This window comes from Larus michahellis, chromosome W (genome assembly GCF_964199755.1).
Source record: "Larus michahellis chromosome W, bLarMic1.1, whole genome shotgun sequence".
NCBI classification, from domain to species: domain Eukaryota; kingdom Metazoa; phylum Chordata; class Aves; order Charadriiformes; family Laridae; genus Larus; species Larus michahellis.
In genome coordinates, this window is record NC_133929.1 from 24,576,893 (window position 1) to 24,648,981 (window position 72,089).

The 72,089-nt window shown below is 44.8% G+C and overlaps 1 protein-coding gene across 1 annotated transcript; it reads left to right on the top strand.

Annotated features, from left to right (window-relative positions):
* The first annotated feature begins 21,968 nt into the window (after positions 1–21,968).
* On the top strand, positions 21,969–52,106 carry LOC141735496 (Krueppel-like factor 9). Its single transcript, XM_074568382.1, has 2 exons — positions 21,969–22,434; positions 51,883–52,106. The coding sequence occupies exons 1-2, from the start codon at positions 21,969–21,971 to the stop codon at positions 52,104–52,106; spliced, it is 690 nt and encodes a 229-aa protein (XP_074424483.1).
* Positions 52,107–72,089: the final 19,983 nt, after the last annotated feature.

The window sequence follows — 72,089 nt, forward strand, 5'->3', positions numbered from 1 at the left end:
AAAGGGCAACTCCCCCTCCTCATCTTCCCAGCCTGTCCTTCCTGAAGAGCCTGTGTCTGTCCATTGCAACACTCCAGCCATCCCACCACACCTCCGTAATTCCAACAAGATCATAGCCCTGCAGCTGCACACAGATCTTTAATCCTCATGGTCCTGGATTTTGAGGACAGATGTGTCTTCCATCAGTAGCCTTCTACTGCGTGCTTTTAAAATGGAAGGTCAGTTTGCTAATGTAAAATCTGGTTTCAGCATACTTACTTTATCTTGCAAGAATTTATTTAGCAATCAGCTGTGCTGAATCTTATTTTCTGCTTCTGATATAGAAAAATCAAATTTGAAGGCTTCTGTTCCTTCAGATGATTTTCTAAAGCAACTTTTTGTCTGTCTCACATTTTCAGTGACAAGGAGGCATTTCTTCAAAAGGTTAAAATGCTTCCTTCTTATTGCACTAGGCTTTGCAATGGGTAGTTGCTGTTGTTGTGTGGAAGAGGTAGACATATTTTGAGGAGAAATAACTGGACTCCAGACGATCCAATGTGAATCAACAGAAGCCATTTATTAAGCACAGATCATCATCTTTTATACCCTGTGTTGTAGCCGTACATGCCACTTGCTTATTTCTGATTAGCTAGTTACACTGTCCACGCGCTGTCCATGCAGTTCATTCACAGATCAGATTGGTTACAAGAATTCGCATAGTAAATTGCTTAGTCATTAGCACAACATGTTTTCTACCTTCTCAGTTCCCGTTTTTCCCATGTACTAATTCCATCTTCTACCACCTGTTTTGCTCTTAATCTAATCTCTCACAGTAGGGAGGCTGGCTCACATGGCCATTTTCTCTCAGACACATTCCTACACACGTGGTCTTTCAAACCACCACCGGCCTCAACAATCCTCACAAGGCACAAGGATCTATGGGTCACAGTTCCACACCTAGGGCACTGCACTTCTTCAGCCCTCATCATCGTTGTTGGTATTGTGGGGTAACTCATTCGAATCCGTCTGCTCAAACCAGGGCTTTATCCACTTGGCTGGTACCCATCTGGTTCCGGCATCTGTAACGACACAGGCATATCCTCGACCCCAGGTTAATAGTCTACACGGTCCTTCCCACTTCCCCGTCACACTGTTTTTAACTGCTACCATGCCATTTTCCTGCCTAAAATCTCCCAGGTCTCTCTGCAGGCCTGCGCCGTGCCGCACGATTGGAGGTACAAGGCAGTGTTGAGGAAGGCGTAGGAAGTTCAGGACGTAAACGGCTTTGTTCAGTCGATCTACAGGACTCAGCCCTTGCTCTCCCCCTTTTTGTTTTTGAAGCAAATTTTTTAAAGACTGGTTCATGCATTCCACTATGGCTTGACCCGTCGGAGAATGTGGTGTGCCAGTCACATGTGTAATGCCCCACAGCTGTAGAAATACCTCTGTTGAACAGGCTACGTACCCTGGGCCATTATCAGTCTCTATCACACGCGGTACACCTAAGGCCGCAAACGCGGATCGCAAATGCTTTCGTACATGTTTACTAGATTCACCAGTCTGCGCAGTTGCCCAAATTGCAGTTGAATAACAGTCTACACTCAGGTGTATAAATTTCAGTTTTCCAAATTCTGACACATGGGTTACATCAGTCTGCCAGAACTCCAAAGGTCCATGCCCTTGGGGACTGACGCCTGGGTTGAAGTTAGGTATAAATGGTTGACAATCAGCACAAGTTCACACAATATCATGTGCTTGTTGTTGTGTTAAAGAAAATTGCTTCCTCAATGCCTTTGCATTTTGATGAAAAAAAAAATCATGCGACATTTCAGCTTGCTGCATAATGTTCCGAGTTGTTACCAACAGTGTGATAATCCGCAACTGTGTTTCCCTCAGTTAAAGGACCAAGTAAACAGCTATGAGAGCGTACGTGGACAATAAAATAACAAAGCTGTCTTTTTCATAAAAGCGACATTAATTGCAGTAAGAGACTAAATAACAATTGGTTCTCTACTTGTTTTGTAAATGCACCTTCAAGTCTTTGAACAATACCAGTAACATATTGAGATTCTGCCTACATTTAACAGTTCCTGTTGAAATAAGTCAAAAGCCTTTACTGTGTCCCTGAACCATCTAAAAACACCGTACAGGTGCCAGCAAGAGGCTTTGGTGCTAGCAGGATGCGCGGCTGTAAAGGAATTTGTGAAAGTGACTGTAATAGTCTGTGCCAGGGGAAAGAATAATTTATTTGCCCAATATAATGTACTAAGAAGGTTAAGACTTTGTGATAACCAAGGGTCAAGGTCATCCTTTTTGATGGGGACATGTATGTGGCTTGGATCCATTCCAGAAAGCTGGTGACAGCACAAACGACCCTGGAAAAACAATCGTGGTAACATTTCAATCATCGTAGTTACTGGTTTTGAAAAGGTATGTGGCAAAAATACCCACTCTAATGCAGTCAGGCTCTTTGCGAGTGCATCATCCCACTGTCCTATCAGGGCATAAAGTTGAAATTCTTGTAGGAAGGTGTTCAATGCGTCTTGCAGCAGTAGTAAACTATATCTTATCTGCAACATGCTGTAATGCCTTCGGAGCTGTTGGGGTTAATGAACATAGAACGTATGGGGGGGAGGGGCGCGGGGGCAGACACAGTGCTTCAGGGCATCCCCTGTATCTTCAAAATGCGCTCATGTCTCTCTCCCCCTCTCTGACCCGAGACAGCCCCCTTATATCCTGCACTGAAATGAGCGGAGAAGTACAGGCTAGAGTCACTGCACGCGTGGCCAGGGTATGCAGCGAGTCTCACCAAACTCATGATCCAGCTTTGCTAACAGTGGCTGTCTGATACGTGACTACACTGTTGTAATCCCTTCTTGTTATCTTCTTCTGTGAAGGTCAGGTTCTCATGGATACACACATAGTTTTTAGAGCAACATATTCTACAACTCGTACAAGGGTACGATGCAAAGCGGCATTTACAGCTGATCGTATAATGCTTATTAAACACGGCAAACAGCATACTAAACATAACAGACAAATTCCTTCCACACAGGCAATGAGTATAATTTGCTTCAACCAACCCCACCCCCAAGTCCATCCAGCAAAGAGATTTCACCCAGTGGTCTCCACAAGTTGCTGGTTCGGTCGGTGCAGTTCTTGCAACTGGGCATGGATGGATTTGGAGTGGTCACTTAGATTCATACAATACAGTCCTTTAAAATCTTGACAACCATGTCTGTGAGCTGAAAGCAAAAAATCAGTAGCAGCTCTGTTTTGCAACATCGCATATCAAATACTATCTACATCTAGCAATACCTCAGAAATAGCTGTACTAGTAGCATTGTTAAACTTATCCTTGGCAGCAAGAGAGTCCTTGTTAGCAAGAGCGCATGCGGACTCCCTGTTCTTGCTGGTACTGTGCTTTGATCTTCTTCCACAACAGGCCAAGATTCCCAAGCAGCTAGATAAGGTGTCCGTGAGTCCATTACAGGCTTATGTCATCCAAATGTTTTTCTTGCAAGCACCCGAGACTGAATAACAATTGGTGTGATATATGTGTTTTCCAGCACCCAGGTGCGAGTCCCTTGCATGTATTTACAGTCCTCCTCGCTGATCTTCCATTGCTTTCCCATATTCCACCCCCTTGCTCAAGAGACCGCTTCTGCTGGGGCTCATTTTAGTCTTGCAGGGTATAACACAGAGCAATCTACTAAGGCATGCAATAACATATACACATAGAGGAAAAAACCAAAAACATATCTCTATGGTACTGCTTTGAATCAGGTGTCCTATTTCTCTTTTTCTGATGCTTTCTCGTAATGCGTATGGCATACTTTTGTGCTAACGTGGCACATTTCCCATCTAATTGTTCCTGTTTGGTTTCTTTTTTTTCTTTCTTTCTTTCTTTCTTTTTTCTTTTTTTTTCTTTTTTTCTTTTTTCTTTTTTTTCCCTTTTTTTTTTTTCTTCCATCACTTACGACTGACATAAAAGTCTGCCTTTGCAACAAGAGCTCAGTTTCTCATTTTTCCTTAAGTTTCTCATTTTCCTACAGAGCATCCTATAGATTTTGGCTCAACTCCTTTTCCCAATCAACCATGATCTTATAGACAAACAACAAACAACCAGCGATACGCCCTGCACGGGCGAGCCGTTCCTGAGACCGTAAACATGTCGGCTGGTGAAAACTCCCCCAATATTCCAGGACTTCCATCGGTTCTACAGCCCATCCTGGTGTATCTACCTGGGGCGCGCTCGCCTTACGTCTAAACATTGTGTATATACAAACTTCTTCACTTGACGGAGTGTCAGCCCTAGTCGCGTACGAGAACAGTACCACACCGGGCAGAACACCTGCTCAAGTGGAGTCACCTAACGACACTGCACACAACAAAAAGCAAACAGTAGCACACATGCTGATCAGCAGGTATAAGCTGGCGCCCACACACACTTACACAGCAGACATACAAAAACAGCACTTCTATCTCAGGGAGATGACTGGGGAGGGGAGGGGGTGAGGTGGGCCATGGCAGGAGCAAACAGCTCCGGCTCTGTCCTTCTCTGCTGACATTCTGCGTCCTCCCTCGGCCTCAGGTGGAGCAGAGGGGATCAGCAGGGGATCGTCCCAGACCTTCGGACCTGGCCTGTTCGATCCCCCTCCCGTGGGTTGTAATGCTGCAAAAGCCCCGGCTGCCGTGGCTCGCTCCGCCTTCATGTCTTGTAAGGTCGATAACACCAACCACCATGTCGTCGCTAACGGTGATGCCTCTTTGTCTCCTTTACTTATCACTTCCCACAGTTTTTTCCCAACATCCTCCCATATTTCTGGTTTAAAAGCTGTCTGGGTCTCTGGTGCGAATCCGTTCCCTCTGCACCAGGTTAACAACCTTCGGAGCATACGCTCATCGTATTTCACCCCTCTCTTAGAGAGGATATGCAGGAGAAGTCTTAATATAGCCCCTTCTTCTTTTGTTACTTGTTGCCCCATCTCCTGCCCCGGCTGCTCACCTCTCTCTGGGTGTCCGTGGCCACGTCGTCTGTTTATTCCGGATTGCCGCCCAATCTGCCCGGTCTCAGTCCAGCTAAGCCGTCCTCCAGCCGGTGGATCTCCTTCTGGGTCTTCCGCCCCTCACGTTCCACTGCTCAAGCCAAGCGCCGATCGGTATCACGTCGGGGTCACCATCTGAGGAGAAATAACTGGACTCCAGACGATCCAATGTGAATCAACAGAAGCCATTTATTAAGCACAGATCATCATCTTTTATACCCTGTGTTGTAGCCGTACACGCGACTCGCTTATTTCTGATTAGCTAGTTACACTGTCCACGCACTGTCCATGCAGTTCATTCACAGATCAGATTGGTTACAAGAATTCGCATAGTAAATTGCTTAGTCATTAGCACAGCATGTTTTCTACCTTCTCAGTTCCCGTTTTTCCCATGTACTAATTCCATCTTCTACCACCTGTTTTGCCCTTAATCTAATCTCTCATAGTAGGGAGGCTGGCTCACATGGCCATTTTCTCTCAGACACGTTCCTACAATATTTCACTCATGATGTATGCAGAGAACCTGTGCAACACATTGGTATGAAATAAACTATGTACATGTAAAATATTTTATGATGTGTTCATATTTATATGACTGTTTAATACTATTTTGTAATGCTGCCATAATATCAATAACATGTAACAAATTTTCAGCATTGTCACAAATGTTAAGAATACAGATCAGCAAATAGGTCATTTATGCCAGCATATTATTTTACGAATTTCCAGCCTCTTTGACATTGGTCATTTCTCACTGACTTGTCAAATCATATTGAGCTTATATTAAACATAGTTTCAAGGGCTCTGGAGAATGAAAATAGTCAAAGCAGAAACTGAAATAATAGTTGAAATTTCTGGTGTTCAAAGCATTAGCAAATACTAATACAGGAGCAAAAGGGATTACTATATTTTATCTTTAGTGGGAAGGCAACATCAGAGAAGAAACTTCTGCACTCTGTAAAAGAGCCCAGGGGAGAAACTGAACAAAGTTTGAAGTAAAATGACTGACTCCTTGTCGCAGTTTAGGCTGGGCTGGCCACTAAAAGAATGACAGATGTTTCCTTAACCCCTATCCCTACCCAGAAGGGGAAGGGAGAGAGAATAAGAGAGGGAGACTAATGGGTTGGAAAAAAACTAAAACAGCTTTAATGAAATATTAATAATAAAAATAAAAGATAATAATATTAGTAAGAAAATAGTGAAATATATACAAATATATACAAAACCAATATCAAGTTCCCAGGATGACGATCACATTACTGGCAGACACTGGGAAAATCCCGGACTGGACTGAGCAGCAGATGGGAACTGGATTCAGGAACACACAGATCGGAGACAAAGGCAGAAGAACGGACAGAGTCCTCCTTGGACACTGGCCATTGAAGAAAAGGGACTTGATCCCTTTGATCCCTTAGCTTTTATACTGAGCATGATGCACATGGGATGGAATACCCTATTGGTCAGTTTTGTGTCACCTGTCCTGTCTGCTCCTCCCCACAGGCGCGACCCCTTTATGCTCTTCCCCTTCTGGCCCTTCAACATGGCCTGTTTCATGTCTGAAAAACATACTGTTAATTTCAGACGGTACTGTCAGTTAGAAAAGAATTAACTGAAAAGGAAAATTACTGAAAAGAAATTTGGTTTTGTTCTACCTCAAACCAGGACACTCCTGTGCCTTTATACACACATTTGTTGGTTGAATAAAAAGCTTCTCAGTCACAGCAGCACTAAGGTCGTTTACATGAAAAGGCCTTTGGAGCACAAAAACTTCAGTGCTCATGTAGACTGCAAGTCTCTTCAAGCATTCTTGCCAGGTATTTGTGTACTGTGCTTGTACTCCAAGCAAAAAAGTTTTTAGGGTAACATTAAGTTCAGGATCAGAATGTAGGAGATTGGGCGGTATGGTAGCAGTGGAAAGGAGGAGGGCTGTTTTTTTTTTTTATTCTAAAGAAAAATTTCTGGGTTTGCAAATAAAAAACATTTTTTAAATTCTCAAAAATAATAAAGAAAAGAACTCTGCTCCCATCATGACCTCTCCTCTTTCACAGAATCTGTACACATCTTTCTTATAGGAAAAACATCAGTACCACATATAGGATTACCTTTTCCTTCACATAAGTGACCAAGCAAACTTGTTCTCCTTCTTACATGTGCCTGAATCTCACTTTTCATTTTCCTCTTTGCTACTTCCCTTACGTTGCTCCCCTGTAATGTCTTCCTGTTAGCATTGACACTCGACTTTCTTGCTGTGTGCCCTGAGTCCTAATCCATTCTTTTCTCATTCATCTTGGGGGGGGTCACCATTTTTCTCTTTTATGTCCTCTGTAACAGATAGCTCCTATTAATGTGCATTTCCTCTGGGTCAGAGAACAAGCAGCCTCCTCAAAAACTTCTGCTAATGACCTCAAATCTGTTATGAACAAAGTAGCTGTTCCTGAGGAGGAGCTGCCAGTTATGCTATATTCCTATATGCGTGGCCAGTGTAAAAGACAAACACCTGCCAATGACAAGCTGGTTTGAGGCCATAAACAGCAAGATGAATTTGGACTCTAGACTTTGACAAGTGAGTGCCACTTGGTCCTGAAAGCGACCCATCTTTCTTTTTTATCAAAGTGGGTTTAAACTATTATCTATTATTTTAAGATTATCTTAAGATATCTCAAGATTATCTAACTATTGGGTTTAAACTATTATCTCTACAAGCTATGATAATCATCCTTGATCATCCAAATATAGTCTAAATATCGAAAAAAATAGTTTTGTTATTAATTAAAAACTGAGCTATTGATTAAACGGATGTTCTGAAATAAAATCCAAATATTATCACCACTACAGTCAAATCCAGGTTATGGCCCCTATCTGTGATCATCTGGAGACAAAGGATAATCCCATTTCATTGTGTGTATAAAATGTTTAGAAAGTAATTGTGGTCATTTTGAAACCATCTCAAAGTATCAAATTCTGCTAACATCACTTAGTAAGTGATGTTTGGATCTAGTCAGTTTGGAGTCTCAGAGCTTTGGACTACTACATATATCAAAATGAAATACATAATTTTTTCTTTATTAGGGAATGTATTTTTGGAGGCATACTGAAATTATTTTTAAAAGTTCGGCATGCTTTCTCATTATGGAATTTATCAGAGATTATTTTCTAGCCTTTAAACTAGATGGCAAGAGTTAGCTTAAAACCAAACAAGCTAACAGATAAAAAAAGGTAATATTTCTTGTGGGTTTTTTTTGCTTATAAACACTTCCCTCCCTGAACAGTATAAATTAATATGGAGTAATTTTTCTGAGAAAATTCTGAGAAAACCTAAACAGAAACATGAGTTTGTCCCAAATATCTCAAGATAACATCATTCCTAAAGAATAATTATGGCAATCTACGATTCAACTACAGTTCTCATCAGGAAAAATATTTCTGCAATAGTGAGGTTAGATGTGAGGTACTGCTAGATGTAGTAACAGATAGCTGAACAAAGAGAGAAGAAAGTCAAGGAACAATGAGAAAGAGAATGAATTCAATCCTGCTGTGCCTAGACAGTGTGATATTTTTGATTATTAGTGGTTCTGAGCCATCAGTCCAAAGTTTTTGAGTCTGTTTCTCCTCTGTATCCCATCATCACCAGCACTATTATCTCAAGCTGACTCAGTTTACGTTACATTTGATCCCAAGAATTGAATTTGTTGTGTTACCCTGCTGTGCATCAAAGTTAAACTTAATGATTCCCTACCTCTCTCCGAATAGCTTCTTAGGAAGAAAAATGCTTTTAGTTCTTCTCTACCAGCACAGCATCTGTGAAATCCTTTTCACCAGAATAGCTCCTTCTGTTTGACAGCCCAATGAAATCAGAGTTGTCTCTTCTAGGTATATATCTGAGTATTTATTAACATGACAATTAGATTTGGATTCAGCAAGTCAACCTCTGGGAAGTCATTTTCATGTCAGTAAAAGACAGACATTTCCTATTAGCAAGTTTTGGACAGTGTCAAACAAAGAAGGTCTGGAAGTGCTATTAAAAAGTTGATGAAACTGCAACTTGAAACTAGGAAGGATGATCTGTGGTTGAAGCAGTGGAAACTGAGGAAATTGAAGTTTGATAGATTCTTTGCCTGTTATAAGGCCTTAGTGACCTTGGGTTATGGATAGCTCAATCTTGCTGGGCCTCAATTCACCACTGATAAAAGAAGAGTAAGACTCCTCTGTCTGACAGGAGTACTTTTATATCTATACAAAGATTTTAGAGGCACCTTGGGTTTATTTTGATTAATGCTTTATAAATGCCTATGCAAATAATTTCAAAGCCAGAGTGTTTCCCCATTAGGCTCTCTTCTGACGCTTGAGAAACAGAAAAATACACAAACTAACATACTTCATGTCTTGGTATTCATAGTTTATGGATGATAGCAAGTTCCTTCCCTTTTTTTTTAATAGTACTTGGTCTAGAAAATCATTTTTCCTTCTACTCTTATAGACTCAAAGTCAGTTAACCCTGACAGCACACTATAAACTCTCTATATTTGCGAAAATGGATGTCCTGGTTTGAGGTAAAACAGAACCAATTTTCTGTTCAGTAATTTTACTTTTCAGTTAAGTCTATTCTAACTGTCTGAAATTAATGGCATATTCTTCAGACAGTGTCTGCAACCAGAGTGATAAGGCCTGATGTTATAGTTAATACCAAGGAATGGTATGCAGAGAGGCTCCTGCTTATACTTATTGCTATAACAACCAAGGTCAGCTAACTTTGTTATGTACCAAGTTAGAGGGTCGGAAGCAGAAGAGTGTAAAGGGGTTGCACTTGTGGGGAGGAGCAGACAGGACAGGTGACCCAAAACTGAGCAACAGGGTATTCCATCCCATCTGCATCACGCTCAGTATAAAAGCTGAGGGATCAAAGAGGTCAGCCTCTTTCTTCAATGGCCAGTGTCCAAGGAGGACTCTGTCTGTTCGTCTGCCTTCGATACCAATCTGTACGTTCATGAATCCAGATCCAGAATCCAGTTCCCATCTGCTGCTGAGTCCAGTCTGGTATTTTCCCAGTGCCTGCCGGTGATGTGATCATCATCCTGGCAGCTCGATACTGGTTTTGTATATATTGTATATATTTCATTATTTTCTTATGAATATTATTATCTTTTCTTTTTATTATTAATATTTCATTAAAGTAGTTTTCATTTTATTTTCAACCCATAAGTCTCTCTCTCTCATTCTCTCTTCCTTCTCTGAAGGGAGAGAGGTTAAAGAGAGCGCCTGTGGTTTGTTTAGTAACCAGCCCAGTCCAAAACCACAATAGAAGGATATGTTATTTGGGTAGAGATGGTAGCTTTTCTGGATGATAGGAAACTACTTTAACCAACCTTACTTTTGTTTGCTAAGCGTGGCTTATATTGGCAACAGAGTAGTAAAAACATTTTATAAGATAATGAAAGTCCCCTGAGCAGCGGAACCAAGGAATCCTGGTCTCCTGTGGTGTATGTTCAAAGTGAGGGCTCGTGTCAAGATATCTGAATGTCTAACACAGAGAAATCTCATACTTCAACTGTGTCCTCAGTGAAGGTACTAAAGGGGTTTCTCTCTTCTCTGCTTAACACCTATTTTCATTATATTTGAAGGAAGTTCATATCTTCAATATGAAATTCACTTGAAACTGGCTAATGGGCTCAGAGGTATTATGAGCCAGATAAACAGAAAGACAGGTGTACAGACAGCATGGCAGCATACATTTTGTTTCCTCAGACAGACAGGATAAAAAGCGAACTGAATAATGCTACTGAGTAACAGCATTGTATTGTGTGTATGTGGCAAGGTTGGCAGGGGCAGGGGGGAAGGCTCCAGGGGTGGCCTCTGTGACAAGAGGTCAGGAGCTGCCCTGTGCTGGACACAGCTGAGTCCATAATAGACCCACTGCAGGCCAAAGATGAGTCAATCAGAGAAGTTGGTAATGCCTCTGTGAAAACATATTTAAGAAAGGGCAAGAAACACCACACAGGTAGAGGAAGAGGGGTGGGGAGAGAGTGAGAAACAGCAGTACGAACACCAAGGTCAGAGAAGAAGGAGGGGGAGGAGGTACTCCATGGCACTGGAGCAGGTATTCCCCTGCGGCCTGTGGAAGAGACCACGGGTAGAGTAGTTGGATATTTCCTGAAGGAATTGTGGCCCATGGAGAGCACCCACACTGCTGCAGATTTTTCAGTGTGCTGCTCCAGTGTGTGGAGTGGCAGAGACAAACTTTTATGAACTGACCATAATCCCCCACCCCCCCATCCCCCCTGCACCGCTGAGTGGGTAGAGGAGTTGGGGATGAAGTTGAACCTGGGAAAGGGGGGGTGGGGGGAAGGTTGTGTTTTAATTTTTTTGTCTTTGTTTTTCACTATCCAGATCTATTTTAGTTGGCCATAAATTAACTTAATTTTCCCCAAGTCATCTGTTTTGCCTGTGACAGTATCCGGTAAGTAATCTCCCAGTCTTTGTCTCCACCCACAAGCTTTTTCATCCTATTTTCTCCCCCTGTGCTGTTGAGGAAGAGGAGGGAGAGACTGGCTGGGTGGGAGTTTGGCTGCTCATCACACAGTAGCAGAGACAGGTGATAACTTTAACAGCATGCAGAGTCTCACAAACAGACAGAAAAGACTAGTTTAATGTCCGAGTCCTGAAAATCCTAGTAAACAACCCTTGATTTGTTTTGTTATCTGTCGAGTTGTTCAGATCCCTTCAAGACACTCAAGCATTTTGACAACTATAAAAACCAAGATGAAGATGAATGCATGTCGGGTCTGTCAGTTGGGGCGGTGGGTGTTGTCCCTGGGGGTTGCCAGGGGCTGCCCAGGCCGGGAGGGTCCCGCAGCCCCCGGGGCCCCACAGGGCAGCGCCCGACGGAGCAGCAGCGTCGTGGCCGAGGGTGGCGTTGGCCGGCGCAGGCGCGTTGGTGACAGTCCACTCGATGGACCCGAAGCGCGGGTTGAAGCAGCAGCAGCCGCATGGGGCCCTGTGCAGCCCTGTGTGGGTGGGAGGGAGCCGTGCTGGGCCGGGGGCACCCTCCAGGGCACCCTCCGAGCCACCCCCCATGGCCATCAGGGTGCTGATGGTGTCAGGGTGGCAGAGGGGACAGGGGTGCCATACCTGGTGGTGGGGCCTGTGGGGCTGCCCCCAGTGGGGGTGCCCAGGCTGCAGGGAATGGCTGCTGCTGCCCGGGGGTTGGGAACAGGGTGGCTGCGCCTGGAAGAGAGACAGGAGCCATGGCCGGCGGTCACCTCCTGGGCTCTCGTCCCCGAGAGGTGGCCCCAAGTATTGGGGAAATTCTCAGGAACTGGGATTCACTGGGCAGGCGAGGGCAGGGACACTCAGCCGGGCTTGCTGAGCCCACGTGCCAGAACTGCTGGGGGGGGAAGAGGGGAGGTGGGATGGTGAAGGTGACCGTGGAGAGGGGAGGGGGAGGCTGAAGGTGCCCAGGGTTCTTGAACACCAATGGTGTCGGGGTGTCAGAGGGGACAGGGGTGCCATACCTGGTGGTGGGGCCTGTGGGGCTGCCCCCACTGGGGGTGCCCAGGCCATGGGGAAGAGCAGCTGCTGCCCGGTCGATGGGAACAGGGTGGCTGCGCCTGGAAGAGAGACAGGAGCCATGGTCACCTCCTGCGCTCTTGGCCCCGAGAGCATCCCCGGGCTGCGGGTCGGGGTCTGTCCCTGCCTTGGGGGTAGAAGGTTTGCGGGAGCACAAAATCCTGAAGGCTCTGGGGCGCCGGGGGGGCACGGGGGCCGCACAGTGGGAGCCACGGAGGTGGCAGCGCCATGGTGGGTCCCCTCAGTCTCTCGGCTGCTAAGGACTCTTTGGCGTCTCCAGGATGGAATGTTGGGGCTCCCTGTGCTCCGCCCCCTCCCAACGGCCCCCCCAACAGCCCCCCCAGCTCCTGCTGGGGAGGGAAGGGGCTCGGGGGGGCTGGGTGTCTCCGGCCCCTGCCAAGGGCTCTGTGTGCAAGTGCTTTTCGCTTTCAACAGTATTTTTCAGGGGGCGAAAGGACCAAGTTGGTTCAGCCGAGATTTGTGGGGACGAAGCTGCACCCGCAGCCTCCTTGTGCCACACGGCAAATGCCTTTGTGACTGTCGCCTGTGCTGTGCTGCCTGGAGTGACGCAGAGACAGGAACAAGGACCTGGAGGGTGCGAGGGAAGGTCACACAGCATCCCTCAGTGGCACGCTCCCCTGCCCAGCCCTCCCTCAAATCCTGCTCTCGGGTCTTTTAGTCTCCTCATTGGGAAACAAGCAGCTCTGGGTCCCCCTCGGAGGGGGCTGCACTTCCCCTGGGTGCGTGACACCAGGAGGAGACGGTACCCACCGCTGCATGCTCCCAGAAAAGGCTGGGATTCTGCACAACATCCACAGAATGGATCCGCATAGGGCCTCCTCAGCCCTATCTGTAGGAATTTGCCATGTGTTTAGGCAGGAAGGTGAAGTTGGTAGCTACGGCTCCCAGCAGCAGCTCACTAGAAGAAAGAAAAGAACAAAAACAAAGCAAAAAAAAAAAAGAAGCAGAGGTTTGTGTTCAGTACAATAGAGCCACCGGTACCCTGTTGTATGGCCCTGTGGCTCTACAGCGAAGGTGATGGCAGTCAGATGTGTCAAACCAAGCCTCTACCCTCCCGAAAATTTAGGGCTGCTGCACAAAACCGCCTCCGGTGCTGAGCTTTGACCTGCTCCTGTCATGATATAATGACAGCCTGCGGAGGCATAATTTAGCCCTGACCTGAAGACGTCTGCTTTAAGGTTAAAAAGTCCTCCCAGCTAAACTTTATCCAACATCAGCAATGAAAAAATCAACTTGTCCGGTGTTCATTTGGGTTCCTCTCATTAAGGAAGCCCTGCAGGATCACAGCCCGGAGGGTCCATCTTTGCTTTATCCGCTGCAAGGTTTAATTGGTTTCATGGCACCGGATCCCAACAAGGATTTAAAATGATCCGGTTGCTAACAGACCTGGTTGCTTTAACCCTGAACCCCAGCACTGGAGGGACGCAGCCTCCCGATAAGGACAATGCCCCTATTGCTGGGCAGTCACCCAGAATCGGTGCCAAAATGGGTTCTGAAGTTTGGTGACCTGAAGACCAGCCCCACCCCTGGCAATGCCATGCCGAGAGTCAGCAGGAGCCACTGAAAAGCTCCTCCCCACCTCTCGCCGTGCCTGTGCAGAGCCAAAACCCTGCCAGTGCCAGAAAGCATTAAGGGCAGATGTGGCGGTGTGCTCTTCCCTTTTTCCCCCCTGGCTCCTGCTCAAGCCATGGCCATCAGCGGGAGTTGTTATGAGTCGCACTTGAACTGTGGGAGATGGCTGGCAACATAACCAAAACCCTGTCTGGAGTGGGAACCTGGGTATCTTGTTCCCATGTGAATATGACTATAGGTCAATTCTCTTACTCCATAAACAGTGGACAGCCCAAGAGCCCTTTGAGCTCTCCTGCACGGCAGCGGCTGCACGACAGGATCTCCTCTTGAGTGGGGACGCTCACTTAAGGTTCTTCTCCTCGAGGCTGAGAGATTCCTTGCCGCAACAGATTCTCGGTAAGTGACTAATAGCATGCTAAACTTTGAAATCTTAGCTAAGGGATCTAAGGATTGATTGCGCATATATAATCCTTTAGACATAAACCGTTGACCAAGTCTGGGACTAGGATTGGATCCAGCCACACCCAGACTCCTCTCTGAGAAGGAGTTTAGAAAGCCAGGGGGTCCTTTCTGAACCTCGTGACTCAACGGGAGGGTCTCCCTGAGAGCTTGTCTGACCCCGGCCTCTATGCAGTAAATAATCAAGTGTACCCTGGCATTGAATCTCATAAAACACTGTTGCATTCACTACTAACTTTGTTAAATCACTGCTTTATGTTAATAAACATTTCACTACTCTCTTACAAGTGAAGTTATTCTCTCGGCTCGGCCCGCGACACCTGGCCTAGTCGGCAGGATGTCAGGAGTTATCACTGATTATTTAGGGAGGCACGGAGTGAACCCGAGCCCCAAATTCTCAGAGGAATGGGCTCGTGATAATTGGTACAATTGGGAAGTCGTTGAAGAGTACTTGAAAGCCATTAGGGGCCGTACAAAGGATGGAAAAGATAAGGGAGTCGTCTGTAAAATGTTAGGCACTTGTTTAGAAGCCGCGTACCAAGACAGGGAGAATAGAAATAGGAGAGAGCAGGAATTAGAGAAGGAAATAGAGAGCAGGAAGGCAGCTGAGTTACTGATACCTTTTAAAAATTTCCCCCTTGCACAGTACCCAAGGGAAGCCGCATTGCACAATTACTATTGATCCCGCAGAACGCAAGCTCTCTTTCGCTTCACCCACCTCCGCAGCAAAGACAAGGAGGTTTTGGATCTACTGGGGATCCACAGATTCTCTGGGTACAGTCCATTTCCCAGAAGCGACCACTTTGTCAATGTACTCTTATTCACGGCACTCAGCAAGTAATCCTGAATGGGATTATCGACACAGGGGCCGATGTTACCGTAATTTCACAGGCGAAGTGGCCTCCACAATGGCCTTTGGCAGCTGTGCCTCAGGCACTAGCCGTAATCGGAGGAGTTGGTAGAAGCCACCAATCCTCGGAATTGATCCAAATCAAAGGCCCAGAAGGATGAGTGGCTTCCATCAAGCCTTTTGTGCTACCTGTCCCTATGGTCTTATGGGGACGTGATGTGCTGTCGCAATGGGGAACTTCCATTCAGTCGCATTTTTAGGAGGGGCCATTGAGGTGCGCGACACCCTGAAACTGACTTGGAAAACTCAGACGCCCATTTGGGTAGATCAATGGCCCCTACCACTCGAAAAGCTTTGCGCTCTCCAAGAACTGGTTACGGAACAATTAGCAAAAGGACATATAGTACCTACTACTAGTCCTTGGAATTCACCTGTCTTTGTTATTAAGAAGCAATCTGGCAAGTGGCGCCTGCTCCATGATCTCAGAAAAATCAATGATGCTATGGTAGATATGGGAGCTCTGCAGCCAGGGCTCCCTTCTCCAACTATGATCCCCCGCAATTGGCATCTCACCGTTATTGACCTTAAGGATTGCTTTTTTAATATTCCACTACACCCTGATGACGCTGCCAAATTTGCTTTTTCAGTCCCAAGTGTCAATATGCAAGCCCCTGTGCAACGATATCAGTGGGTTGTACTGCCACAGGGAATGAAAAATAGCCCGACAATTTGTCAATGGTATGTCGCTAAGGTACTTAGCCCTGTCAGGGTTGCGTTGCCTCAAGTTCTGTTATATCATTATATGGATGATATCTTGATGGCTGCGCCTCACCTTGAGCTCATGGAAAAGGCCGTAGCCCTTGTCACGGCCGCTGTCAATTCGGCAGGCCTCTGTATTGCGCCCGAAAAAGTCCAGAAAATGCCCCCTTGGACCTACTTGGGTTGGCGCATCAGGACCCAGCCGATAGTTCCCCAACCTGTGCATATACAGGCGGACATTAAAAATTTGCACGATGTTCAAAAATTATTAGGGACCATTACTTGGGTCCGACCCTTGCTAGGAATCTCCAATTCAGACTTAAGCCCTTTGTTTAAACTCCTCAAGGGAGATTCCGATTTACGCTCCCCTCGTCGACTGGGTCCTGAAGCCGCTGCCTCATTACAAAAAGTAGCGGAAGCCATCGCCTTACGGCAAGCACACCGCTGTGCGCCTGAATTACCCTTCAATTTAATTATTTTGAACCCTGCACGTCAGCCATGTGCTTTGATTTTTCAATGGGACCCTAACAATCCTGATCCCTTATTAATCATTGAGTGGGTCTTTTTACCCAACCAGCCCACTAAAACAATTTGGACACAACATGAAATGTTTGCTTCCTTGATAATTAAAGCACGACAGCGCTTGCTTGCCCTGTCAGGGATGGACTTTGCTTCTATTTGTTTACCTGTAACTAATATGTACCTACAATGGTTATTCCAACAGTCTGATGCTTTCGTGTTTGCTTTAACAGATTATTCGGGTCAACTAACCTCACATCCTCCATCCCACAAGCTTCTACATGCTCATTTTAACTTAATACCCATACCAAAGAGATGTCACCAGCCCCTCCGAGGCCTTACTGTGTTCACCGATGGGTCTGGAAAAACACACAAGTCGGTGATTGTCTGGTGGGATGACCGCTCTCAACAATGGGAGTCGGACGCTGAGACAGTCTCCGGGTCCCCTCAAATCGTAGAGCTTGCCGCTGTTGTTCGAGCTTTTCGTAAGTGGTCTACACCACTGAATCTTATTACTGATTCTGCTTATGTTGCAGGCATCGTCGAACGGGCAGAGGCCTCGGTGCTGCATCATACTTCGCATGCTGATTTGTTTGCTTTGTTGCAGGAACTTGTTTTCCTTTTAACCCCTCGAACACATCCCTATTTTGTTTTACATGTTAGATCGCACACCTCTTTACCTGGGTTTATTGCAGAAGGCAATCAACAGGCCGATATGCTCACTCTGCCGGTACAAGTTTTACCTGACCGTATTGCACAAGCTAAGCTTAGTCATTCCTTTTTCCATCAGAATGCAGGGGGCCTCAAACGCCAGTTTGGCCTCACTTCTCAGCAAGCGGCGAACATTATCGCTGTCTGCCCTGATTGTCAAAAACATTCTTTTCCTACGGCACCAGGTGGGGTTAATCCCAGAGGCTTGCAAAGCCTGCAATTATGGCAGATGGATGTCACACACTATCCAGAATTTGGGAGATTAAAATACGTCCATTCCTCTATTGACACCTTTTCAGGTGCTCTATTTGCCTCCTGCCATGTGGGGGAGGCGGCGAAAGATGTTCGCAGGCATCTGCTGCGTGCTTTTGCTACCTTAGGCATCCCTGCACAAATCAAAACAGACAATGGCCCTGCTTATATCTCGGCTGCACTTAAAACCTTTTTTATCTCTTGGGGGATCACTCACATCACTGGGATCCCGCATTCCCCTACGGGCCAGTCACTGATTGAACGCTCTCATCAGTCTTTAAAGCGCTTGTTACAACAACAGAAAGGGGGAGTAGGGACAGCCACCCCTGAAGAACGTCTACAGAAAGCCCTGTATGTTTTTAACTTTTTAAATTGTTCTTTAATAGATAACAACCCTCCGATCGTTCGCCACTTTAACACAAACACTTCTTTCGAAGCCAGCGTAAAAGCTCCAGTCCTGATCCGCGACCCTGAGACAGGTAAGGTCTTGGGGCCATACCCCCTTGTCACATGGGGCAGAGGCTATGCTTGTGTTTCCACAGAACGAGGCCCCAGGTGGATCCCAGCGAAGAGCGTGCGACCTTTCCGTGAACCCCTACCACAGTCGGGCGGCCACAACACCAATCCACAGCTAGATCATTCCCCTGAACGGCATACCGGAGAACATTCGGAGGACTGATGCAGTGCTTTTATGGACAATAGAGCAGAGACTCCAGTAGAACATATTCATTGCGTCGCCTGTGGTAATTGTGACCCTTGGGTTTTATATGACTGCTATCGCTGTGGTAAGAGATGGTAGCGACGGTTAACATTGGCCAATAGATGGTGTGACAGTTGCCTAATTAGCATTGTAAGAATTTTAGCAGTCGCAGGACACATCTTTGTGGGTTCTAACGATTACGCTAGGGAACGCGCACATTGGACACAAGAAACAGTGTCAAAAGCACTCAAAAAAAAAAAAAAAAAAAAAACAAAAAAAGGAAAAAATTCCTTCAAACATCATGATCCTGATCCCGTTAACACTTTTTTGTATATGTGCGGCCTGGACACATGCCAATCCTTTGCCAGGGTACCACCCTCACCTTTTTGACCCCTGTCAAAATGTCTGGGTTACTCTGGCCAGGTCACTCAATACAACTAGCTTTTGTGCTAGTCTTGCTACACCCTTGCCTGTTGGGTGGTTAAGCAAGCAAATGCTACCAGCCGCATACTATCTGAGATGGCTGAAGACTTGTCTACGGTACAACACGCAGTCCTGCAAAACAGAGCCGCTATTGACTTCTTGCTACTGGCCCACGGACATGGCTGTGAGGATTTTGACGGAATGTGCTGCATGGACTTAGAGGACCACTCTTCTTCGATACATAAGCAAATTACACAACTCCTTGCGCATTCACAAAAGGTGCAATCTGATACGGACTTCTTCGGATTGGGTGCTTTGGGTGATTGGTTTGGGCTAAACGGCTGGCTTAGGAGCCTGGTACAATCTACTGTACTCATATTAGTTATTATATTGGTAGGCCTTTTGATTCTAAGCTGTGCTCTTTCCTGTGTCAGGTCTATGGTGACTAAAGTTGTTCGACATACATGGTTTATTCAAAACGGCGATATTCCGAAGATTTACGATAGTGTTTGTTAGTTCTGTCCAGCTCACTGAGTATGATGACCTTTAAACCCGCGCCTCAGTTCTGCCTTTAAAGAAACAAAAAGGGGGGAGATGTCAGGTCTGCCAGCGGAAAAGTACAAGTATGCAAGAAACTCAAGGGCATGCCGACCTTGCAGATCTGAGACAAATAACTCTGAGGAGGTAGGGAACAGCTGGCCTTGCAGATCCGAGACAAATAACCTTGAGGAAGTAGGGAGTTAAGCAACAAGTTATAACTGTAGCTTCTAGCACATAGCAAAACTGTAGCTTCTAGCATGTAGCGAAACCGCAAGTAGGAGGGATTATTGTAATGAAACATTTAGAGCTAAGCCAATCAGAAATGATAGAATTTATGTAACTGTTAAGTAGCTGTATAAAAGGCTTTCCGACGCGTCTAATAAACTGACATTTTGCTTGCATCAAGCAGCGTCCCGTCTCTCAATCGCGGCAAATGCATGACTAGACAGACTGAGACTGGACAATGACTGCTGAGTTCTCAGTGTCAAGGATTGCGCTCGGCTCATATTTCAATGGATGATGTTCTGACCTTCAAAACAGGTATTACAAATAAGCATATACCTAAAGGCATACTATTTTGCCACTGGCTTTCTTACAGCTCTCTGAAATAAGTCATGTTACCAAGTGTTTGAATTTCTTTAAGGGGCTTTGAAAGGAAACTGGATTCCTGTTTCTTGCACTGAATCTATATTAAAGTCCTACGCTCCTTTTTTTTTTACTTTTTTTTTCTGATTGTTTGCAGGGCCCAGGAAGTACCTTTTTTTCTGCATTGTTGCAAAACGACTTCTTTGGCTTGGGGATTTTGAAAGGGAGATATGTGAAATGGCATTGGTGGGAGGGAAGTTTCTTTTATTCCTGTGAAGCACAGGACTAGAAGATGAATGAAAGATAGGGTGCAAAAGTGCATTAAAATATGCCTCAGATACCTGATTTGTAGTTTTTCTCATGCACTTTGGGTTGAACCAGTTACCAACAATTTGTTCAGGAAGAAACTTTCACCACAACAGACTTCTGGAGACTACTGAGGTTATTTAGCTTTTTACTTCCTCTGTAACAGAGAAAGTAGTCCACTCTGACCAACCCTACTATATTGGCAATACACCGAAGTCCTCCTCTCTCACAGTGATGATGATATAAGTGTGAATTTTGAGCCTTTACATAAGATTTAGGTATGTCAAAGGGTGCCAGGGAATGGCCCATGCACCATGGACCTGTTTTTACTTCATATCCACTGCACAGTGACCTAAGCGGTTTCTTGCAGCTCTCTGTGAGAGAATGTGTGTGCAGCAGCAGGTTCATTCAGAAAACTTGTGCTGACTCTGTTTCCTCAAGGAGATACAGAGCTGCCTGTGGCATGGCTGCTTTTTTCCTGTCAGGGAGAAATGAGACTCAGTGGGATTCCTCCAGATGGAAAGTCAGGAAGTCCACTAAAACACACACATATGAATGCATACAAGAGTTACTCATTAAGTAATTTTACATTGCCCTAAACTTGTGCTTTCTAGTACTGGGTGGAGAGAAGGCCTGCTAGTTCTACAGAAGATTTGGCTGGAGGTTTTGGAGCACCTGAGTGAGCTCCTTGGCCCCCAGGGCCCTGGCCGGACCTACTGGGTTTACAGGTGTTGCACACCCTTTGGAACCTCGCTCTGATTAGCCGAGCCCTTGCCAGTGACATCAGCCGGCTCACTTTTCATTAGCTGGCTGGTTGCTGGGACTGTAGGACTTCTAGCGAGACACTTAACCCTCTCGATGCCGCGCGGTGCCAGCGGCGCCGGCCGTTCCCCGCAGTCTGCCGGCAGGACCGCGCACCCCTCACGCAGGAAGGCGTGGGGTCGGTGGTGCGAATCGAGCCTCGGAGAGGTTGCGACGAGGGAGACGTGAACCCCCCTCCTCTTGCTCCCCTCGCGTCATCGCCCTTTTAAACGGGCGCGCCAAGGCATCCAGAGTAGCACGCGGTCTGGGGAGAGAGCACAGGGATTGGTGGGTCTACCCACCTGGTAGACACACCCTCCATGCAAAAAGGCTCATCTGAGTGCGAGAGGCAAGAAGGTAAACAGAGTTGATTTGTGCTGTCGGGGGGCTTGGGCTTCGAACCTACCGTGATGGGATTCGGCGTGGCCGTTCCTGAGCAGGAGCGCACGGGGCAGCCAGCAGTTTCCTCTCTACTAGTGACCGCACCTCGGTGTACGCTGCTGTCGCCAGACCCACCCCGACCGACTGGGCGGCGAAGCGCGCTGTTCCTCGGTACTGCCCTCCGTCTGCTGAATATTGCCTTGGGCGGGGGGTGGGGCAATTTGAATATTTTTTCCCCTCACGTTTTATTTTATTAAATATCCCCCAGTGAATTACTTGAGGTCGGCTCCGGCAGCTGTGTCTCTGAGACTTGTCCCAGCGGCCCAATACTGGACTGACCCTCCAGTGGTTGGAGGACTATGGCTTGGAGCACCTGGTGCAACAGCACAGCAGGCCCCAAGGGAGTGTATTGAGGTGCCCCACGCCGCCCGGGGACTTGGCAAAGTGCATCTGGCAGCGGGAGTGGGACTGTGCGTGGCAGCGGGGCTGCTCCCGTACCATGTCGGCCGTCGCCTACATGGACTTCGTGGCTGCCCAGTGCTTGGTGTCCATCTCCAACCGCTCTGCTGTTCCTGAGGCAGCATGGCTGAAAGTGCCAGGCGAGGAGCAGGTGGGAAAGAAGCTGTGTGACTCCCATGACACTTGGAAGGACTACTGCACCTTGGTGACCATCGCCAAGAGCCTCTTAGAGCTGAACAAGTACCGGCCCCTGCCCGTCCCCTCCGTCTGCAGCGGCGACATGGAGAGCCTGGATGAGGACATGGGCTCTGACAACAATGCGACCACAGAGCCAGGGTGGAGCCCAGCACGCAACTCAGCGCCGGGGCAGCCCCCCCACCTGCGTGACACCGTGCCCCCCAAGGGGAAGTTGGTGGCTGAGAAGCGGCACAAGTGCCCCTACAGTGGCTGCGGCAAGATCTACGGGAAGTCCTCCCACTTGAAATCCCACTACCGAGTGCACACAGGCAAGCCACGGGCACGCGCAGGGGAAAGGAGGGGGGCGGGGCTCGAGGGAGCTGCTTGTCCTCGGATGAACCCTGTGGGAATCGTTTGCAGCAATATCACTTATTTCATCTCCCACGCTTCAAGTGGGGAGTCTGTGGAGGGGGGTCCCGTGTGAGCCCTATGTCGGTGGCGCCGTAAATCTGGCCGAGAGCCCTCGGGGTTGTCTAAATAGCGTGGCTTGGTTGGATGCAGTATCTGCCAGGCCAGCAGCAGGTGAGCAGGCCGCCTGCTGCCGTGGGGAGTGAGAGTGGGGCCGGCTGCCCTGGGCAAGGCTGCGGCAGTGGGGCATGGCTCATCCTCCCGCACCCCCGTGGGCTTCCTGAATCCTCAAGGGAGAGCCTAGCTCAGCTCCTCAGTAGCCCTGGTGTGAAAGGGCCGGCAATTAATGGAGGAAAGCCCAAGGAAGAAAAAGGCAGGGAGCAGAAGAGCAAGTCTTGTGGAAAATCTTAGGGTTTAGAATGGTAGCAACCTTTGGAAAGTGGAATACACTTTAGGTAAACGGATCAGCTTGAAGAGTTGTTGTTGGTGACTGATATTCCAAAATTGCTGTATTGCTTTTATTTATGAGCTTCTTGAATCGGACTTTCTGATCCAGTGCTACAGCACATAAGTTTCTTAGTTATGTGACGGTCACCTTCATTATAGATGCTGTGGTAGGTTAATCTTGTCTGGCTGCCAGATCCCCACCTAGCTGCTCTCTCCCTCCCTCTCCTCAACAGGACGGGGGGAGAAAATAAGGTGGAAAAGCTCATGGATCAAGATAAGGACAAGGAGATTGCTTACCAAATACAGTCATGGGCAAAACAGACTCTACTTGGGAAAGATTAATTTAATTTATTACCAATTAAAAATAGAGTAGAACAATGAGGAAACAAAGCCCCAAACTTTTAAAATAAATAAATAAATAAAACCCCAACCTCAAACACTACCACCCGCTTCTTCCCAGGTTCACCTTCACTCCTTTGTTCCTGACTTCTCTACCTCCTCCCCACCCCAAGTGGCACAGGGGTGATGGGGAATAGGGGTTGTGGTCGGTTTGTAATGCTTTGTCTCTGCTGCTCCTTCCTCCTTACACTCTTCCCCTGCTCTAGTGTGAGGTCCCTCCCATGGGACACAGTCCTTCAAAAACTGTTCCAGCACAGGTCCTTTTTGCGGGGTAGAGTCCATCAGGAACAGACTGCTCCAGCGTGGGCTCCTCACCACAGGGTGCAGTTCCTTCCAGGAGCCTGCTCCAGTGTGGTTTCTCCACAGGCTATGGCTTTCTTCAGGGCATATCCACCTGCTCCAGCATGGCCCCCTCTATGGGCTGCAGGGGGACAACCTGCTTCATTATGGTGTTCTCCACGGGCTGCAGGGGAATCTCTGCTCAGGTGCCTAGAGCACCTCCTTCCCCTCCTTCTTCACTGACCTTGGTGTCTGCAGGGTTGTTTCTCTCACATTCGCACTCCTCTCTCTCACAGCTGCTGCACAGCATGTTTTTTTTTTTTACCCTTTCTTAAATATGTTATTACAGAGGCGCTACCAACATCGCTGATTAGCTCAGATTTGTCCAGTGGTGGGTCCATTTTGGAGCTGGCTGAAATCGACTCTGTCTGGCACAGGGGCAGCCCCAGATCTTTTCTTATACAGGCCACTCCTGCAGCCCCCCCTTCCCCCACTACAAAAACCTTGCCATGTAAACCCAATGCAGATTTTTACTATAATATTGTCTGTGTCAGAGCGGCTATATATGAAGATACTGAGCATGTTTTGAATGTAAGGAAATACATGCTACATTTCAGAGTATTAAGCTCTGAAAGAACACTGAGACAAATTTTCTGCTCATATAAATGAGCACGTTTCAGAGACACCAATGGCATTTTGCTCACTTGCAGTAGTAAAGATTTTTGGCCCATTTTCTAAAAATAAATCAGTGGCCTTGGGTGAAAAAACCCCAAACTCTCCTGCTGTTCTTTGAAAGGATGTGCATTTGGTAATGCTCAACTACTGTTTTTACCTTTTTGAAGTCAGGTTTAATTAATCAGTTTTGCAGTCTGTGTTTTGATAGCCCTTAATATCTTTTAGCTTTGCTTCATGCCAGGGAAACTGGATGTTTCAGGATCCTAGTAATGGCTTGAATACTGAAGTTGTGTTGTATGTTGGCACTGTAGTCTGTCTCACTTCTGGGCTATGTGAACTGTTAAATCTTGGCATAGCTCCTTGCAAAGGGGAGGTCAACACCTCCATTGCTCTGTGATAAATTGCACCTTTTGGCTTCTGTTAGCAGACCCCCTCAAGCAGGTGAAGGACAAAATGAACTTAAGGGGAAAATTCCAAAAGTATGTGACTTAAAAACCTGTGTCAGCCCCACAGACTCCCCATGGAAGAGACTTTCTTCAAGGTCTTAGGTTACTTTGCAAATGATACCAGCAGGTTAACTTGTACTCCCTAGAGGACTTAGCCACTGTCCATATGGGATTGGCTTCTTCTCTGCTCAGCTGTTCCTGTTATCATAACCCATCTCAGCTGAGACGGCATTTTTCACAAGGGCTTCATTCATAAGACTGTGTCCTTTAATACCCATATACTTTCCCAAGCAGTGTAGAGGGTGTGGCAAAATGGAAACTTAGTGATTAAAAAAAAATCTGCTGCAGCAACTCTTATTTCCTCTGGTTCTGCCTAACAATTAAGAGCATAGTAATTGTAGACTTTTTAAAATTTCTCTAGATTAAAGGGCTGTGTATCAAAGGAAAAACACTGCCATGTGCTTCATATCTGGTTTGTAAATGACTTCTTTTCTGGATTTTGTACATTGGCAGTGATAGTAAGCGGTGAAGTAAAAAATGCATTTATCACTGAGGGAACATGTTGCAAGTTATTGCTTTAGTATTTAGTGCAGTCTGAGCAGGGCGTGGTCAAATCTGAACACTGGCTAAACTTCTATTACTCTGATTTTCCTGTTCATCTAGCTATATTTGTATTGCAAAGAAAGAGACCTGGAGTTGGTTATCTACCTATGCTCTACTGGAAGATCTGTTATGTGCTTGGCTCAAGAGGTCAGGAGAAGGAGGATTACTGGATGTGGTTCAGTCGTGGACTCTACATTTAGGTGGAGTTAAGGCTGTCTCCATGAGCAAGGAAAGAAGATGGTTAGTAATGACCCTTAAATAACCTGAATACCTACCCTAGGGATTATTGTATTATCAACTCAAAGATTTCAGCTCAAATCTAGGTAACTGACGCCTTGCAAAACATTGGCTCACAAATGACAAAAGAAATATCAGTATCACTTCCACTTAGTGCTCAGATACCCACCCTGATATGGGGACCAAAATAGACATCAACTGGGATAGCATTTTGAGTGTTAACGTGAAAATTAATATATTGTATGTCCTGGTTTGAGGATATTAGAAGATAAAAAGTAATAGTGACCTGAGAACAATGCAAATGGTATGGAATAAGGGGTGGAATGTCCTGGTTTGAGGTAAAAGAGAACCAATTTTCTGTTCAGTAATTTTACTTTTCAGCTAAGCCTCTTCTAACTAACTGAATTCTCTGAAAGTAACGGCATATTTGTCAGACACTGTCTGCTTCCAGAGTGATAAGACCTGATTGTTTATAATTTATGCCATGGAATGGTATGCAGAGAGGTTCCTGCTTATACTTATTGCTATAACAACCAAGGTCCTCATCAATTTGGTTTCCTGCTGCTTTGTAGCCTTTAGTTGAAGTAGGTACACAGCTATCAATTAAAAATTTCTTGGTCTTAAAATTTTAATATTTAACCTTGGTCTCTCAGTCTTGGACTTCAGGACTTTGGTTCACACCTACGATCTTGCTTGTAACAACATGACTTTTTACTCATGGATGCAAATTAAGCAAGGTGGAAAGTTCTGAGTACTGATTTGTACTGTGTAATGTTGAGAATCTAAAAAGTCACTGGACCATATTTGGTCAACTAACAGAAAATGAGATATGAAAGAGCAAATAAAGTTGGAAGACCAAAGACTTGATGTTCAAAGGTTAAAGGTCTGTATCTTACTAGTAATTCAATAAACCTGTTGGTTCAAAGGCACTATGTGTTTTAGAGTCCAAAACTATCTGTATAATAACTGTTTGCTTGAGCCTTTGAGTCTAGCTAAATTTCCAGAAGACCCCAGCCAAACAGCTATCCTGCCCCTCTCATTCCCCTCTCCTGCAGCATGGAGAGAAAATATAAGGAAGGCAAGAAGACCTGCAGATCAAGATAATGTCAGTTTAATAGGGAAAGCAAAAGCTGTATGCTCAAGCAAAGCAAAATAAGGAATTCATTCACTACTTCCCATTGCCAGGCAGATGTTTAACCTTTTCCTGGAAAGCAGGACCTCAGCATGTGTAGCGGTTGCTTGGGAAGACAAATGCCATAGCCGTGAGCATCCCTGCTTCCTCCTCCTTTCCCTGAGATTTTATTGCTGAGCAAGACATCATGTGGTATGGAATATCCCTTTGGTCAGCTGTCCTGGCTATCCCTCTCAACCTCTTGCCCACTCCCAGCCTACTGGCCTTTGAGCCGGGTGGAGGTTTTGGAGAGAAAGCCTTGATGCTGTGCAAGCACTGTTCAGCAGTAGCCAAAACATTGGTATGTTATCAACATGGTTCTAGCCACAAATGCAAAGCATAGCACTATATGGGCTGCCATGAAGAAAGTTAACTCCATCCCAGCCAGACTCATCACACCCATCTAAAACTGTCTTCTGTGGTGATCTTAACAAAAATCAGCGGATGGTGCTGCACATCCTACTTAAGCAAACATATATATAATCAGGTACTTCTTCATTCTATCTTGGAACTACACCTAAATTCAAAATTTATTAACTTGCAAAAGCCTGTGATACAAGGACAAGCCTATCACTGAAATTAAACTACTGCCTTTCCTGTCTTATCACTACTATCCAAAAGTAATTTGGAATTTATTATTTAAATTCTGATGTCTTGGAGAAGTAAGAATGTTAAAGCTTTTATGGGTAAGAGCTATTTTATGGTTAAAGCTATTATGGGTCGGAGTGCATGAACTATTTCCCATAGCATCTCTGAGGCATTTTGAGTGGCACTTTGGCACTTTGAGTAGAAGATAAAAGATGGTCTTATCCCAAAGCTCACAAGCCAAAAGCTGTTTGTCTGGAGTTCAGGTGGAGAATATGAAATATGAGACTAAGATAAGGTCACTTCATAATACTTAGGTAGTATTATGAGAATAGGACAGGTAAACTCTGATTAAGTTTGGTAGTAGCAGGACGGATTACAAGAGTGGTCTTTCTGCATGTCCTGGTTCCAGCGGGGATAGGGTTAATTCTCCCCAGGCTCTGGCAGGGACACAGGTATTCCATCCCATGTGAGCCATGCCCAGTCTGAGCTGCTGGGGGAGGGGGCAGGAAGTCGAGGCTTGGAGCAGGTGCAGGCATCCCAGCGGTTCCGTAATCGTGTTTGTATATTCCTCTGTCCATGTTATTGTTGTTGTTTGCTTGTTCCCTTTGCTGTCCTGTTAAACTGCCTTTGTCTCAACCCAAGAGTCTTGCCTTTTTCTTCTGATTCTTCCCCGTATTGGGGAAGCTCAAGAGCACAGCACGTGGTTCTTTGTTGCTGTCTGAGGCCAAACCACTACGCTGCACAACAGTCTTGAGTATTGAGGTGGCATGAGCTAGTTTTACAGACTTCCCCTGAGGGCTTTCTGAGCATAGAAAAAGTCCCAGACATAGGCAAGATGTGCACAAGACCAGAGCCCTGGAAGTAAGAGCAGAAATGCAGAGGATTAGCTTGAAAATGCAAAGACTTCTTCAAATAGGTAGTTTTAGAGGTTTGATATGGCCAGTAATATGTAGGTTTACTGTTAGCCTCAAAAATGAGTGTGGGGGGGAACTTAACAGAGGAGGATGCGCAGACCAGAGGATCTCCAGGGAAAATACAGACAGACATATGAGAGTAAATAAGCAATCTCAGCCAGAAGGCCTGGGCAGGGAGCATTGAGCAAAGGACAAGATACCAAAAGAAAGGTGAAGAATAGCAGGAGAAACTAAATTAAGGAATGTATGCTTGCTATGATGGTGTGAATACAAACCAGTTAAAGGGCATATGGCAGTTCATAGCAGATCCTCCTTGTTATAAAAGAGGGATAGAGAAGGTACCATGATGTTAGTTTGTGAGATGCCTCTTACAGGACCTTTAGAAATTAACTCACCTGGGGGGTTGTGTGTGTGTAAATTCCAGACACTTCCCAAAATTTAGTGCTACAATTTGGTGGGAAGTTCATGTCTACATCAGGTATTCTTAAGATTAGATGCGCAAAAAAAAGCCTGTTGTACGAAAAGTTTTCCCTCTAACTAGGTTTTATAGTCAACTGCCATCTTGTAAATTGGGTCCAAACAATACAAAGTTTGTAACATTAAGCAGTTGATACACCCTTAAACTCTTCTGTCATTTTGCTCCAATTGATAGTCAGTAGTAAGTTGTGGGCAGAAGCATGAATCCATAGATGGACACACTACAAGGTGAATCTGAGGAGCATTTCTGATAGAACGGAAAGACACACACAGCAACTGATTAGTGCTGCAATATAGATATCATAGCATTGATCCAGGTGCCATATCGGTTTAGTTTGGTTGTTTAGCCTGGAGAAAAGGAGGCTCAGGGGAGACCTTATCACTCTCTACGACTACATGAAAGGAGGTTTTAGAGGTGGGTGTCGGTCTCTTCTCCCAAGTAACAGGCAATAGGACACGAGGAAATGGCCTCAAGTTGCACCAGGAGAGGCTTAGATTGGATATTAGGAAAAATTTCTTCACTGAAAGGGTTATTAAGCATTGGAACAGGCTGCCCAGGGAAGTGTTTGAGTCACCATCTGTTGCGTGAAAAGGGACAAAGCGGTTTTGGCAGAAAATAAACCCCCTTGCATTCTAACACTCCTCACCGAGGTGGGAGGCTAGGTGCGGCTAGGTTTAAATTCTGAGTGATGCCCAATTCAGCACTATCAGTCCAATCGCGTTTAATATGTATTAAACTATTACGATTTGGATACACTAATAGTGGACTGCACCTTCAGTCTAGTCGTGCTCATGAACTAGCACGGCCACTCTCGAGTCTTTGGTCGCGTTCAGTGAGAAACCGAAACGACTAGCTACTTAAACAGTGCAGTTTATTTAAGCAACAGATATATAGGTTCTTAGGATTGCCGGTGATAAATACACTCTGCAAAGCACGTGCAAATAAAGGTATTGTTAAGTATACAAAACACATGACAAACTTATTAACAATACAGCCTGGCTATAAATGTAGGGTAGAGATTCTCTAGAGAAATTTCTAAGTTTCCCGAGGAAGCACTCGATATAATCTAAGTCTTACCCAAAGGCGTCCCTATGGAGGGGGGAAGAAAGGCTCAGCCTGTTGACTGGTCCCAGAAGTCAGTGATGGAGTTCTCCCAACTTGTTCATGATGGTGTCTTCCCTGATATTCCCCCTCTCTCGGGCTATTTTTATACTTTTTTTTACTTTCAAAGTGGAGTTTGAGTGACTTTAGTCATTAATACTTTTATTATGATTGGTGTACTCAAGGAGGAGTGGTCGCACCTTGGGGGTGGATAGCCTCCGGGATGGAGGTGTGTTTTGGTACACTGTAATGAGCAAAGTTCGCATAAAGGACAGCATTTCATCAGCGTTTGATGAAATGTTGGCTTGGGTAGCGTGTAGACCGCTTATCTGTTCTGTAGTACCATCTCGTCCCCATATCTGCTATTCGTCACAAGGGAAGGCCACGGAACAATCGCGTTGCATTCCGTTCCATCCCTCGTGTAGTTTCGCAAACAACCTTGTACAGGGAATCGCAGATATTGCATTCTTTGTGTGCCAGCTGCGGCTGTATTCTACCTCAGAAGCCTCTTGATTTTATTACTTTCCTTAATGTGTGAACAATGCTGTACTTTTGTATTCTTGGCCAATTTAGTAATTATTCCACACCATCCCTGGAGGTATTTAAAAGATGTGTAGACATGGCGCTTAGGGACATGGTTTAGTGGTGGACTTGACAGTGTTAGGTTAACAGTTAGACTCAATGATCTTAAGGGTCTTTTCCAACCTAAATGATTCTATGACTGTACTGCTTTGTTATTTGTATTCTAGATTATCACTAGATTGACAGACTGTACACATACAGATATGTTGGCAGTCCTCTGCTTGAGCTTTTTTTAGTATTTTATGTGAGCATAATCTGAAATTTATGCAATGCAATGACGTTGCCAGTTCCTTTACAATAAGACTGAAGAGGAGAAAAGTGGAGCCAGCAGGACATTTTTGATAAACCCAGACCTTTGCCTGCAACCCCTGTTCTCAACGATTTATAAAAACATGCAAATTCCTAGGGTTCTAATAGGCATATTTCCAGGTATTGGAGAAATATGATAATATTGACTGGAAGTCTTGCTTGCCTTGCTAGGTAGGCAAAAATCATAAAGATTAATTCCGGTGTTGCCTGACTCAGTTGTGGTTTTTTTTCTGTTTCAAAATATAAAGTTAAGTGAGTGTGTGTTTCACAGTGGGGAAAGCACCCCAGAAAAGCTTGCATGGGTTATATTAATTCAGTCCATGTAAGGAAGTACACATGTAGGAGAGAAGCAATGAGCAGGCATTGCCCATAAGGATGTGACTCCTGTTGCCAGATGAATGTATTGAAAATGCAGCTCTACTGAGTTCCTGCATGCTGTTGTGTTATGATATTGAAGACCATGTGGTAGGCATCACCTGTGCTTTTTTTAAGTTTGTGTCTCTTGTACTCCTAGGTGTTAGGATCCATATGGGAACGATCATTCTCCTTCATTAATTGCAGTGTTGTTCTGTACCACACCATCATTCATTGCCTCACAGAGCTCCCAAACCTGCAGACAGAAGACAAGACTAAAAGGCCAAACTCTGGGGTAGTGATGGTAAAGCACACTTCAAATGTTTATTTGTGGTAATGTAGTTTATCTTCTAGATGTATGCTATGGTGACTGTGAATAGCCTGAGAACACTCTATAAATACTTCAAACTTGAAGGAAGAGTCTATTGAAATATTGACTAATAAATTAATATTAAAATAATCAAAATTATATTATCTTTCTGAATACACATAGAATTGAGACCAGTAATGTACCTCAGTTTCATCAAAGATGGACAGAAGGAATTAAGTACAGCAATCGTGTGTTTCTGGCCACAAGTGTTAAGCTTGTCTGTACATGAGCAACTTGATAAAATAACCACCACTTAACCTCCTTCACACACATCTTCAGAGAACAGAAGAGTACACTGCAGTGAGGACAACGCTTGATCTAAGCAAGCTGAGCTTAGCTGTTGTCCACCTGGTTGTGGTAAGCCCTACAGGCATGTTGGCTGTGGTTAATTTCAGCTAGCCCCTCAGATGCTTGCAACATTGATCTCTGCAGAGCCAGGTCACCAAGTGGAATCCAAAGAAAGGTCTTCCTTTGTAAACCAAATGCATAAGGAGAGCCAAGCACCTCAAAGAGGGAGCCCCAGCTGTGCATAAGGCTGTCTGCGTTAGCATGTCGGTAGTTCAGTGTCTGACTCCAGGCTGGAGAGAAAGATGGTCCTATCTTTGCTCAGAATGCCTAGCCATGAACCTTCTTCTGAAGCAAAGTGCCTATTCCAAGTCATTTCTCTTTGTGCTTGAGAGGAGGGAGGGGACAAGTTCCATAACACTATTATATACCCAGTAGCTCAGTAATTAGAAAATGCCATCAGTAGCCGAAAGACCAGTTTTCAAGTTCCTGCTCTGTCAAGTTTGGAAAGAGACCCCTCTGACTGGAGAAAGTTTCTGCTCCTTACCCTGTTGAAGCTGTTCCTCTTCAACAAGCATTTAATTATTCAGATGGAACAGGAACCTAAACCCAGTGCTTCTCAATACCAAGTAAGTGCCCTAAGCACCATGCTATGAGTTGGTCTCTCTCCATTGCTCAGTTAATATTTAAATATTACCACAAAATGAAGGACATTCAAATGGAGAAAAGATTGAAAAGGAGAAGAGGTAGAGACTTGCCCCAGAGTACCCAAGAGTCTATTGCTGAGGATATTCCGCTCGGCTATGAAAAGTGTGAATTCAACTCTCAGGTGAGGTCTTTCATCTCCCAGGTAGCTTCCCTGATAGACATAAGGGAGCACAATCCCCCAAATAAAGCCTTTTCTAAGGCATATGGGGAGGGATGTAATCCAGCAGAGAAGCTACAAGGATGTTCCTTACATCTGACACCATATCAGATGGGGATAACAGCAAGATTGAGTCTCATGGATTCAGGAATGAGCTAGGACTCCAAACAGCTCAGCTGTTGAGTGGTGATTTTTTTAGGATGTCAGAGCAGTCTACTTGCTGAAGGTGGCATTTTTAACACCTTAATCAACATGTGGTGTTAATTCCTGAGTGCTGGTGAAATAAACTTATTGATGCAAATTATCCATCCATTGCCTATCCTGTAATCACCTGACACTGATTAGGGGTCTGGTAAATCCATTGCAAGACTAGCTGGTTGAGGTTTAAGTGTTCTAGAAGTCCTTGTTTTATATGAATAGTACATACCATCTTCACTGCTGATCTTGCTCTGTGCTGTTTCTCACCAGCATCTGTAGCTTTGGTTGCCATGTTTTAATGATCCAACTTTGGACTCTCTCAGAAGAGGAAAAAGGCTGCTTGAAATGCCTCCAGTCCGCTGCTCAGAAGTGGGTGTACAGATGCCTGTGAGATTCATCTTCTTCAGAATATTTTGGATTTTGAATGAGTGTCCACGTGTCCCACAGGAAACTTCTCATTTAGAGCATGTGGGGGAAACAAGGACACTGGAAGACAAAAGTAAGAGACCTGAGATAACATCTATTCTGAGGCAAGGAAGAAAGTCTGTCCACCTTTTTTCCTGCAATAAGCTAGACCATGTTCTTTGTGCTCATTCATCTACAGAACCTGTGACGCTTTGTGAGACACTGAGAAACACAGGAGTGGTGGCTGAGTGGGTTCACAGGAAGAAGAAAGGAAAGAAAAGAAAAAAATGCTTATTGTAGTTGTGTCTAAGTCAAGGATTGTAGTTCAGGACCAGATCTTGTCACAATACCAAGATTTCTCAGGAAAGTTCGAGTTCCAGCAGCCACAGAGCTTCAGAAGGATTTTGGAAGACAAAGACAAGAAGGTATGCTAGATTCTACTATTTGAACCATGCAGAGCTGAATCTGTGTGTTGAAACTGTGGGAATACTCTCTCTCTTTTTTTCTTTTTTCTTTTCTCCCCTTCCCCCCTCTGGCTTCATGCAAACAGTCCTGGTTTTTTAAGTAGTTTTACTCTTGACTGATGGCAAAAGATTTCCTTATTTCAGCTTTCCATAGTTGTGTGCTTTTCCCTCTCCCTCTTTCCCATCAGCTCCTTCAAATCCCTGATAGGAGGGGGTCAGCCCTGCTGTAGTTCTTTACCTCTGGATTTTAGAGCAGGTGCTACAGGCAGAGATGGAAGTCCCTGCAGCAGTAGATAATGGCTACAGCTATACCATGTCACATGGCTAGACACAGGATGGGAATCAAGTACAGACACTGCATCCCATAAGTCAAACTTGGAACCATTCTTCAGTTTTGATACTTAATATAGTTGCTATTATGCATCCTAGGCAGCACAGTCCTACCATGTACCTGATGGTGTATTGTTTTGTACATACATCAGTCAAGGGTATCTATTTAGCTGTCCGTTCATGCAGCTGCAACTACAGTCCATTTGACTTCCTAGTTAATGTGTGAAGCAGTATCATTAGCATTATTTGATAACAAGCTGTTCTGCATTAGCTAACATAGATCCCAGACTCTGGACTCATGGCTGTCACTACTGTCAGCCAGAAAAACAAAGCAAGTCTAACAAACATCTCATCTTGGCCAAACTTCCATCCACACCAACAGCAATTTCTGAAAGTTTTCTGTAAAGTCAGTGCTCAAGCAATTCCATTAATTCACTTAAAATTAAGTTACTACACCATGGAGTGAACTTAATTTTAAGTTTGCACCACAGAAGCTCAGTTTGTTCCAGTCTCAGTGCACGTCCTTTTATAAGCCTTTAATAGCCTAAGTGTGTGATTATCAATTTTGTCTTCAGCTTTTTCAAAGACCACTTTTTCATTATCCCTCTGGAAAAATAAGGCAGTCCAGAAGTTCTTTATCACTTCCTTGCCTAAATTAAGTAATCTTTGTTAAAGCCACTAAAGCCTAACCTCAATCATAGAATGGTTTGGGTTGGAAGGGACCTCAAAGAACATCTTGTTCCAACCCCCTGCCATGGGCAGGGATACCTTCCACTAGACCAGGTTACTCAAAGCTGCATCGAACCTGGCCTTAAACACTTCCAGGGATAGGGCCTCCACAACTTTGTGGAATAATTACTAAATTGGCCAAGAATACAAAAATACAGCATTGTTCACACATTAAGGAAAGTCATAAAATCAAGAGGCTTCTGAGGTAGAATACAGCCGCAGCTGGCACACAAAGAACCCAACATCTGCGATTCCCTGTACAAGGTTGTTTGCGAAACTACACGAGGGATGGAACGGAACGCGCTTGTTCCGTGGCCTTCCCTTGTGACGAATAGCAGATATGGGGACGAGATGGTACTACGGAACTGATAAGCGGCCTACACGCTACCCGAGCCAACATTTCGTCTAATGTTGATGAAATGCTGTCCTTTTGTGCGAACTTTGCTCACCACAATGTACCAAAACACACCTCCATCCCGGAGGCTATCCGCCCCCGAGGTGTGAACACTCCTCCTTGAATACATTAATCATAATAAAAGTACGTATGACTAAAGTCACTCAAACTCCACTTTGAAGATAAAAAAATAATATAAAAATAGCCCAAGAGAGAGGGGATGTCAGGGAAGACACCATCGCGAAGGATTCCACCGCTGATTTCCGGGATCAGTCGACGGGCTGAGCCTTTCTTCCCCCCCATAGGGACGCCTTTGGGTAAGACTTCGATTACACTGAGCGCTTTCTCGGGGACTTAGAAATTTCTCTAGAGAATCTCTACCCTACATTTATAGCCAGGCTGTATCGTTTATAATTTTGTTGCGCGTTTGTATACTTAGCAATATCTTTATTTGCACGTGCTTTGCAGACAGTGTATTTATCACCGGCAATCCTAAAGAACCTGTATATCTGTTGTTTAAATAAACTGCACTGTTTAAGTAGCTAGTCGTTCCGCTTTCTCACTGAACGCGACCAAAACTACAGAGAGGCCGTGCTAGTTCAGGAGCACGACTAGACTGAAGGTGCAGTCCACTATTAGTGTATCCAAATCGTAGTAGTTTAATACATATTAAACGCGATTGGACTGATAGTGCTGAATTGGGCATCACTCAGAATTTAAACCTAGCCGCACCTAGCCTCCCACCTCGGTGAGGAGTGTTAGAACGCAAGGGGGTTTATCTTCTGCCAAAACCGCTTGGCCCCGTTTCACGCAACAAACTTCTCTGGGCAACCTGTTCCAGTGCCTCACCACCCTCACAGTAAAGAATGTCTTCCTGATATCTAATCTAAATCTCCCCTCTTTCAGTTTGAAACCATTACCCCTTGTCCTATCACTACACTCCCTCATAAAGCCTATAGGCCCCATTTAGGTACTGGAAGGCCGCTATAAGGTCTCCCTGGAGCCTTCTCTTCTCCAGGCTGAACAACCCAAACTGTCTCAGCCTGTCTTCATAGGAGAGGTGCTCTAGCCCTCTGATCATCTTCGTGGCCCTCCTCTGGACCCACTCCAACAGGTCATAGAATTGAATCATAGAATTGTTAGGGTTGGAAGGGACCTTAAAGATCACCTAGTTCCAACCCCCCTGCCATGGACAGGGACACCTCCCACTAGATCAGGTTGCTCAGAGCCCCATCCAGCCTGGCCTTAAAAACTTCCAGGGATGGGGCTTCCACAACCTCCCTGGGCAACCTGTTCCAGTGCCTCACCACCCTCATGGTGAAGAACTTCTTCCTAACATCCAGTCTGAATCGACCCATCTCTAGTTTTAATCCATTCCCTCTAGTCCTACCATTACCCGACATCCTAAAAAGTCCCTCACCAGCTTTCTGGTAGGCCCCCTTAAGATACTGGTAGGCCACTATAAGGTCTCCCTGGAGCCTTCTCTTCTCCAGGCTGAACAACCCCAACTCTCTCAGTCTGTCCTCATAGGAGAGGTACTCCAGCCCTCTGATGATCCTTGTGGTCCTTCTCTGGACACGTTCCAGCACGTCCATATCTCTCTTGTAGTAGGAGCTCCAGAATTGGACGCAGTACTCCAGGTGGGGTCTCACGAGAGTGGAGGAGAGGGGCAGAATCACCTCCCTCGACCTGCTGGCCATGCTTCTCCTGATGCAGGCCAGGATAAGATTGGCTTTCTGGGCTGCTAGTGCACACTGACAGCTCTTGTTGAGCCTCTCGTCCACCAGCACCCCCAAGTCCTTTTCTTCAGGGCTGCTCTCAAGCCAGTCACTGCCCAGCCTATATTGGTGCTTGGGATTGCCCCGACCCAGATGGAGGACCTTGCACTTGGTCTTGTTGAACTTCATGAAGTTGGCATGGGCCCACCTCTCCAGCCTGTCAAGGTCCCTCTGGATGGCATCTCTTCCCTCCAGCGTGTCAGCTGCCCCACACAGCTTGGTGTCGTCGGCAAACTTGCTGAGGGTGCACTCTATGCCACTGTCCATGTCACTGACGAAGATGTTAAACAAGACCAGTCCCAATACTGATCCTTGAGGGACTCCACTTGGACATGGACCCATCGACAGCCACTCTTTGGGTGCGGCCATCAAGCCAGTTCTTTATCCACTGAATTGTCAGTCCATCAAACCCATATTTTATCAGCTTGGAGACCAGGATGTCATGTGGGACAGTGTCAAAGGCTTTGCTCAGGTCCAGGTAAATGACGTCAGTTGCTCTCCCCTTGTCTATTGATGTTGTGACCTTCTTGTAGAAGGCCACCAGGTTTGTCCGGCATGATTTGCCCTTGGTGAAGCCGTGTTAATTGTACCCAATCACCTCTTTGTTATTCTCGTGCCTCCAGGAGGATCTGCTCCATGATCTTACCAGGCACGGAGGTGAGACTGACTGGCCTATAGTTCCCTGGTTCCTCCTTCTTTCCCTTTTTGAAAATGGGGATTATGTTTCCCCTTTTCCAGTCAGTGGGGACCTCACCAGACTGCCATGACTTTTGGAATATAATAGAGAGCGGTTTAGCAACCTCATCCGCCAGTTCCTTCAGTACCCGTGGGTGTATCCCATCGGGTCCCATGGACTTGTTCACTTTCAGGTTCATCAGATGGTCACGAACCTGATCTTCACTTACAATGGGCAGTTCTGTCCAACCCCTGCCATTGTCTTCTGTGATGCCAGGAGTGTGGCTGGAGCCCTTGCCAGTGAAGACTGAGGAAAAGAAGTCATTGAGAACCTCAGCCTTCTCCATATCACTTGTCACCAGCTCCCCCATTTCCTTTCTGAGGGGGCCCACACCCTCCCTAGTCTTTTTCTTACCATTAATGTACCTATAGAAATTTTTGCAGTTTCCCTTGATCTCCTTGGCTAGATTTAATTCTAACTGAGCTTTAGCTTTTCTCACCAGGTCTCCTGCTGTTCGGACAGTTTCCTTATATGCCCCCCATTCCAGCTTTCTTCCACCCCTTATAAAGGGGTGGAAGAAAGGTCCTTATAAAGGACCTTATTCCAGGTCCTTTCTTCCACCCCTTATAAAGTTTCTTTTTGTGTGACAGTGTGTCCAGGAGCTCCCTGTTCATCCAGGCAGGTCTCCTAGCATTCTTTCCTGCCTTCCTCTTTGTCGGTATAGTTTGCTTCTGGACACGGAGAAGGTGATCCTTGAATACTGACCAGCTGTCCTGGGCCCCCCCTCCCTCTAGGGCTTTGTCCCACGGCACTTTGGCCAGCAGATCCCTGAAGTGATCAAAGTCTGCATGCCTAAAGTCCAGGGTCGTAAGCTTGGAATACATCCTCCTAGTTGCCCTGAGGATCTTAAATTCTATTGCTTTGTGGTCACTGCAGCCAAGGTTATCCCTGAGCCTCACGTTGGTCACCAGCCCTTCCCTGTTGGTGAGAACGAGGTCCAGCATAGCACCTTTTCTTGTTGGTTCCTCTACCATTTGGAGGAGGAAGTTGTCATCAATGCATTCTAGAACATCCTGGATTGCTGGTGCCTTGCTGTGTTGTCCCTCCAGCAGATGTCAGGGTGGTTGAAATCCCCCAAGAGGACCAGGGCCTGTGAACGTGAAGCCACTTCTATCTGCCTATGGAGGGCCTCATCTGCTTGGCTCTGCTGGTCAGGTGGCCTGTAGCAGACCCCTACTGTAACATTGCCTTCCCCATCTTCCCTTTAATCTTAACCTATACACTCTCAACCAGCTCATCATCCTTCCCCATGTGGAGCTCCATCGATTCTAGCTGGGCACTGATGTAGAGGGCAACACCTCCTCCCCTCCTACCCTGCCTGTCCTTCCTAAAGAGCTTGTATCCATCTATCCCTACATTCCAGTCGTGGGAATCATCCCACCAAGTTTCAGTAATAGCCACTATGTCATGGCTTTCCAGCAGCCCAGTGGCCCTTAATTCATCCTGTTTATTGCCCAAGCTGCGTGCATTCGCATAGAGGCACTTCAGCTGGGCTGGCTGTGTCACATGTCTTTCTTGTACTGTGAACCCCAGAGCTGGACACAGTACTCCAGGTGGGGTCTCAAGAGAGCACAGTAGAGGGGCAGAATAACCTCCCTCGACCTGCTGGCTACGCTTCTTTTGATGCATCCCAGGATACGGTTGGCTTTCTGGGCTGCAAGCACACATTGCCAGCTCATGCTGAGCTTCTCATCCACCAATGCCCCCAAGTCCTCTTCCTCAGGGCTGCTCTCAGTCCATTCTCTGCCCAGCCTGTATTTGTGCTTAGTGTTTCCCCTTGCACTTGGCCTGGTTGAACTTCATGAGGTTGGCATGGGCCCACCTCTCAAGCCTGTCCAGGTCCCTCTGGATGGCATCCCTTCCCTCCAGTGTGTCGACTGCACCACACAGTCATCCACATCTAAAATAGCGTCTTGTAGTAAGAAGACAAATGATGAATCAGGATATTTGGTATAATACCTGTACTATTAATTAATCTACTAATGCAGACTTTATATTTCCTCCCTTTTCCCCCTTCTTTCCCCCCCCCTTCTTTCCCCCCCCCTTCTTTCCCCCCCCCCCCCCCAGAAACCCTGCACAAGACCACAGTGTGGAAAATCTGGAATGTCTCAGGGTAGGACCAAAGAAAGCTAAATAATTGCCCCCCCAGTCAGAAAAAAATGGAGTGTTACCTGCCTCAGCTCATAAAAAGCAGCTTAGATGCAGAGTTTAATCTTGCAGAGAAATTAGAAACTCTCCATTTGAGGGAGAGCATGTGAGAAGGAACAGGGAGAAAGGATCAACTGGAGCAGAGAGAGAGATCAAAAGGATCCACAATGGCTTTATATCCATATGGGATCTGATGCAGAAGTGCATGTTCTTTAGACTTCAGAAAAGATCTATGGAGAACCAATGTTAGCTTGTGCTATTATGTCTACCACTATGTCCCTGGTAGCAAATAGGACAAAGAATGAGAATTCTGCAGATACCTATTCCATTAACCTTTAAATGAATTTGTTTCATTTGTTACTTGTGTAAGCTGCCCTGAATATGTCTTTTGAATAAAGTTTTATTTCTTGTTCAGATTATATTGCATATGGTTTTAAGGTATTGTTGATGCATCAGTGGCCATTTCTCCATCACTTGGTTGAAATCCAAGCTAAGGTATGTTTTAAAACATAAGTAGCATACTGACAACAAAGTAAATAGTGTATAATAACACTTCGTTTTAAGGATTTATTCTGCTCATTTCAAGCTTTAGTAGTACTAAAGTGGAAAACACATGGGGGAGGGGAATGTCTGACTAGAGCATGGAAGTCAGTAGCACCTTGTTATCCAGCCTAGATACCTGATCTGTCTCTAATAGAATTAGGCATTTCTGCAAGCTGAAGAGCTGTCCTGAGGTAGATTATAAGAAATGTTGCTTCTGGGGAAGGGGCAGGATGCCTGAACTTTTTCCACTGCTCTGGAGTGTAGGTACCTGATATAGAGCCTAGATGCCTCCATGCATGCAACATTTATAGTACTTCTCCCACACTCCCTGGGGGATCTAGAAAGCTTTTCTGCACCTCTCACTGATTCCTGCTTCAAGAAGCTGTGACAGAAACCATGAGATAGTAAAAGAGCAGTACAAGTGAAATGCTTGACTCAAATGTCACGTGCAGACATCAAACAGAGCAAATCCAGAAGAGACCAGTTAGCATGGTGCCATCACACAAGTGCTCTATATGGTTGTGCTCACCTCCTGGTGTTGCCCTGGGCTGTAGCTGTGATCATGGCCTTCACATGTAGATGAGCAAACATACAGTTTTAAATTCTTCTATACATGCAGTGCTTATTCCAAAAGGATTCCAACCATGTTTAAAAACATACCAGCAGGAAGCCAAGAAATCTGTAAAAAAATAACCCCCAGGTCAGAATGGCTTGCAGTGATGTTTCCATCCTGCTCTGGGTTAATGCACCAGGCTAAATTGGCATTTTGCTATTTCTGCCTCCTTCTTCCTTGACCAAGAGCCAGTTTTGCTGAGATGTGAGAAAGAAATTGCACAGGAAGCAGGCTATGCTGTGGCTGGCCTAAGAGGCTGCCTTAACGTGCAAACTCTTACTCATCTAGCTAAAACTACCAAATGCTGGTCATTTTGGGACAGAGTAGTCTGCCTGTCAAAGAATACCATATAATTAGAAACCTAAATCATTAAAATTGCTGCATTACTTATGACAATTTCACTAGGGCTTTAAGGGCCCGTTGTGTGGCTAAATCTCAGCTTAATTAGTCCATCATCTTCCTCCTTGACATCACATCTTCTGGATGCCATCAGTCATTTTCCCCCCACTCCTCTGCCCCTATTCTTCTCTCTAAAGCTTTGCAATGCTTTCCATTACCAGTTGTCATCCTAGCTTCTGGGCTAATAATTTCTCAAGTCTTTAGCCTGGTCTTTCATCTCTGCTGCTGTGTCTGAGGAGTTATTCCAAGGCACACTTGCTTGTAAATGACTCCTTTTTTTGGTGATCTGTAAATGTGAAGTGAGCTAGTGTGTTGTATCAAACTTCACAGTATCAAGAAATCTGGAGTTCTTGAATTTCTTTACAACTCTTCCAAGTTGGAAACACTCCTGGTATAGTTTTTATATTTCATGGTTGACTGTCACATACCTGTTAGTTATATTCCCTCTGGGAGACTCTTAAGAAAAGGAATTAAGGCATCAAAATGTACTGGCATGTGATGTCTGCACTAGAGTGAGAGTTTCATGCGGTTGGAGAGGGTTTTGGCTTCTGCTAGAGGTGAGACTGAAACCTGATGAAGTAAGTGATCAACAACTCTGCAGACACTGATACTATGGTGTTGCGTGAAAAGGGGCAAAGCGGTTTTGGCAGAAGATAAACCCCCTTGCGTTCTAACACTCCTCACCGAGGTGGGAGGCTAGGTGCAGCTAGGTTTAAATTCTGAGTGATGCCCAATTCAGCACTATCAGTCCAATCGCGTTTAATATGTATTAAACTATTACGATTTGGATACACTAATAGTGGACTGCACCTTCAGTCTAGTCGTGCTCATGAACTAGCACGGCCACTCTCGAGTCTTTGGTCGCGTTCAGTGAGAAACCAAAACGACTAGCTACTTAAAAAAGTGCAGTTTATTTAAACAACAGATATATAGGTTCTTAGGATTGCCGGTGATAAATACACTGTCTGCAAAGCACGTGCAAATGATAGTATTGTTACATACAGAAAACGCGCGACAAAGTTATAAACGATACAGCCTGGCTTTAAATGTAGAAAAGAGAGTCTCTAGAGAAATTTCTAAGTTTCCTGAGGAAGCACTCGGTATAATCTAAGTCTTACCCAAAGGCGTCCCTATGGAGGGGGGAAGAGAGGCTCAGCCCGTCGACTGATCCCAGAAGTCAGTGATGTAATTCTTTATGATGGTGTCTTCCCTGGGTATCCCCCCTCTCTCGGGCTATTTTTATACTATTTGTTATCTTCAAGGTGGAGTTTGAGTGACTTTAGTCATACATACTTTTATCATGATTGGTGTAAATTTCTCTCGCTTCACAATTAAAGGTATAGTTTACGAGAAATTCAGGGCGCAGACTCAAGAAGGAGTGGTCGCACCTTGGAGGCGGGTAGCCTTCGGGATGGAGGTGTGTTTTGGTATTATAATGACATCATAATGAGCAAAGTTCGCACAAAGGACAGCATTTCATCAAAATTTGACAAAATGTTGGCTCTGAGCATCTAGCGGGCAGCTAATTGGCAGCTTATCTGTTTCATGGTATCATCCCATTCCTGTATCCGCTATACATCATAAGGTAAAGCCGCGGAATAATTGCATCCCGTCCCGTACCTCATGTAGCTTATCAGGGAACCACAGATGTTGTGTCCTTCATGCCAGCTGCGGCTATTTTCTACCTCAGAAGCCTCTTGATTTTAGACTTTTCCTTAATGTGTGAACAATGCTGTACTTTTGTATTTTTTAGCCAATTTAGTATTTATTCCACATAATCCACCCCGTGACTACAGTCACTCAAGCTCCACGATACTCAATACTGATAGGAAAGATCACATGTGTTCTTGTGGTGAGGGATATCAAGTGCAAATACATCTCGTGGAGTGATCAAATGAGTTAAACTTTTCATCATAATCCAAAGTCTAACATACAAAACAATTGTCAAAGCGAAGCACAAAATAATGAGTATTAGTAAAACGACAACAGGATGGAGCATCTTGTTATAAAGTCCTGTAACTGTCGGTGACCATCCAAAAAGAGTATCTCCCCATCCATGTCCTCCATCTCTCTTGACTCTTTCCAGCACTTGGTGTATTTCTTCAACATCATGATGGACGGTAATCAAAGTTCTCTGTCCATTTTCTTGGGCCTCTTTCAACAGTCGCTTCAATTCATCGTGTTGTAGTAACTTCTTCACCAGTGAGAGATTCATTCCGATGGGGGTAGGCAACAAATCTCGAATCAATGTATAATTAGATTGTAGCAATTGAAAAGATGTAACAGGAGCTGAATAATTGAAGTCACATCCGATAATGTTAGTAAAGTTACAAACAAAAAGGTTTGAGTGATTACTTATATCAACTACTATGTCATCTATGAATACAAGACTACAGGGAGACCTCATGCAAACACACCCTTTACCAATATATACAAGCACAGTTTCTGGGGTTTCATCGGGATGTATCTCAAAGTGACAAACATTCTGGTTGGTGTCAAGACAAATGTCTTGTGCTTTCAGGGTATTACTCTCACAAATGAATCCTTGTTCGTCTCGTGAAACGCATGCGTCAACATCAACAGTTTGCCATTTATTCTCGTTTTGTTGTGCCCACACTCTGTGCTCTATTGGATAGAGTATGGCTCCTTGGTGATTCAACCCCAGCGCAATGATTGGGTATATGGTGTATACCAAAGCATTGCGTATTGTTAAGACAAAAGCTGTGGCCTTGCTCTCAATGGGATCATAGGTGAAGTTAACCAGATACCACCAGGACTGAAATTTTTTCTCAAATTCAATTGCGTTATCCCATATTACTTTTCGAATTTCGGTGGGCAAGGTGCCTTCTTCACCTTCCCTTATGATTGCGGCTGTCATAGATTGCATCCACAATTGGGCTTGGATACAACTAAGAGCCAAGGAAACATTGTTTTGGGTTGTACCAAGTGCATCTGTGATCAGCTGATGGTCTTTTTCACCTGTTTCCTCCCACTGAGGCAATATATTCGATAAAAGCCATTGGTGATTTCCCAATGCTAATAGAGAGGACTGTAGGGGATGTCTTAATTTGTCCAGATCAGTAGTGGTTGTGACTAGTTTGTTGGCAAGTATCTCAGCATCTATACTATTTAAGACTCCCAGGCCTGTTCCTAAGATACCAGTCACATCCCTCTTCAGGCGTTGTGAAGTGGCAAAAGTTCGTCTGCGTAACCATGCTGACCATCCTGCATAAGATGTACTTAGGAATGGTAAACAAGTGGGTTTGATCGCAGAGTTTTTAATCTGCATTGACAATTCTACTCGTTTGAGGGAATATGTGGGATTAAACAGTATCTGTTGTTGACCTGTGTGTTTAATAACATAAGGGCCAATGTTGAAAATGTAAGGAGTTAGACTAATGGAGGGCTTAGAAGGTACGCCTTTGAGAGTTTGTGGGGGTGTAGGTTCTGGATTTATTTCGGCAAGTTCAGGTGTATTTGAGTCAATCATAAATTCAAATAACAATTCTGTGCCCCTGTAGCCCCAAATACAATACACTATTGTAGGTTTGATAAAAGTGAAATTGTGCCAGCAATCTGAATTTGGCTCCATAATTTTGTAACAGTCAGTGTTGTATTTGTCTGGTTTGGTAGAGTCTACATAGATGGTTTTAATTAAAGTTGGCCTGTGGTGAGTAGACCCATTGATAAATCGGCAACCAATGTGTATCCTCTTTCCAAGGGTGGCCTCGATTTTAGCCATTTGAAGTGAATCATTCCATCTCCATTTATCTCTGGAATATACTTCACTTCCTTGTATAACCAGAGTGGAGAGATTTAAACCCCTTTTGTTTCCTGGTGTTCCGGTGCTTGCAGTGTACCGTGACAATGCATTATCCCAAAGGTCAGGTGCTACGTCTATCTTGAATTCAAATAGCAGCGCTATTTCATCCTGTTGCCAATGACAAGTTACAAGAGTGGGTTCAACAAGAGTAAAATTATACCAGCAATCCCACTTGTCGGTGACACAGTGCTTTGTTGTCATTGAGCGTGGGTTCTGAGGGCGAAATATCTCTATTCTCATGGCCTTCTCATGGTTTGAGCCGTTGATCATTCTACACCCTACTTGGATTTCCACCCCTGCCTTACCTTTCAGGACTGGGTACCAACTATTCCAGGTCCACTCATGTAACACCTCATTTTCCTGTAGAACTACAGTGGCCAAACTCAATTCTGCCTTTCTAGTACCTGCCATCGCATTGTGTTTAACAAAGGCTTGAGACCATGGCCACTCTGGGTCTCTCTGACTACAAACAACAGGGAATAAAAAGGTAAAACTGAATAGCATCAATTCCATCTGCCAATTCGTCATTTTAGAATTTGGGCCTCCAGGTAGCCATACATAATAAAAATAGTATTATTGCCAGGATCAATGTCAGGATTCCCTGGAGACACTCAAAGGTAGCGTAGGCCAATCCGTCTGTACAGCTCATCCAAGGTTCCTGTAAGACACAAAGGAAAAGAAAATCTGCTCAGTCTTATTCGACCGATGGGGTTAAAAAGAAGGCGAGATCCACCGGGTGCTGATCCGGTGTATCTTCCCTGAACAGTCCTTGGCTTCCCATGCATAGGGATTTTTGGGAGTAGCTAGCACCATTGGTACCATCCCAATTTGAGGCATTTTCACTAGCACAGGTTGCCCAGGGTGAAATCTTCCGGGGTATGTTCCCGGTTCATTGGGAGCCTTTGGAGAGATAATATTGGCAGATACACAGAAAGCTTTCATTTTAGGACAGCCGTCTCCACTCCATCTGTTATTTAATTGATAGATGGCATCGTCCAATCGCAAATGCCAACCAGGTTCATGAGTTTTTGCAAAATGCTTAACCAATCCATTGGTGTGTTCAACAATGCCATTAGCCTGGGGATAATAGGGAGTATGAAATACCCATCGAATCCCTTCTTCTTTGGCCCAATCTTGTACCACCGAAGCGGTAAAGTGTGAAGCGTTATCACTTTGGATTTCCTCGGGAAGGGGAAGTGTGCTGAACCACCCTTTTAGGCCTTTCACTGTGTTGTCCCCGGTAGCTGATTTGAAACTGCTGGCCATACTGAGGCTGGAGATAATCTCCACTCCTACCAGGACATATCTTTTCCCACCTGATAATCTCAAGGGCCCAATATAGTCAATCTGCCATGAATGCCACAACGTTTTCTTGTCCCGAATGTGTAAGGGAGGCGCCTTACTCGGATGATCTTTGCTGAGTCGTAGGCGACATTGTGAACAGGCAGTTACTATTTGTTCGCACAGCTTAACCGACACGGGCCCCCCCGGGCTAGACCTTCCTGATACAGGTCAGCACGGCCTGTGTGGCCACCTTTAACATGTAACCATTCAAGTAAGTGTTCCCATTCCCGACCATCATCTACAATGTCAATTTGCTGTAGCCGCGTGAGGCTATCTACCTGTTGGTTGAATTGAGCAGTGATCGAGTTTGAACGATCATGGCCTTTTACCCAACCAATGTGCAATGTTCTCTGTCCTCCTATTTCTAACAGTTGCTTCCAACTGTCCGTCTCCCAAATCGGGACTCTGTTCACCTGCCAATCATCGGCTGCCCAGTGTCCTATCCATTCAGTGGCTCCTTTAAAAACAGCATATGAGTCAGTGTAAATGGAGGTGGCTCCATGTTGTGCAGCTAGTAGGACAGCTCTGAGTTCCCCTACTTGTGCACTACCCTCCCCTGTTTCAATCGCTCTTTCTCCCGTTGCTACTTCCAGTGCTACGGCCTTATATTTCCACTTATTGTTTTCACGGTGAGATGACGCATCAGTAAACCACACTCCTGTAAGATCACTGCCTTCCTTCAAAGGAGGAGCTTCTTGGATCGGAGATGGTCTGTTTGGTGGGGATTGGAACAATAGGGCACCATCTATATCCTTTTGTAGCTTGGATACTTTAACACTGCCTTCAGAGACTGGCATGATTTCATTAATGCCTTCTAAATAAGCATACCACTTTCGAACTGTAGGTTTCTGGGCAATGCCAGCTGGTGGTGTTGTCCCTTTACGGACCACATCTAGGAGGCGAAAAGGTCCCCGAATGATCACACTCTGTTCTCTTCTTATCTGCTCTGTTCGTTGCAACGCTCGCACTAGGGACAGTAAACCCTTCTCAAGGTCTGAATATCTGCTCTCAGTATCATTGAAGGAGTGAGAGCTAAATTCTAATGGTCTCTCCGGTCCTGCTGGTCCTTTCTGCCATAAATTACAATGGGAACCATGTTCACTGAACCCCCATTCTACGTGGACAGGGTCAGTTGGATGTATAGGACCAAGCTGTTGGAATAACCTTAGCTCCTTTATTAGTAATTGCAGAGCATTAGTGTGTTGTTCAGTCCACTCCCAGGATCTACCCTTTTTGAGCAAACTATAAAGGGGGCGAGCAATGATGGAAAAGCCAGGGATGTGTTTACGCCAATAACTTAAAGTTCCCAGAACTTGCTGTAACTCCTTCACGCTGGATGGATTCTGTCCATGCTCTATTTTTTCCAGGGTATCCTGAGGGACAGAAGCAGCTCCCTTAATCCACCAGACCCCCAGGAATTTAACTTCCTGTGCAGGTCCCTGACACTTTGAGTCTGGAATTTCCAATCCTAAATCAAGTAATGTTTTTCGGATGTTTTCCATCATGTCTTTTACACTTTCTTGGTTCTCTCCCCCTATTAGGATGTCATCAATATATTGGTATACCGTACATCCCTGTGAAACAGGAATCTCTGATAGCACTTTAGCTAAAGCATTATGAGCAATGGTGGGGGAATGTTTGTATCCTTGTGGAAGTCGGTTAAAGGTATATTGGACTCCTTTCCACGTGAATGCAAACCGCGCTTTGTCCTGCTCAAGGAGGGGGATCATAAAAAACATGTCTTTAACATCTAAGGCAGCCATCCAAGGATGGGCAGCTCCTTGTATCATTGTCACAATTTCCGCGATATTTGGAACTGCGGCGGTCAGGGGTGCAGTGTTGGCATTCAACTTTCGGTAATCTACTGTGAAACGCCATTGCCCGTTTGGTTTCTTTACGGGCCACACCGGTGAATTATAAGGCGAGTGAGTCCTCTTGATGATGTCTCTTTTTTCTAAATCTGATACCACCCCGTCTGCTCCTGCAAGTGCAGCTGCAGGCAGTGGATACTGCCGGACATTAGTGATTTTAGAGGGAGGTAAAGGCATGGAAGTTTCCAAGAGACTCAATTTCACTGTGTCTATTACTTTTTCGCATCCTGCAAAACTCCACACAGTTCTATCTGGGAATTTCCACATTCACCCACGCAGCACGTCAAATCCTAGGAGGTTAGTACGCGAGGCACCCACTAACACTTCCGCCCTGGTCATCCGCTGCTCTCCCGGCAACCAGAGGTTAATTTTTGCAACGGGGCATGTTTTTACCACACCATCAATTCCTGCAAAGTTGACTCTGCGTCTGGTGGGATTTATACCTAGAAGTTGTGCCGTTTCATTAGTGATTGCAGACATTTGGGCTCCGGTATCAATAATAAAGTTTACTGACATCCTCCGGGGTCCGACAGGAATGGCGATAATAGGTTCAGAATCTTTATGAGAGAGCCATTGAATAGCTAGTACCCGCCGGACAGGGTGGCTCACTGCCCTCCCCGGGGATAGGAGTTTTTTGACTGGGACTCTGACAAATCAATCAAATTACGCTCTGGTGCAGAAGGCACAATTTTCTCACAGCTTGGGGATTCTCTGGTTAGACTTTTCTCCCCAGCCGAATTATTCTTTCTAGTTAGAGATTGGACCAGCGTACGGAGATCTCCCGTAGGGACACCGTGCAAGAATTGTCGGGGCACCCCTAATTGTAGGGCTTTACGCCACAACTCATTCCGGTCCTTATCAGGCTTAAACCTTTCCACCGGTTTGGGGTTTTGAGTGTGAGTTCGGACTTGACGAACCTTTCGGGGGTGTTCGGAGGATTTTTCGCTAGTTAGGCTGGCCCAGCCCATTTGGCGCCCATATTGGTCTATTTCCTGTACATATTCATTCCAGGTGGGCATGTAGCGACGCCGGCCCCGCCCATGAGCATCCCGAGCCTCTCGTATACGATCTTGAGTACGAACAACAAATGGCTTCAGGCAATCGGGAAGACCACGGATGAGAGGGGCTAATCGATCGGGGTCGATAGCAGCTGACATTGGGGATTTCCGAAATTCCTCTCTGTCATACATGGCTTGCAGACAAGCTGCTTTCCGTATCGCCGCAAACAGTTCAGAGTAGCCTGTAGCTCTAATCTCTAATGGCTCTCCCCTCTCTCGCGGATCCATACCACCTGCCCAAAAGGCTGCTCGAGCGGTTAGGGAATAATTATGATCCCCGTCCATTGTAGTTAAAAACACTCCTGGTCCCCAAGAGTCTCCTGCTTCTTTCTCACTCAACATAATTCTATCTCCTCCTTCAGAAGAAACTCGCCACACATACTCAACAGCTGACTCTTCTGGCCGCCTCGAATATTTTTCCCTTATTTTCGCTAACTCTGTTGGTGTCCACGGAATAGTACGCACAGTGTTGCGGACTTCCTCATCATCCTCATCAACTGTGGTTTCAGTTTTAATCAGAGGTCGTAAAGGAAAGACTCGAGATTTCACAGTAAAAGTCCTTCCCTCCTCATCTTCTTCCTCATCTTCACTATTAGACCAAAAATCTCCGGTCTGGGTTCCAGAATTTGGATAACACATTAATTTACGAATTTGTTGGACCTGGGTCGAGGGCTGCATTTTATCTAAGAGCCCAGTCACCCTTTCCAATAACATTTTAAGTTGGTGATTTTCACTCCCAAGTTGAGCATTCCGGTTTCCTAAACATTCATTCTCACTCACAAGCTTATCAACTTGAGTTCTTAATTTTTCTCCTGTCTCCTTTTGAAAGGCTAATGATGACTTCAACACCTCATTCTCCGATTTCAGGGTTCCATATTCTACAGCTGAAATCAGATTAGGAGCAGGGGTTTCCCTAGCTTCTTGTTGTGCACAAGATAAACAGGCGCCTAACACCGCACAGATCACACCTTTGCCTTTCCCCGCTCTGAGCTTCTGTGAAACCCGATACTCTTCAATACGTTCCACCACTTTCTCTTCATCCTTCCAAAATTTATGGGCCCACTCCTTCCCAGCCTGGGAAGGGGCACAATCATATTTTTGCAGCAGTTTATCCATGGCAATCCTGCCGACTACGCCAAAATTCTGTTGCGTGAAAAGGGGCAAAGCGGTTTTAGCAGAAGATAAACCCCCTTGCGTTCTAACACTCCTCACCGAGGTGGGAGGCTAGGTGCGGCTAGGTTTAAATTCTGAGTGATGCCCAATTCAGCACTATCAGTCCAATCGCGTTTAATATGTATTAAACTATTACGATTTGGATACACTAATAGTGGACTGCACCTTCAGTCTAGTCGTGCTCATGAACTAGCACGGCCACTCTCGAGTCTTTGGTCGCGTTCAGTGAGAAACCAAAACGACTAGCTACTTAAAAAAGTGCAGTTTATTTAAACAACAGATATATAGGTTCTTAGGATTGCCGGTGATAAATACACTGTCTGCAAAGCACGTGCAAATGAAAGTATTGCTACATATACAAAACGCGCGACAAAGTTATAAACGATACAGCCTGGCTTTAAATGTAGAAAAGAGAGTCTCTAGAGAAATTTCTAAGTTTCCCGAGGAAGCACTCGGTATAATCTAAGTCTTACCCAAAGGCGTCCCTATGGAGGGGGGAAGAGAGGCTCAGCCCGTCGACTGATCCCAGAAGTCAGTGATGTAATTCTTTATGATGGTGTCTTCCCTGGGTATCCCCCCTCTCTCGGGCTATTTTTATACTATTTGTTATCTTCAAGGTGGAGTTTGAGTGACTTTAGTCATACATACTTTTATCATGATTGGTGTAAATTTCTCTCGCTTCACAATTAAAGGTATAGTTTACGAGAAATTCAGGGCGCAGACTCAAGAAGGAGTGGTCGCACCTTGGAGGCGGGTAGCCTTCGGGATGGAGGTGTGTTTTGGTATTATAATGACATTATAATGAGCAAAGTTCGCACAAAGGACAGCATTTCATCAAAATTTGACAAAATGTTGGCTCTGAGCATCTAGCGGGCAGCTAATTGGCAGCTTATCTGTTTCATGGTATCATCCCATTCCTGTATCCGCTATACATCATAAGGTAAAGCCGCGGAATAATTGCATCCCGTCCCGTACCTCATGTAGCTTATCAGGGAACCACAGATGTTGTGTCCTTCATGCCAGCTGCGGCTATTTTCTACCTCAGAAGCCTCTTGATTTTATACTTTTCCTTAATGTGTGAACAATGCTGTACTTTTGTATTTTTTAGCCAATTTAGTATTTATTCCACATATGGCAAAGAAATAAAGGCAGCTTTTCCCCTCAGGAGCATATTCCTCATCTTCTCAGCTGTCTTGATGCAGCAAAGTTTGTATGTGCTGGTGTTTATATCCCTCCCCTAAATTTCTTGTCACCCTGCAGGTGAGCGACCATTCCCCTGCACATGGCCTGGCTGCCTTAAAAAGTTCTCTTGCTCTGATGAGCTCACCTGGCACTACCGAACCCACACAGGCGAAAAACAGTTTCGGTGCCCCCTCTGTGAGAAGCGGTTCATGCGGAGCGACCACCTGACAAAGCATGCCCGGCGCCACACTGAGTTTCACCCCAGCATGATCAAGCGATCCAAAAAGTCCAGCTCCTTATGAAAGCAGAGCTGGCCTGGGGAGGGCAGTGGGGGAAGTGAGCAGTGGCAAGGATATGGTGAACAGTGTAAGAGCAGTTCGCTGCCATGTTGTTCACAGTCTCTACTCACGGTTTGAAAGCACGTGTAGCCGAAGTTTAAAAAAATAAGTACTCTGTGCCCCCTCCCCACCCTTTGCTAGGAACAAGTCTTAAGCAAGTGAATTGCAGAGTGAGTGAGGGAAGGGATGGTGAGTGGTCTAGGCAATGACTTTCTTTTGTAATTTAAAGCATTGACACTGGTGTATAGGTCTGACTGGATGGTTTTGCCTGTGACACCACAGTACTGTGATTCCCAGGTCTTTGTGATTACTGTGTCATGAACATGTTTTGTTGAACAATGAAATGCTGCTTGTATTTAAAATTTATTGAGTAAAACTACGTTCTGAGTCGCTTAAATAATTCTCGAGTAAAAACCCCGTAGCACATTTTTAAAGTGGGTTTTACTTCTATCTCAGAATGATCCTTCATTTAAAAAGCCGGTTAAGAGAAACATTTAATTTGTTACTAATAGCATCTGATTGATACACAAAAATAAGGTGAATTTATGCTCAAGAAGACCCATTAAAGTAAATGTGTCTTTTCAATTTTTCTTTGTATTAACTATACTTTTGAATATAAGCTGCACTTTTTCCATAAAAATGTGTATAATTCAAGCAGATACTTAAAGCAAAGAAAGTCACAACAGCTCAATCATTTACTGACAGTATGTGTATTTAGCTCTATTATTTACTTACCTGGAAAAATAGAAATCAGCCTGTGTAATGTGACAGGGGTATGAGGGTAGAAAAATACACCTCTCTGTTAACCATATCCTTTCATTTGACAATAAATACAGTACTGTACTATAGAAATGCCACTGACAGTGCTTTATTTTACTGTGTTTTGTTTGAATGGATGCATAACAGCAGCTGTCATCTTTATAAACTGCTCCTTTTTAAAGTTGTTTTTTTTCTCTTCGTACATTTGCCTTAAAGATTTATTCTCTTCATACGCTTGTCTAACTCCTGCAAAATACAATGGCAGTTGTGTGTGCTTATGGGAAGAGTAGCCATTTCTTTAAGAGCACTCCATTAATGGAAACAGATGAAATTATTGTAAAGAGCATTTTGAAAGGGCTCCTATATCTCTTTGTAGCTGTTGCTGTAGAGTATGGGGGAAAACCATGAGCTAATTGGAAATACAACACAGAAGGTGTGTCATAAGCTTCTCTAGGTACCTTGCACTGTACCTGTGTCATGCATGACACATAAAATACTGAGAAAGACAATATTTATTTTAAAACTATGTTTTGCTCTTTAAGAGGAGCAAAAACATCACTGAAGGAAAACTTTAAATCATTGTCATTATTGAAGTATTCCATCTTTGCTATGTAAAAAGCATAAACTGTAAGAAGTTATCAGTGATTTTTTCCCTCCCCAACTATTTATAGGGGGAGAATTATGTTTACAAATTTTTCTTCCCAGAAACATTCTGTCGGAGGATGTCGGAGTGGGAGACGGACCCGGAGTAACGATGGAATCTCAATATGAGTATGATCGTTCTCCCTTTATTCAAGTTTTCACAGAGAATATATAGACAGACAATAAGAACAAGCGATAGCAACAGATATGTGATTGGTTACAACTTATGTTTAGGTGATTAAGGCAATTATTCCATTGGTACACGTCCTGTGTCCACCCCTGGCTATGAAGCACAACTTTCTTTCTCTATTCACAGATGTGGTTCCTCTTATCTTGTTTACCGACTTGTTACTTCTGCTCCTTGAGGAATTTCAAGGATAGTTCATGGTCACATTCCTGCTTGTAGTTAAACAGGCTTCTCCTCAAGGCTCATGTGAAAGGCTGGATTGTTCATCGCAATCAGATCATGTCCCTTCGAACTCAGCCATTCCTCCACAAATCCCCCTTCTTGTTTTTGAACAATCCAGGCTTGGTTTACTACCTTTACTATAGCTCTCTTAACACACGAAAGGATTACACATAAACACAAACCTATGACTACAAGAATTAGTATAATGCGCAAGCCTTCAACAAGCAATCCTAACAGCCATGGTGGCATCCTTCCAAACAAATTAGTTAGCCACTCATCTAGAAAGTTATGACTTTGATGAATCTTGTTTGCATGTTCTTTTAGCCACTGCAACTGTTTGTGAATTGATTCGCTATGATCAGACAGATTCATACAGCACATACCTTCAAAATCTTCACAACCATGCCCTTGGGCTAATAACAAAAAATCAATTGCTGCTCTATTTTGCAAAATTGCATGGCGCATGCTATTTTGATCTTCCAGCAACTTTTCGATAATCTCCGTGGTGACATTCGCCTGTTTCTCAGCCCAACAAGCCAATCGTCCTACGGCCTTTAAAGCCCTGCCTGCCGCCGCTCCAGGCACGAACAATGATAAAAACACTCTTTCAGTGGCGCTAAGTAAAGTTATTTCATCATTGCAATTTGGTGTGAGACCCATAATATTGCGCTTTAGGCGTCTGGAATGGGAATCCTTGGTTACTTTCTTCCACCAAATCATATTTGGGGCTAATAATGTTAGTTTACCAAAATAGCATGGACCACCCACCACGTTTTTCGGAATTCCCTGCCATGCTCGGTCACCACATATTAAGAACACATTTGGTGGCAGAGCTTTTGGGGTGCCATTGTTCCAGAGAGGCATTGGTCATTTCATTTCAGCCCCATAGGCTCCCAGGCCATCTCTGCTTGTATCATTCGTGCCGCAGAAGGAATTTCGATTTTGATAGTCATAATAAGGTGTCTTAGACGTAACATTTGTCCATCCTGTCCAATCTAATGTTCGAAAAGCATTCAAACCCTTGACGCCAGGTCCTCCAAAAAATATACAAGTTTGGGTCCAATTTTTTGAGGTGTTGCCAATTCTCATAGACCCTAACAGATCCAACTCTTGGGGGTCCCAGGGCAACGTAACATTCAAGCCATCAATGAGCTTGGCGCTACACTGACTAACGCTTGAGGAGGTACTACAATTATTGATACTATAGGAGCGAAATTCCTCTACCTTAAAGCCGGGTATTCCTACCAAGCATGTTCTAAAAGGCTCTGTAGCAGAAGCAAGTGATAAGCAAAAGGCTTGCTGCCCTGTTCTGTTCGCCCAGGTAACCCACATGTTTTCCCTGGGTTCAATCTTGTAGAGAGCTAATACCGTCGGGGTCATCATCCCTAGGATCAGGATCTTGAGCATCTTGGTTGTCAGGTGGATCCTGTTGAGTCAGAGCAGGTTTTACGGACCGACTGGGCACCCACACTGGACCGTGATCTGTGGAAACACACATATAACCTCGACCATTAAAGATAACTGGGACAGGTCCCATCCAGACTCCAGAAACTGGATCTCTATACACTACTTTAAGTTGCGGGATTATTGTTGCACTGTTAAATTTAAGATTCTGGTGATGGACTACCACTGGTGGCTCTTCCCTATCACCCATGAGACAGAGAAAGTTCAATGTAAAGAGCACGCGATGTAACCTTTGTTGGGCATCCGTTTCTATTCCCTTTTGTCTATCTAGATAGTCTTTCAATACCTGGTGCGTGCGTTCCACTAACCCTTGTCCTGTAGGTGAGTGCGGGATTCCCGTTGTATGCTCGACCCCCCATCTCTGCAAAAATGCCCTAACCTTTTGGCTAACATAAGCAGGTCTGTTGTCGGTCTTAATGCGCTCAGGTACACCCAGTACTGCAAAGCAGGCAAGCAGATGTTTACATATGTGATGCGCCTTTTCCCCAGGTAATGCAGTTGCCCAAACCATTTTTGAAAAAGTATCAATGGTTACGTGCACATACCTCAAACGACCAAATTCTGAGATATGCGTAACATCCGTCTGCCATAACTCTAAGGCTTTCAGCCCTTTTGGGTTCACTCCTACCCCTATCCCTGGACCATGGTTCCCGCATTTTGGACAAGCTTGAATGATGCCTCGAGCCTCATTGTTGGTTAAATTAAACTGTCTTTTTAACCCTTTGGCATTCTGGTGAAAATTCTCATGACTCTGCCTAGCCTGCTGGAATTTATCCGTTGGGGGCACATGGCAAGCGGAACTAACCAGGCTATCAGCAAGTTGGTTGCCCTGACCTAATCCTAAATTCAACTGATGGCTACGAATGTGTACAACACAACAGGCAGCTGTTCGTTGGTCAAGAACAGATCTCATCTGGATAAATAAACTCCCCAGTCGATGATTAACGGTTTCTCAGAGTAGAGCGTCTTCCAAGCGTGGCACTACTCCAGCCACGTATAAGGAGTCTGTTACCACATTCAAGGGAACGTTCAACCAGTTATTTAAGGCCCAAACTACCGCGGTTAGTTCCAATGTTTGAAGGGAATCTTGGGTGTCTCTGTTAATGATATGCTGACACCATTGACCTTTTTCCTGCCAAACACAGGCTGCACGTCGCAAGCGTTTACCTGCATCTGTATATACAGTGATACCATCGGACAGTGGGTCTCCCTGTACTTTAGGTTTTTCTATCCACTGATTTCTTTTTAAAACTTGCCATAGCTTTCCCTGGGGCTGTTGTGAATGAACTCTCCCGCTATATCCTAACAAGGCCTCTTGTATGGCAATGTCATTGCGCAGCCACCATTCTAAGTGTCCGGCGTTGACAGGTATGCTAATGTCCTCTGGTTCTTTACCACTGATTTCTATAATTCGGGATCGACCCTTCCGTATCAGTTCCCCTATTGCTTCAGTTCTCATTTGAATACTCGTTTTTGGTTGTACCCCTAAAAATACCCATTCCAAAATATGGAACATATCCTCTTTTGTTCTCTTTCCCTCACATTTGTCAGTGGCATCACCTTCAGGGGCGGTGGGAGGATTCATATCCTCCTTTCTGTTTTGCCACTGACAAATGACAGCATATGGTGACTCTTTGGTATTACATATGAGTAAGGATATAGCCAACAGCAAAAGGCGCCGAGACGACCATGTCGATTGCAGCTTTTGCGCGATACGTTGTAGCGCTGCTTGTTGCACCGGTGTTAAAATGACGCTATCCGCTGGATGATTGCCTCTTAGCAACTCTGTCAAGGGGGCAATATCGGTGTTTGAGATGCCTACGCAGCTCCGCACCCATTGAACGTCTCCTAGCAGTGTCTGGACATCAGTTAAGGTGCGCAACTGGGTAGCTATTTCCGTCTTCTGAGGTCGAATTTTAGAGTCTATGATAGACCAGCCAAGATATTTCCAAGGAGCCGTACGCTGCACCTTTTCAGGAGCAATAACAAGTCCTTTCTTCGATAATATGTCGGTGAGCTGCCATAATGACTCATCAGTAAAGGGCTCTTTTTGGCAACAGAGAATGTCATCCATATAATGATAGATGATTGTTTCTGGCCACTGGCTCCGCAGTGGCTGCAACGCCCATGCCACATAAAGTTGACATAGGGTAGGTGAATTCTTCATCCCTTGTGTCAACACAACCCATTCATAACGGTCTACAGGTGACGCTTTGTTAACTGCTGGTACTGAGAAGGCAAATCGCTGCGTGTCTTGAGGATGCAAAGGAATGGTGAAGAAACAGTCTTTTAAATCTACTATCAAAATGTGCCAGCCACTTGGCAGCATGCTTGGGGATGGCATCCCAGGCTGTAATGCACCCATAGTCTGCATTTGCGCATTAACTTTGCGCAGGTCATGTAGAAGTCTCCATTTTCCACTCTTCTTTGGGATTACAAAAATGGGAGTATTCCAAGGACTAACCGAGGGTTTAATATGACCAGCTGCAAGCTGCTCAGCAATTAGTTGTCTGGCTATTTGCAGTCGCTCTTCTGTCATGGGCCACTGGTCAACCCACACGGGTGCATTGGAAATCCAAGTCAACGGTGGGTTGGGCGACTGCTCACCAGTGCCCGTGATGGAAAATGGTTCGTTGTCAACACTGCTCCAATCTGACTTAACACATCACGACCGATCAAGGCATTCAGTGTTCCTGGCAATGGTAGCACATAAACTTTCAGGCTTACTTGTTGGCCTTCTGGGAATTTCAACTTTATTGGCTGTTTGCTGATCCAAGGTGTGGAATGCCCTCCAATGCCATTAATAGACGATGTTGGCGGTTCTACAGACCAACCTACTGGCCATATATCTCGACTTATGATTGTAACATCGGCTCCGGTATCTAACATGGCAAGAATCTTCTTAGCTTGGCCATTTTGTGAGATGGTTATCTCTATCTCGGGACGCTGGTTCATCTGTGTGGTAAAGCAAACAGCAGGTCCCGTAGATCCAAAACCTCGATCACCACGATACGGTTCTGATTCTGAAGTATAGCCTAATGGATTATCAATGGCAATTATTTGAGCAATTCGGCTACCTTTAGGAATGAACAAGGGAGGACAAACAGTATAAACCATAACATAAATGCGACCTGTATAGTCAGCGTCGATTACGCCAGGCAATACAATCAGTCCTTTTATTCCTGCTGATGATCGACCCAGTAATAGCCCCCCAATAGCACTGGTCTGGTGAAATAAGGGCCCCATTGCGTTACTGGGAACTTTTTGAACTTTAGAGTCGATAAGAGTAACATCTACTGTAGTTTCCACGTCGATCCCCATACTCCCTCGGGTTGCTGGTTGGTGTTGTTGAAGAAAACCTTTTTTTCGCTCTGAGGGTTTATTTGTGTCTGCACGCGGCCGCTCTCCGCGCTCGCTTTCCAGTTTCCCGTACAAGCTCTTGTGGCATGAGTGGTCTTTTGACACTTATCGCACCATACGACTTTGCGGCAGTGACGTTTAACGTGGCCGGACTCCCCACAATGGTAACAGTTCCCGCGGAAGGGCCCACCAGATGACTTCAATGATTTCTTTTGTACAACTGCGGCCAAAGGCTGCACAATTTCTCAGACAGCTCCTTGCACAGCGGCGGCGACTGTAGAACTCTGCCGCTGAGCTTCAGCTCTTTCTACTCTCATCAACATTTCTTCAACGCCTGCTCCTTTAGGCAGACTGGCTAAAATCTGCCTGGTCGTTTTATTGGCATTGTCAAAGGCCAATATTTTAAACATTTGTTGTTTATTATTATCATCTAAATCAGGATGATTCATGACAGCGTCCCACAGCCGGTCAACAAAATGACTATATTTTTCAGTAGCTCCTTGCATCATCATACTGAATGATGGACTGGCAGATCCGGGTAGGCCGAGAAAGGCTTCCAGAGCTAGTTGCGCAGATCGCTGCAACAGGTTTGCCGGGAATGTCAATTGTACATCCAAATTACCATATGGTCCAGCTCCTGTAAACATATCGGCTGTTACTCCTCTCAGAGGGTCACCTTCTCCCTGCCGACGAGCAGCTTCATTCATAGCTCGCTGTTGCCAGGATGACTCCCACAGCAGGAATTGTGTTGGAGTAAGTAACAGTCTCATCAGATTAGGACAATCATATGGACACATCAGGTCAGCCGAAAAAATCCAGCTAACGATCTGTCGGGTAGCTTCAAATTTTACGCCATAGGTTGAAATGGTGGTACGTACTTGCTGCAGGATTTTCCAATCATGTGGTTCCCACTTTCCCGTGCCATTAGCATGCACAACAGGACAGGCAAGCGGTGGAGCACCGCCCAAGCTAGCAGCTGCTCCCCATTGTCCCTCTAGTATAGCGTCTCTAATGATACCACTCCATCGCGTGGTTCTTGGAGGCACCGTAGGGTTCATTAACCAGGAAGGTCTATTATCTGTTGGTTTAATAGTTGTTTCTAACTTCTCAAGCCGCTGTAGCACGGACTGTAACAGTCCATCCGTGGCATCGGGTGCTGATGTCTTACTCCTGCCAGCAGGTGGAGTTGGCGGCCTAGACGATTCAGTGGACGAGGGCAACGGTGGATACAAGGGGGCCGGAGTCGCCGGGAGAGGCGACCGGAGAGGCGGCGCCGCAGGCGGAGTTGTTGAAATTGACAGGGGCGGTGCTGCAGGCGGAGGTCTGCACGTCGCTCCTCCCAGATCGATGAGGTCAGACGTAGCTTTTACCTCCTCCCCTACTAGAATTTTTGCTGGCGGCACTTCCGCATGATGGTTATTGTCTGACTCTGGCTGCGCCGCAGCCACTTCCTCTTTCCCCGCACTTTGCAAAGGTTCAGGCAACAAATCCCTCCCTCTCTCAGTCGGACCCGGAATTTCTCTCGCTCGAATCTCCGCCACAGATTGACAGACTGTCCCAGTCATTCCTTTAACAGCGGGCAGACTGAGAAGCCGCGCAATAGGTCCCGGCTTACTTGTAGGTGGTGTAACAGCGGCTCCGGTACTTAACATTTGAGCCGCTGCACAAGCTACTTCTCGCTCCGCTTTCATGGCTTTCAAAGTCTCTAACACTGTATTCCATAGCCCATGGACGGCTTTTATTTCTTTTTCATCTTTTTCATCTCCTTCAATTATTTTATACCACATTGTCCCTCCAAATTCCCGCCATTCCAAGACCGAAAACAACATACGTGTGTCAGAAAAGTGACCCCATCTTTGTCCCAATTTAATCAGTTTGAGCAACAGTTTCGCTGGTGTTTCAATCCCTCTCTTAGAGAGGATCCCAGCGAGTAGCGTGGCCGCAGCTTCTGTTTCCATAGCTGCGCCTGGGAGGTGAGGAGCGACCTCACGCCGTTGTCTGCTCCCGCTGATGCGCCCAAGCAGCACGTCTCCCAGCCGAAGTTTCCCACTCCCCTCCTCTAGCTGCTTACCGCAGTCTCGGAGAACTCAGTCGCGCTGAACCATCCTCTGCTACCAGATGTCGGAGGATGTCGGAGTGGGAGACGGACCCGGAGTAACGATGGAATCTCAATATGAGTATGATCGTTCTCCCTTTATTCAAGTTTTCACAGAGTATATATAGACAGGCAATAAGAACAAGCGATAGCAACAGATATGTGATTGGTTACAACTTATGTTTAGGTGATTAAGGCAATTATTCCATTGGTACACGTCCTGTGTCCACCCCTGGCTATGAAGCACAACTTTCTTTCTCTATTCACAGATGTGGTTCCTCTTATCTTGTTTACCGACTTGTTACTTCTGCTCCTTGAGGAATTTCAAGGATAGTTCATGGTCACATTCCTGCTTGTAGTTAAACAGGCTTCTCCTCAAGGCTCATGTGAAAGGCTGGATTGTTCATCGCAATCAGATCATGTCCCTTCGAACTCAGCCATTCCTCCACAACATTCTTCTGTTCTGTTTTCACCCCTCAAGAAGAGGAAGGGGAGGTGCAGCCCTTAGAGTCTTTGGACCAAGTTCATCTCCAGATAATAATACTGAAATTCAAAGTGTTTACCCCACAAATGAATTTAGGTCATCTTTTACAATTTTTTACATAAAAACCTTGTTAGTACACCTGCAATTACAGTATCTTATTTTATTACCTGATAAAAGACTGCTTCCTAGAAATAAACATTAAAAAATCAACTCAGAGAGTATTTTCTTCTACAGATGTATATAGCTTTCAGCATTACAAATAGTTTGCATATAGTTCATGATAAAAAGCAGGAGAACTGCTTTTAAGGCATTAGGGATATTGAGCAGTCTATGCAATAAAAAGGGATGTGTTTTCTTCAGTGAAGACATCAGGAAACCAAGCACATTTTCTACCTCCATTTCAGCTTTTTGAAACATTTATTTTAGTAACCAAACTTTAATTTCTGGTGTCCAAATTGAGTTTTAGGAACATGGGTTCTTCCTAATAAAAATAGGTAGCAGCAGTATTTCTATTGATCTAGAAATATAAAGAGTGTTCTGCTTACCAGTACTGTTAATGCTGCCTTGTTGAGTGGGGTCAGGGCCATGTGTAACCCAGTGACATTCAAAGGAGCATTCGCATTCATCTTCATTCTTCTCTGTGAAGATCACACAAACTTTAGTCTGTCATACAGTCTGTATTGTTGCCATTTTGTAGGACAAATGCAGTACTTGGAAAATTAAGGCCTGAGCCTGTGAAATATAAAACACCTTCACATCCTATCAACTACAGTGGGGAGCTACAGCTGATAAACACCTCTTAAATCAATATGTAAATGTTTTGGCTACCAGGAATAACCTACATATGGATGTAAATGGGATCCCAGCTTGAATAGTTGGGGTAGAATGCACATTTAAAGAAATGTCATTGTTTCTTCACATCCTAAAGGAATTAACAAATGGGGGCTACTTTGGTCCATGAAACAATGGAACATATAGACTCAAGTTGTTATTACTTGTGACAAAATCCTGTTTCTGAAAAAAAAAAAACAAAAAAGCAAAACAAACCCCACTCCTAAACAGTAACTGATTTGCTCTAATGTATACTGTATTTCGGCATAGGACATGGGATTAATGGGATTCATTAACCACTAATAGAATATATTGGGAATGATCAGGTTTGGAGATTTATATTTTATTGTTTTGTTCATTTGTCTTTATAAGGTTGTTAGGGTTTTTTTTAGTAAAAGCAAACAACAAATCTAACATATGAAACAAACTACAGGTTAGTTCTTTGCATCCTGAAGTTAAGTTTTGAAAGAGTGTTGCAAGTATTGGGAAAGAAAGGAAAATCAGGTTCTCTAATACTGTATGTACTTGTACTATTTTGGAAATACTTTATAGTGCTGAAGTTAGGACAGCTCCTCTCCTTGGTTAAGAAAGCCCATTACTATAGAGAAGCCATGACTTTAAAGGTATAGCTATACAACATCTGTTTTGAACAATTTTTGATCACCTGTACTGCAGATCTGTTTTCAGTTTGCAGATGGACTTAGTCCAGCATAAACCAGGCTGGACACATACTTCAAAATGCTACTTTACAGATTAGTGATCTGTAACACTGTAAAATACCAATTTTCCAACAATTTAATCAGTTATCGGTTTTCTTTTTGTACAGTATTGGTATTCTTTATAAGTTATTTTGCTGTCCTGCTTTGTAAATAACATGAAATTGTAAAAAAAAAAAAGGAAAAAAATAGGGCATAGATGGTTTTGTACATATATATATAATGTTCAAATAAAAATCCCCAACAATTAAAAAATGAATGTTGTTTTGAACGATTGGAGTCAGAGAGTGATCATGTAAACCAATATGAATTATTACAAAAAAATACTGCTTCACATGATGAAATCCATGAGTTGAGTGGTGTACGAGCCAGCTTCAAAGATCTTAGCATTGTTAGTTATTATGCTTGGGTCTTGTTTCTCTACTTTTCCCAAGTATTTTCCCAGGTATTTCTTCTCCCACTACTCCAGGCAGACAAAGACTAATTGTGGCATAACTTATAGTGGGGGAAGAATATTACTTCACTAGCATGCTCCAGCCACTAAGAAGTTTCTCTCTCACTGCTCAGTGGCTTTTGAGCTCAAGCTGATGCTCTCCCTTGCACCCTGCAGCCACCCCATGAGCTAATGTGCTTAAGCTTGTGCAACCACACTGCTACCTTGAGATTTCCATGAATTTGGATGGGTTCACGAATATAAGGAGAAAAGCTACCTGTTCAGCCTCTGAAGGAAGGAAAGATTAGGAGCCCTGCCCCCAAAAGCTTACTGACATATATAGTCAGAACTAACTAAGAGCAACTACTTACACTAACTTAACCTGTTACCTGAACTGTGCTAGGGTGTGAGCAAAATTAGACCCCTGACTCAAGGGAATATTTTAACCCTCTGGCAATATTTGACCCTCTGGCAGGGCAAGCAGAGACAGAGGGACGGGATAGTGCGATCTGCAGCTAGAACAAGATATGTAAACAGAGTTCAGGTTTTGACATGATATTAATGACATAGACAGTGGGACTTCAGTGCACCTTCAGCAAGCTTGTGAATGACACCAAGTTGAGTGATGCAGTTGATTCACTAGAGGGAAGAGATGCCATCCAGAGGGACCTGGACAGGCTTGAGGAGTGGGACCATGCGAACCTAATGAAGTTCAACAAGGCCAAGTGCAGGGTCCTGCACCTGGGTCAGCGCAATCCCCAGTTTCAGTACAGGCTGGGAGATAAAGAGATTGAGCGCAGCCCTGCAGAGAAGGACTTGGGGATATACCGGTGGATGAAAAATTGGACGTGAGCTGGCAACGTGCACTTGCAGCCCAGAGAGCCAACCATATCCTGGGCTGCCTCAAAAGAAGTGTGGCCAGCAGGTCGAGGAAGGTGATTCTCTCCTTCTACTCTGCTCTGGTGAGACCCCACCTAGAGTGCTGCATCCAGCTCTGGGGCCCCCAGTACAAGGAAGACCTGTTATAGCGGGTCGAGAGAAGGGCCACGAAAATGATCAGAGAGCTGGAACACCTGTCCTATGAAGACAGTCTGAGAGAATTGGGGTAGTTTAGCCTGGAGAAGAGACAGCTATGGGGGAGACCTTATTTTCTGTCCTCAGGCTGAACAACCAAAAGACAAATAAAACAAACTCAGCATGGAATTTTCTCCCCCACTTTTAGGATAGCAGACACAGAACTGGGGCATTGAGCTCATTCCCCTGCAATCTCATCATACAGACTTTTTGTAAATTTATCATTCCTCACCTTAAAACTCATTAATTTTTGTCTATAGTGGTTTAATTGGAAAAGCTACCAAAATCTTCCTAGTGTAGACAAGGTCTTAGCCTTGGATGTTTCCAGCCAATGAGATCTAATAGAGTCTACAGAGTAGTCCTCCGAGGAACTGTGTAAATTTTGCCTGGAATAGTCACAACATATGAAGACTGGAAGCATTCCAAGAGATGCTAGCAGTAAGACTTAAGCTGTGACATGAGGAGGTGTGACCCTCAATACAGACCAACTGATTCAGAGAACACAATTTCCACAAGGAGACTCCCCCCCCCAGGGTAGAAGAAATGAAACACAGCATACAATGCCATAAAAGTTCAGTTAAATGCCCACAGCATGGTTCAGAAAGCCACATGCAAGAGTAATCTCCTACCTGCTAGGATGACTTCTTTCACTTCCATGAGAGTCTAAAACACATGTTGTTCAGCATTCATTCAGAGCCAAGGAGGTTTCCTTTCTGCATCAGAGTGCCGTAACAACTGCTACTTTCCCTGTGTTTTTTTCTATGGAGCCAAAAATCTCTTCCAGGTTGAGCTCTTCACATCTCCCAGACATATCTGACAAATTTCATCAACAATAACTTAATTAAAAGTCGCAATTGTCAGAACAATATGCTTATCGAAGTCTGCTTTAAGGCATTGCCTTAAAGTAAAAGAAGCTTTCACAATGGCATGAATTTTGCAATTGCAGTACTTTCAGTGCCATTCTGTCCTCAACTGAAAACTTCCTTGTTCCTTAAAATACCTCCTCAAACACTCTCACAGGTATTACGGAACTCTCCACCTTTCAAAATGGGAACTTCTTGATTGACACCATTTTTTAATCCTTAATAAACACTTGTTTCTGTATTATTATACACTGTTCATATGGAGCTCACCTATTCCTTTTGGGGGAAGAGAGACCAGAGTCCCTGTTGCTTTTAGCTTCTATTTTTGAAGTGGCTACAACCATTTCTGGTTTTTATTGGCTTATAGTCCCCAACTTATAACTGATAAATATCCTATTGCTTTCCATATCAAAAACTGTGAGCCTCTGTTTCAGTATTGTCTGTTGCCTCTTAGGAGACAGTGCTGATGAAAACAACACCTAAAAATCTGCATTGCTGAACACAAGGTACAAGGGAAGTGGAGTATGTAAAGTACAGGACTAGAAAAACACTTAGGAGATAAGGACAATTTATCATTCTTACATACCAACCCAGAGATCCAAAAAGGCCTCATGAGAATTCAGAAAGCACAGAGAAAGACACCAAAGAGCACTGACAATATCAGACACTTCCTAATCTTGTGCTAACAGTGTGCAAAGAAGTTTTAGGCTTTCCAAATGGCTTTTCCCTCCTTTTGTAGCTAATGGGCAGAGCTCATAAAGACAGCTGCAGAAGTTTCAGGAGAGAAACTGGGCTCTTCTGTTGTTAACCACAGTTTCAGAGGCCTTGAAAAGTGTTTCTAAATGGAAAACATTTTTGAGATCCTATGAAAAGCCATGTATAACTGCTCTGTCAAAAATACAAAGCACCACGTGTCTGTTAAATAATGTCGAGTTTAGGATTTCTCCTATTCTAGCTTTTTTCCTCTACTTATCTTCCCCTCGTTGTCTAATATATTTATTTGTTTTCACCTTAGTCTTTCTTTTCCTCCAAGCTTTCATGCTAGATGTCTGTTGCGTGAAAAGGGGCAAAGCGGTTTTGGCAGAAAATAAACCCCCTTGTGTTCTAACACTCCTCACCGAGGTGGGAGGCTAGGTGAGGCTAGGTTTAAATTCTGAGTGATGCCCAATTCAGCACTATCAGTCCAGTCGCGTTTAATATGTATTAAACTATCACGATTTGGACACACTAATAGTGGACTGCACCTTCAGTCTAGTCGTGCTCATGAACTAGCACGGCCACTCTTGAGTCTTTGGTCGCGTTCAGTGAGAAACCAAAATGACTAGCTACTTAAAAAAAGTGCAGTTTATTTAAACAACAGATATATAGGTTCTTAGGATTGCCGGTTGTCGTGGTTTAGCCTCAGATGGCAACAAAGAACCACGTGCCGCTCGCACGTGCCTTCCTAACACAGGAAGGATCGTAAGAAAAGGCAAGACTCTTGGGTTGGGACAAAAGCAGTTTAACAGAACAGCAAAGGGAACAGGCAAACAACAACAACACGGACAGGGGAATATACAAACGCGATTACGGGACCGCCGCTCCGCCGCTCCCCGCCGCTCGCCGACCGGCCGGACCCGGGACGCCCCAGCCCGCTTTTAAGCAGCAAGTTCCTGCCCCCTCCCCCGGCAGCTCAGGGTGGGCGTGGCTCACATGGCATGGAATACCAGGAAAAGTTAACCCTATCCCCACCGGAACCAGGACACCGGTGATAAATACACTGTCTGCAAAGCACGTGCAAATGAAAGTATTGTTACATATACAAAACGCGCGACAAAGTTATAAACGATACAGCCTGGCTTTAAATGTAGAAAAAAGAGTCTCTAGAGAAATTTCTAAGTTTCCCGAGGAAGCACTCGATATAATCTAAGTCTTACCCAAAGGCGTCCCTATGGGGGGGAAGAGAGGCTCAGCCCGTCGACTGATCCTGGAAATCAGTGATGGAATTCTTTATGATGGTGTCTTCCCTGGGTATCCCCCCTCTCTTGGGCTATTTTTATACTATTTGTTATCTTCAAGGTGGAGTTTGAGTGACTTTAGTCATACATACTTTTATCATGATTGGTGTAAATTTCTCTCGCTTCACAATTAAAGGTATAGTTTATGAGAAATTCAGGGCGCAGACTCAAGAAGGAGTGGTCGCACCTTGGAGGCGGGTAGCCTTTGGGATGGAGGTGTGTTTTGGTATTATAATGACATTATAATGAGCAAAGTTCGCACAAAGGACAGCATTTCATCAAAATTTGACAAAATGTTGGCTCTGAGTATCGAGCGGGCAGCTAATTGGCAGCTTATCTGTGTCATGGTATCATCCCATTCCCATATCCGCTATACATCATAAGGTAAAGCCGCGGAATAATTGCATCCCGTCCCGTACCTCATGTAGCTTATCAGGGAACCACAGATGTTGTGTCCTTCATGCCAGCTGCGGCTATTTTCTACCTCAGAAGCCTCTTGATTTTATACTTTTCCTTAAGGTGTGAACAATGCTGTACTTTTGTATTTTTTAGCCAATTTAGTATTTATTCCACAATGTCTAATCATATACTTTTAAATTACATAATCCTGATTACCTTACAGCATATATTTACTTTGAGCCATCCACATTGCACGTTACCTGTGTCATCTTCTGCTCTCTCTTCTTTTCCAAAGCTCCTTGTTATGTCTTCTGCAACCATCTTCTCAGTTATCATCTGTTCTCTCATTCTTGCTTCTAGCAAAGCCAGCTTTGTCCACTGCCACCCATAGTTACTTTCTCCCAACAAAGTGAATTTTGTAATTCTTTTCCAGCTTACTTGCAATGTTTTCATCTCCATGCTTCCCAAAAAGGCTATCAGTCTCTGAGACCAGATGCCTTGCTCTTCTACAGAAAAGCACTGGACATATTTTCCAAGATTTTGTGTAGTTCCAGGTGCAATAATGGATGCAAATAATTTTCAATACTAAACTCTAGCTAATGTCATGTATAAGGCCACATTCTTCATTTTGAGACAAACATACACTGTCAACAAAACGTTAGTGGGGGGAATAGAGTAACAGAAGGAACACTGGACTACTAAGGAATTACTCTCAGAGCAACTGGGGAGCAGAAGAATTGTGGAGAAAAGCTGATGGAATTTGGTGGAAAGCACAGATGGGAATTGCTGGCAGAGAATTGAGCTGTTGGGAAAGGGCCATAGGAGAGGAAGATGGCTGCTATGCTGCTATAGTGAGAAGGTAGACCGGTTATCACCTCTCTTATTTTTGCCTCTGCTGCTGCTATTTGCCTTTATTTTTCCACATTTTCCCTGCTGAATTTCAACATCTGCCACAGTAGTTGTGACTGTTCACTCAACTCTTGCTCAGATTTTGGCTAACACACAGCTTATGCTAAGGCCTGATGCATACTGGGAGCAGCTCCATTAGGTCAAAGCAAGGGCAACACATAGGCAGGACACAATGGCCAGGAAGGGCTAAAAGTCATTATGCAGCCGTTATAACCTGCAGCTTGCTGTCTCCTGCAGCCATAATCCTTGCATATTGGTTGTCTGATAGCTTCTTGAGAACCCGCTAACTCATGGAAATGGTATGGACCAAACTTCCAATCCAAAAGGTATAAATATGTTAGCTTTTGAAGTGGATCCAACAGCAGCTGGACTGCTGAGTCTTTCATGCTTCCCAGTGTGATACAGAGGACACCTGCACTGTGACAGAGGAGGAAGGATGAGAACTCTCGCTGTCAGCTAGGTGCACGAGTTACGAGTTATGAGTTACAAGTTACAAGTTATGCTGTTGCTCATAGGTGCATGAGTTACAAGTTATGAGTTGTGAGTTATGAATTAGAGAACTTGTGAGTGAGAAACCTCATTACTTAAGTGATGAATTAGTGAATTCATGTGCTAGAATAGTCTGGGCAAAAGGAATTGCATTCTTGTTTGGCATGTGTGTTTGTTTTCTTTCCTAATGAGCTCATAAAATAAAGTTTAATTTACAGAGTACTTTGTCCTGTAAAGTTGAGAGATCCAAATGGACCGTGACAGTAGTGCCTGAAAAATTTGCATCAGCCAAATGAATCTAGTTCCTACATCCCTCTCCTGTTTCTCCAGTTAACAATTCATCAATTCATCCTTGTCAATGATTAAGTTAACATGGAATTAAAATGAAGTAAATTACAGGAAGTACTCCTAAATAACCATATGAAACACCATATTTAATCATAGAATCATAGAATCATAGAATAGTTTGTGTTGGAAGGGACCTTAAAGATCATCTAGTTCCAACACCCCCTGCCATGGGCAGGGACACCTCCCACTAGACCAGGTTGCTCAGAGCCCCATCCAGCCTGGCCTTGAACACTTCAAAGGATGGGGCATCCACAACTTCTCTGGGCAACCTGTTCCAGTGCCTCACCACCCTCACAGTAAAGAATTTCTTCCTAATATCTAATTGAAATCTCCCCTCTTTCAGTTTGAAACCATTACTCCTTGTCCTATCACTTGTCTATGTCTTTCTTGCACTGGGGCCCCCAGAGCTGGATGCAGTACTCCAGGTGGGGTCTCACGAGAGCAGAGTAGAGGGGTAGAATCACCTCCCTCGACCTGCTGGCCACGCTTCTTTTGATGCAGCCCATGATATGGTTGGCTTTCTGGGCTGCGAGTGCACATTGCCGTCTCACGTTGAGCTTCTTATTCACCAGCACCCCCAAGCTCCTCTCCTTAGGGCTGCTCTCAAGCCATTCTCTGCCCATCCTCTATTTGTGCCTGGGATTGCCATGACCCAGGTGCAGGACCTTGCACTTGGCTTTGTTGTTCTTCATGAGGTTTGCACGGGCCCACCTCTCAAGCCTGTCCAGGTCCCTCTGGATGGCATCCTGTCCCTCCAGCATGTTGACTGCACCACACAGCTTGGTGTCATCGGCAAACCTTCTGGAAGTGTGTCACATCCCACTCTCAGGAAAGAGGGGGGGTAAGTGACTTCAGATTCGTAAATCCTCAACGGTGCAGACTAAGGTGAGATAAATCTCAAGGTCCATACAGAAACATTTATTAGTTTCCCAAAATGATTAGTATAGGTCTTAACAAGTCCACGATAATTGGTTAGGTATATAACAAATTATGGCAAGTGGTGAGGTATGCATTGTGTTACTTAACAACAGGTATACAACAACTTATGGCAAGCGGTACTTAAGGTCGTTACTTAACAACTCTAACCGTTACTTAACAACTCTAAGAGAAAAGAGAAACCGAGGGAAAGAGAAAGGAAAAAACAGAGAAAAAGACAGAGACAGAGAGATCACCAGTCCTGGTTCCAGTGTCTTTTTTCAGGGAAACTTCCCAGGCATAATCTTCTTCTTTCTTGGATAAATCTTCCCAGGTACAGTCTTCTTTTTGGAAAGAATCTTCCCAGGCACTATCTTCTTCTTTTGTTTCCTCTTTGTTCCCCTCTCTAGGGGCACTTATGTTTGCTGAATGAGCGTGGTCCACCCCCCTTGCCAAGGACAGCCTGGTCTCAGGTTTCTCCCTTCTCCCAGGTGATGTGTAGCATGATTTGGGTGGAGAGACGAGTGCCATAGTCATACATGTTTAGCATGATCTCTATAATCTTCATTAGCATATGCAGGGGTGTGCGCTTTCATATGCATTTCACAGATAATGAAGCAAAGGTCACTCATCGGACACAATGGCCTTGAGAACTGAGAACTAGCAAGCTCACCACACGAGTGGCAGAACTATCCTGTCTTCACAAGACAGTCCTCCCACTGCTTTTCCAGGCCTGTGAGCCTTATCAGTTCTTTGAACGTCAGGCCTGCATTATTTATTTCCTTGTGAGTGTTTGAGGCATTCCATTGAAGGCTTGGAGGGCCTTCTCCCCCTCGTCAGGGAATTTACAGGCCGTCTTTTACAGGGTGCATGCAATCCTGCTGTCTATGTCACTGATTGTCCTGGTTTGAGGTAAAACAGAACTAGTTTTTTTTTCAGTAGTTTTACTTTTCAGCTTATCCTCCTCTAACTAACTGCACTCTCTGAAGTAAAGATATTAAATAGTACTGATCCCAGCATGGACCCTTGAGGGACACCGCTCGTTACTGGCTTCCACTTGGACATTGAACCGTTGACTTTGGACGCAGCCATCCAGCCAATTCTTTATTCATCTATCAAAGCTATATCTCTCCAATTTAGCAGCAAGAACATTGGGGGGACCATCTCAAAGGCCTTACAGAAGTCCAGGTAGATGATATCCATAGTTCTTCCCTTGTCCACTGATGCAGTCACTCCATCACAGAAGGCCACTAGATTAGTCAGGCATGATTTGCCCTTGGTGAAGCCATGTTGGCTATCTCTTATCACCTCCCTGCCTTCCATATGGTTTGACATGTCTTCCAGGAGGATCTGTTCCATGATCTTACTAGGCACAGAGGTGAGGCTGATTGGTTGGTCAATATAGTAGAATCCATTTTATAACCTTTTTGACAGATTATGTTTAATTTATTCCTAGAAACCCCCAAAGAGACTCCACTCAGCCCTTTAAACAATACATTTCCATGCTTAACTATTCTTACTATGAGAAAATGTTTCTTCCTATCTAATCTGTACCTTCTTATATAATCATAGAATGGTTCAGTTTGGAAGAGACCTTAAAGATCATCTAGTTCCAATCCCCCTGCCATCCATGGGCAGGGACACCTCCCACTAGACCAGGCTGCTCAAAGCCTCATCCAGCCTGGCCTTGAACACTTCCAGGGATGGGGCCTCCACAACCTCCCTGGGCAACCTGTTCCACCACTTCACCACCCTCACAG

Excerpts from the sequence above, each read along its gene's own strand:
- LOC141735496 (XM_074568382.1), top strand. The coding sequence starts at position 21,969 with ATGTCGGCCGTCGCCTACATGGACTTCGTGGCTGCCCAGTGCTTGGTG. Across the intron at positions 22,435-51,882 it reads CCACTACCGAGTGCACACAG|GTGAGCGACCATTCCCCTGC; the intron begins GCAAGCCACGGG and ends GTCACCCTGCAG.